At 50.9% G+C, this 71,171-nt stretch overlaps 1 protein-coding gene and 1 long non-coding RNA gene across 2 annotated transcripts; both read left to right on the plus strand.

Moving 5' to 3' along the window:
• Positions 1–25,285: 25,285 nt before the first annotated feature.
• LOC141943804 (uncharacterized) lies at positions 25,286–26,745 on the plus strand. The gene is made up of 2 exons (XR_012629055.1): positions 25,286–25,404; positions 26,439–26,745. It is a non-coding gene; the product is annotated as an uncharacterized LOC141943804 (long non-coding RNA).
• An 18,004-nt stretch (positions 26,746–44,749) lies between these two features.
• On the plus strand, positions 44,750–51,937 carry LOC141944148 (poly(A) polymerase gamma-like). The gene is made up of 4 exons (XM_074870257.1): positions 44,750–44,929; positions 50,386–50,459; positions 51,576–51,687; positions 51,918–51,937. Exons 1-4 carry the CDS (start codon positions 44,755–44,757, stop codon positions 51,935–51,937), a joined length of 381 nt encoding a protein of 126 aa, XP_074726358.1. The 5' UTR covers positions 44,750–44,754.
• Positions 51,938–71,171: the final 19,234 nt, after the last annotated feature.

Here is a 71,171-nt window from a genome sequence, read left to right on the forward strand (position 1 = left end):
CACAGGCAGCGCGTGCACACGCTGCAGCACACACGCACGCGGAATGCACACACCCACACGCCCCGCACGCACGCACCCCGCGTGCACCCACCCCTGCGCCCACCTGCAAGCTCACAGCGTGCACCCAGCGACGCGTGCGCTCGTAGAACGCACCTCCCACGGGGGCACACGCAAACTCCTTCACAGGACATGCTGCAGACAACAGTTGAGCCTTTGCACCACCAAAATGAGGCTTTGGAAGCCAGAGCTAACACTTAGGAAAGGAAAAGGGAGGCTTCCGACGCTGTCAGTGCAGCTTTGGACCCTAAATGGCTGCGCTCTGCCCAAGAAGTGAGGGTTTAGACGCTAAAAATCAAAGTCTGGGCTCTACAAAAAGGCTCTGGGTAATAAAAGACAAGTTGGGACCCTAGAAATAAGGGTCTGCCTTCTAAAATTGAGGCTTTGGACCTTCAACGTCAGACTTTGGGCTTTCCAAATGATGCTCTGGACCCCTGAAACCAGTCTGTGGCCTTTAAAAGCTGGGGTTTGGAACATATAAATGAGGGTTTGTACCCAAAAAATGAGGCTTTGGGTTCCATGAGAGGGGTTTGGAGCATAAAAAGGAGGGGTTTGGACACTCAAGATGGCAGCTTGGACCCTCAGAATGGCTGGCCGCATCCTAAAAATGCTGCTTTGGAGCCTGACAATGAGATATTGGAGAGTCAAAATGCCGCTTTGGACTCTAGAAAGGAGACTTTGCAAACTACAGTTGAGCCTTTGGACTGTAAAAATGAGGCTTTGGAAGCCGAAACTAAGACTTAGGAAAGGAAAATTGAGGCTTTGGACACTATCAGTGGGGCTTTGGACCCTAAACTGATGCTTTCTGCCCTACAAGTGAGGGTTTAGATGCTGAAAGGGAACCTGTGGGCCTGAACAATGGCAGGGACTCCCTTGGGACCCTCATGTTTACCTTGACTGGCAGGGGCACAGGCACTGGCTGGGCAGGGCACCGCCAGGCTCACACCTGTAGGAGGGGTGGGGTTTTGGGTCAATTTGGGGGATTTAGGGGGCAGTACTGGTGAGGAATGCAACACTGTGGTCGGTGACCATGGTGTGGATGGGCTGGCGGAGGCCGATAGGGCGCAGGGCCAAGTGGGCCACGTCCAGCCGCAGGTCGTACACCTGCCCCCTCTCTGCGTTCAAAGATGAGGGGGGGGGGGGCGGGGAGGGGCTGAAATTGGGGTGTCCCTCCCCTGTGATAAGAAACTAACCGCTGGTCGTTACAGTAAACGTGTATTCGTATGGTCAAAGTGTACAAATACAATACGTGCACCGTGATCTGTTGTGGCAGACAGGCAACTCGACGTCGGCCTCTTAGCTCTGCGCAGCCCCTGACAAGCAGCAAGGCTTGGATGAGAAACAGGCCTTGGGAGAAAGATAAGGAACTGCCGAGTTGTGCCAAGGTGGCAGGGAAAAACAACGGACAGCTGCAACACTGAACTGGGAAAAGTTACCGCCGCGTGAACAGCGCGTGAACGAGAAGATGATTGGTCTGCGCAGCGCGTGTTAGAGTGGTCTTATGCTGCTAGGAGAAAAGGTTGAGAGCTGCCTAATTGCTGATTTGCTAATTATGAAGTAAGAGCTTTGACCAGAGCATAAGTATGTACTATTGTAATAATAAAGGGTCTTTCCTTCTGCACTTCATGGAGAGTCCGTGCCTCAATTGCCACAAATGGTGCCCCGTGTGAGGAGGGCGATTAGTGTGACCTGCTTGGATCACTCCGGTGGCAAACTCCTCAGAACTTCAGAGCTGCTGTGAGGAGCCTTTTGTAGAATTATTTCACGTGTACTGTGGTTTTTGAAGTTTGACTAAACCTTAATTGATAAAGCTTTGAAACAAGTCTTGCAGGTGCAGCTGCGAAACAAAGAAGGGGTGTTATTGGGGTCGTGGGGGAGTTGGGGGGTTATTAGGGTCCAGGGCAGGGTCTAGAGGGCTCCTGGGGGGGGTGGGGAGGTATGGTGGAGATATTGGGGTCCGGGGGGCATGGTAATGGGGTGCAAGAAGGGTCTGGAGGGGGCTAATGAGGTCCTGGGGGGGGGGGGGGGGGGGGATCTTGGGGCAGATATTGGTGTCCGGGGGGGGCCTAATGGGGATTAGGGGAGTGCTGGGGGTGGGCTGGTAGGGTCCCAGGGAGCTATTTGGGGTTTTGAGGGGGGGGGGGGGGGAAATGGAGAACCTGGGGGCCAATAGCTCGGGGGGGTCACTAATGAGGTTTGGGGGGAGTTGGGGGGGGCTAAGGGTGTTTTGAAGGGACCTAAGGGTGGTAAATGGGGTTTGGGTGGGTTGCAGGGGGGATTTGGGGTCCCTGGGGGTCCCAGGGGTACCTGTCGTCCCCCAGCAGGAGCTGCTGCCCCCACAATGAAAACTGCTTACAAAGTAAGCGGTACTAGATAGTTAGAGAATTAAGAAGCAAGCGGCCAATTACCTTTTAGGTAAGGGTTATAAGACTGAAGCCAACATACAATTTTACAAATTGTAGTTTAAAGACAGATTTGCCTTTTTTGTAGAGATTCTCTTTATTATTTCCAGTCCTTGCCTCTTACAACACCCGTCAGCTCCTTAGCTTAGGCCTTAAGCCAGCACCTCGACACAACACAGCAATAAAACACGCGTATCTGTAAATGCTTATGGCTTATCCCTAGTTCCTCAGTAAAAAATGGAAATCATTTCATTTGTTCACTAGTCCCTAAAGAGCCACAGGTACATTCTTTGCCAGCACAGGACTCACTGGCTGTGCAGGGCAGCATCGACACCTGCCAGGTAGGAGCACGCGGCAAGATCTGAACGGAACTGAACTCCCATGCTCATATTGAAGGCACCCACGAACACGCCGTGCTTGCGAATTTAGGGAGTGCCGCAGCAGTCACGTTCTCTGGCATACGTTTTTTGGGAAGGACCTGGTGGCACAGGGCTGCGGAGAGCAGGGGGGCGCTGAACTCCCCAAAGAGGCTGGGGTGCCACACTGGGTTTTTTCCTGCTCGCCGTTGGCAGGCAGTGCGGGGGGCCGGGCGCTGCTGCCTGCCACGGGGCCTGCACACCCCCGTCCCCCAAGCAGAGCATTCAGCGGGGGTCTGTCGGGGCTGTCCGATCCCAGCTTCTGCCTCCCCTCCCGCTTGGAAACCCCCACGTGGTGTCCCCCCAGCACCTGGAACCAACCGTGACTCTGTGACATCAGCCTCGTTGCCAAGGGCACCGTGGGCAACGTGAGCCCTGCGGCCACTCTGTCAGCTGCTGCGCTGGTGGCAGCAAGCCCTCGCTTCTTGCAGTTGGCACATGCCACTGGCAACGATGCGTCTACTCCTCCTCCTCATCCTGCTGGCCCTGCGCTGGCCTGCACATGGCGCGTGGGAGAGCTGTGGGTAAGTGGGCCGAGGCTCTGGGAGGGAGCCTGGGCAACCTGATGGCGTTCCCTGGAGGGTGCCTGCTTGTCCCCCGTGGCCACACCACGGCTTCCGCAGCCTCACGCGGGAGCCTCGGTTCCTTGCAGCACCCGGGCTGCTGGCACAACTTGCCTGCGGGGCTAAAGCAGAAACGGGGGCGGACGCCCGCCCGCCCCACGGGGTCCCCTGGCCTCGCTGTCCATTCAGCGCCTCGTGGGGAGGGCAGACGGCTGACCTTCAGCCGCAACAGCAGCGAGCCATCGAGCAGGACGGTGATGAGTTTCTGGTTACAGGACCTGCGGGCTCCGGCCCATCGATGCTTACTACGGCGCTTACTACGGCACGTCACGCGTTGTGGGTGGCACAGGTGCCCAGCCAGGGGCCTGGCCCTGGATCGTCAGCATCCAGGATCCCTGGGAAGCAGGCACGGGGCATGTGTGCGGAGGGTCCCTCGTCAGCCCACAGTGGGTCCTCACAGCAGCCCACTGCTTCCTCGAGGCCAGGTAAGGAGGGTCAGGCACGGGGATATCCCCCCAGCACTCGCAGGTGCCCCATCCGCAGCACCACGTGCTACGCCCGTCCCCTTTCTTTGTGGTACACCAAGTGCCTGGGCACTGCAGAGCCTGGCTGAGAGACTGCTTGGGAGAGGGCTGGGCTCTTGCCACGGCTTCCTAGCAGCCTCCAGCTCGACACGCCTTGAGCCCAAGGCGTGCTAGGGCAGTCGCACCCTCCGTAGCACTGCTTTCCTCTCCCCCGTCTGAAGCAAAGGGCAGGGAACTGCTGGACTGCTGCAGCACGTGGCTCGGCTCCCTCTGAGCCCTCTCCCCATCTGCCTTCCAGGCACATCGCCATGTGGCGCGTGGTGGTTGGGGCCAACCACTTGACTCAGCCGGGCCCGGAGACCCAAGTACGCAGTATTAAGCGGCTGCTGGTTCACCCGCGCTACAGCAACATCACCAAGAGGAACGACATTGCGCTGCTGCAGTTGGACCAGCCTGTGCAGTGCGGCTACTATGTACAGCTTGCCTGCGTGCCCGACGCCTCGCTGAGAGTGTCAGAGCTGACAAACTGCTACATCAGTGGCTGGGGGGCCACGACGGCGAGATGTGAGTTCACAAAGAGCGCTCGCGTCCCGAGCGTGAGCTCGGCACACGGGGGGAGGCGGGCTGGGCTTCCTGACAGCAGAGGCGAGAGCCACAGTCTGGCTGTGGGGACGTATGCCCACGGAGACATGGGCCTGGCCCAGGGCCCAAGGCGAGACAGAAGGCCAACACCAGTACAATGTCTCTCACCATGCAAAGCCAAGCCCCAGCAAAGGGGTTCACCCACACAGGGCAGGAGACCTGGCAACGAGCTGCCGCGTGTTAATTCCTTTCTGTCCTTGCAGCCGCAGGAACCACGGATGTCCTGCAGGAGGCCAAGGTCCACCTCATCGACCCCAACCTCTGCAACAGCAGCCGGTGGTACCGAGGGGCCGTCCACCCCTACAACCTGTGCGCTGGCTATCCGCAGGGCGGCATCGACACCTGCCAGGTAGGAGCCTGCGACAAGGCAGCGCCCAGCGGCACACGCAGCCCCGGCACAGCCGCCCAAACGCACCCCGGCGTGGGCTTTGCCCACCAAGTCGCCCTCCCACCCCTGGGGCCCCACCGCTGCTGGGGCTCCCCTTCCCCAGCTGCATGTCCTTGCCCAGGGCCCCACTTGTCCCAGAGGCCCACGACTCTGCCCAGAAAGCCCATCCAGCGCTCCTGGCAGCTGCGAGGTCCAGCTCCCAGTCCTGGAACATCCCTCTTCCACACAGCCAGCATCGCTGTGCAGAGATGAGCGCCAGTCCTACCCCACGGGCCCACGACCCTCTCCCAGACAAGGTCCCGGAGGCCCCAGCACCCGAGCAGAGCCTCTCCGTGCAGCGCATACAGCTCTGGCAGGTGCTGGCAGAGAGAAGGAGCCGGCCCTACTGCTGCCAGCGGCCACCCGACACCACCTTGACCCTCATTCCTCTGCTGCAGGGTGACAGCGGTGGTCCTCTCGTCTGCAAAGACAAGACTGCTGACTACTTCTGGCTTGTTGGCGTGACCAGCTGGGGGAGAGGCTGTGCCAGAGCCAAACGGCCCGGAATCTACACCTCCACTCAGCACTTCTACGACTGGATCCTGGTACAGATGGGACTCTACTCAACAGCAAGGGCTGCTCCAACATCACGGCCATGGAGTCCTTTTATCACCACCTCAACCCCCTTGCAGAGGCCCAGCCCAACACCAGCACAGTCGGGCTGGTTTAGCTCCTGCCCCTTTCCACTCCAGAAGCTGCTGCAATTCTTTAGCCGGCTGCAGGAGCTCCTGCAGATCCTAAAGGGGAAGAAGGCTTGAGCAGCAGGAGGAATGGGATCCAGCGCAGGCTGCAGTGTACCACGGCCATCTCCTGCTGGGGCACTCACTGCCTGCGCACCCAAAGGCAGCCTCAGTGTCAAAGGCCTGCTCCGTCCTGCCCACGCTCCTCTGAGCGCACACAAACGCTCAACATGACTTACTTCTTCAAATAAAGCTTCCAATTTTCACAGCTAACCACGCTGCAGTCCAATTCAGTCTCCTGTGCAAGGCAAGGACTTCCATGCCTGCCACCTGCAAAATGAGGCCGCAGGCAGCCACGTCGGCCACAAAGGCAAAGAGTCACTCCAAAGGGCTGAACCCGAGCCTGGTCCGAGAGGAGGGTGCTCAGAGCCACCACGGCACGGAGAAGACTGACACAGCGGGGCCAGAAAGAGGATAGGAAAAATCCATGCCACACGCAGACAGCTCTGGGGCACGTGCGCACGCACACACTCCCGGGAGACGCACGTCTGCAACACAGAGCGCAACGCGCAGTGTTCACACACACACACCCCCCGAGCGTGCGCGCGCACACGCAACACACGCGCACAGGCAGCGCGTGCACACGCTGCAGCACACACGCACGCGGAATGCACACACCCACACGCCCCGCACGCACGCACCCCGCGTGCACCCACCCCTGCGCCCACCTGCAAGCTCACAGCGTGCACCCAGCGACGCGTGCGCTCGTAGAACGCACCTCCCACGGGGGCACACGCAAACTCCTTCACAGGACATGCTGCAGACAACAGTTGAGCCTTTGCACCACCAAAATGAGGCTTTGGAAGCCAGAGCTAACACTTAGGAAAGGAAAAGGGAGGCTTCCGACGCTGTCAGTGCAGCTTTGGACCCTAAATGGCTGCGCTCTGCCCAAGAAGTGAGGGTTTAGACGCTAAAAATCAAAGTCTGGGCTCTACAAAAAGGCTCTGGGTAATAAAAGACAAGTTGGGACCCTAGAAATAAGGGTCTGCCTTCTAAAATTGAGGCTTTGGACCTTCAACGTCAGACTTTGGGCTTTCCAAATGATGCTCTGGACCCCTGAAACCAGTCTGTGGCCTTTAAAAGCTGGGGTTTGGAACATATAAATGAGGGTTTGTACCCAAAAAATGAGGCTTTGGGTTCCATGAGAGGGGTTTGGAGCATAAAAAGGAGGGGTTTGGACACTCAAGATGGCAGCTTGGACCCTCAGAATGGCTGGCCGCATCCTAAAAATGCTGCTTTGGAGCCTGACAATGAGATATTGGAGAGTCAAAATGCCGCTTTGGACTCTAGAAAGGAGACTTTGCAAACTACAGTTGAGCCTTTGGACTGTAAAAATGAGGCTTTGGAAGCCGAAACTAAGACTTAGGAAAGGAAAATTGAGGCTTTGGACACTATCAGTGGGGCTTTGGACCCTAAACTGATGCTTTCTGCCCTACAAGTGAGGGTTTAGATGCTGAAAGGGAACCTGTGGGCCTGAACAATGGCAGGGACTCCCTTGGGACCCTCATGTTTACCTTGACTGGCAGGGGCACAGGCACTGGCTGGGCAGGGCACCGCCAGGCTCACACCTGTAGGAGGGGTGGGGTTTTGGGTCAATTTGGGGGATTTAGGGGGCAGTACTGGTGAGGAATGCAACACTGTGGTCGGTGACCATGGTGTGGATGGGCTGGCGGAGGCCGATAGGGCGCAGGGCCAAGTGGGCCACGTCCAGCCGCAGGTCGTACACCTGCCCCCTCTCTGCGTTCAAAGATGAGGGGGGGGGGGGCGGGGAGGGGCTGAAATTGGGGTGTCCCTCCCCTGTGATAAGAAACTAACCGCTGGTCGTTACAGTAAACGTGTATTCGTATGGTCAAAGTGTACAAATACAATACGTGCACCGTGATCTGTTGTGGCAGACAGGCAACTCGACGTCGGCCTCTTAGCTCTGCGCAGCCCCTGACAAGCAGCAAGGCTTGGATGAGAAACAGGCCTTGGGAGAAAGATAAGGAACTGCCGAGTTGTGCCAAGGTGGCAGGGAAAAACAACGGACAGCTGCAACACTGAACTGGGAAAAGTTACCGCCGCGTGAACAGCGCGTGAACGAGAAGATGATTGGTCTGCGCAGCGCGTGTTAGAGTGGTCTTATGCTGCTAGGAGAAAAGGTTGAGAGCTGCCTAATTGCTGATTTGCTAATTATGAAGTAAGAGCTTTGACCAGAGCATAAGTATGTACTATTGTAATAATAAAGGGTCTTTCCTTCTGCACTTCATGGAGAGTCCGTGCCTCAATTGCCACAAATGGTGCCCCGTGTGAGGAGGGCGATTAGTGTGACCTGCTTGGATCACTCCGGTGGCAAACTCCTCAGAACTTCAGAGCTGCTGTGAGGAGCCTTTTGTAGAATTATTTCACGTGTACTGTGGTTTTTGAAGTTTGACTAAACCTTAATTGATAAAGCTTTGAAACAAGTCTTGCAGGTGCAGCTGCGAAACAAAGAAGGGGTGTTATTGGGGTCGTGGGGGAGTTGGGGGGTTATTAGGGTCCAGGGCAGGGTCTAGAGGGCTCCTGGGGGGGGTGGGGAGGTATGATGGAGATATTGGGGTCCGGGGGGCATGGTAATGGGGTGCAAGAAGGGTCTGGAGGGGGCTAATGAGGTCCTGGGGGGGGGGGGGGGGGGGATCTTGGGGCAGATATTGGTGTCCGGGGGGGGCCTAATGGGGATTAGGGGAGTGCTGGGGGTGGGCTGGTAGGGTCCCAGGGAGCTATTTGGGGTTTTGAGGGGGGGGGGGGGGGGAAATGGAGAACCTGGGGGCCAATAGCTCGGGGGGGTCACTAATGAGGTTTGGGGGGAGTTGGGGGGGGCTAAGGGTGTTTTGAAGGGACCTAAGGGTGGTAAATGGGGTTTGGGTGGGTTGCAGGGGGGATTTGGGGTCCCTGGGGGTCCCAGGGGTACCTGTCGTCCCCCAGCAGGAGCTGCTGCCCCCACAATGAAAACTGCTTACAAAGTAAGCGGTACTAGATAGTTAGAGAATTAAGAAGCAAGCGGCCAATTACCTTTTAGGTAAGGGTTATAAGACTGAAGCCAACATACAATTTTACAAATTGTAGTTTAAAGACAGATTTGCCTTTTTTGTAGAGATTCTCTTTATTATTTCCAGTCCTTGCCTCTTACAACACCCGTCAGCTCCTTAGCTTAGGCCTTAAGCCAGCACCTCGACACAACACAGCAATAAAACACGCGTATCTGTAAATGCTTATGGCTTATCCCTAGTTCCTCAGTAAAAAATGGAAATCATTTCATTTGTTCACTAGTCCCTAAAGAGCCACAGGTACATTCTTTGCCAGCACAGGACTCACTGGCTGTGCAGGGCAGCATCGACACCTGCCAGGTAGGAGCACGCGGCAAGATCTGAACGGAACTGAACTCCCATGCTCATATTGAAGGCACCCACGAACACGCCGTGCTTGCGAATTTAGGGAGTGCCGCAGCAGTCACGTTCTCTGGCATACGTTTTTTGGGAAGGACCTGGTGGCACAGGGCTGCGGAGAGCAGGGGGGCGCTGAACTCCCCAAAGAGGCTGGGGTGCCACACTGGGTTTTTTCCTGCTCGCCGTTGGCAGGCAGTGCGGGGGGCCGGGCGCTGCTGCCTGCCACGGGGCCTGCACACCCCCGTCCCCCAAGCAGAGCATTCAGCGGGGGTCTGTCGGGGCTGTCCGATCCCAGCTTCTGCCTCCCCTCCCGCTTGGAAACCCCCACGTGGTGTCCCCCCAGCACCTGGAACCAACCGTGACTCTGTGACATCAGCCTCGTTGCCAAGGGCACCGTGGGCAACGTGAGCCCTGCGGCCACTCTGTCAGCTGCTGCGCTGGTGGCAGCAAGCCCTCGCTTCTTGCAGTTGGCACATGCCACTGGCAACGATGCGTCTACTCCTCCTCCTCATCCTGCTGGCCCTGCGCTGGCCTGCGCATGGCGCGTGGGAGAGCTGTGGGTAAGTGGGCCGAGGCTCTGGGAGGGAGCCTGGGCAACCTGATGGCGTTCCCTGGAGGGTGCCTGCTTGTCCCCCGTGGCCACACCACGGCTTCCGCAGCCTCACGCGGGAGCCTCGGTTCCTTGCAGCACCCGGGCTGCTGGCACAACTTGCCTGCGGGGCTAAAGCAGAAACGGGGGCGGACGCCCGCCCGCCCCACGGGGTCCCCTGGCCTCGCTGTCCATTCAGCGCCTCGTGGGGAGGGCAGACGGCTGACCTTCAGCCGCAACAGCAGCGAGCCATCGAGCAGGACGGTGATGAGTTTCTGGTTACAGGACCTGCGGGCTCCGGCCCATCGATGCTTACTACGGCGCTTACTACGGCACGTCACGCGTTGTGGGTGGCACAGGTGCCCAGCCAGGGGCCTGGCCCTGGATCGTCAGCATCCAGGATCCCTGGGAAGCAGGCACGGGGCATGTGTGCGGAGGGTCCCTCGTCAGCCCACAGTGGGTCCTCACAGCAGCCCACTGCTTCCTCGAGGCCAGGTAAGGAGGGTCAGGCACGGGGATATCCCCCCAGCACTCGCAGGTGCCCCATCCGCAGCACCACGTGCTACGCCCGTCCCCTTTCTTTGTGGTACACCAAGTGCCTGGGCACTGCAGAGCCTGGCTGAGAGACTGCTTGGGAGAGGGCTGGGCTCTTGCCACGGCTTCCTAGCAGCCTCCAGCTCGACACGCCTTGAGCCCAAGGCGTGCTAGGGCAGTCGCACCCTCCGTAGCACTGCTTTCCTCTCCCCCGTCTGAAGCAAAGGGCAGGGAACTGCTGGACTGCTGCAGCACGTGGCTCGGCTCCCTCTGAGCCCTCTCCCCATCTGCCTTCCAGGCACATCGCCATGTGGCGCGTGGTGGTTGGGGCCAACCACTTGACTCAGCCGGGCCCGGAGACCCAAGTACGCAGTATTAAGCGGCTGCTGGTTCACCCGCGCTACAGCAACATCACCAAGAGGAACGACATTGCGCTGCTGCAGTTGGACCAGCCTGTGCAGTGCGGCTACTATGTACAGCTTGCCTGCGTGCCCGACGCCTCGCTGAGAGTGTCAGAGCTGACAAACTGCTACATCAGTGGCTGGGGGGCCACGACGGCGAGATGTGAGTTCACAAAGAGCGCTCGCGTCCCGAGCGTGAGCTCGGCACACGGGGGGAGGCGGGCTGGGCTTCCTGACAGCAGAGGCGAGAGCCACAGTCTGGCTGTGGGGACGTATGCCCACGGAGACATGGGCCTGGCCCAGGGCCCAAGGCGAGACAGAAGGCCAACACCAGTACAATGTCTCTCACCATGCAAAGCCAAGCCCCAGCAAAGGGGTTCACCCACACAGGGCAGGAGACCTGGCAACGAGCTGCCGCGTGTTAATTCCTTTCTGTCCTTGCAGCCGCAGGAACCACGGATGTCCTGCAGGAGGCCAAGGTCCACCTCATCGACCCCAACCTCTGCAACAGCAGCCGGTGGTACCGAGGGGCCGTCCACCCCTACAACCTGTGCGCTGGCTATCCGCAGGGCGGCATCGACACCTGCCAGGTAGGAGCCTGCGACAAGGCAGCGCCCAGCGGCACACGCAGCCCCGGCACAGCCGCCCAAACGCACCCCGGCGTGGGCTTTGCCCACCAAGTCGCCCTCCCACCCCTGGGGCCCCACCGCTGCTGGGGCTCCCCTTCCCCAGCTGCATGTCCTTGCCCAGGGCCCCACTTGTCCCAGAGGCCCACGACTCTGCCCAGAAAGCCCATCCAGCGCTCCTGGCAGCTGCGAGGTCCAGCTCCCAGTCCTGGAACATCCCTCTTCCACACAGCCAGCATCGCTGTGCAGAGATGAGCGCCAGTCCTACCCCACGGGCCCACGACCCTCTCCCAGACAAGGTCCCGGAGGCCCCAGCACCCGAGCAGAGCCTCTCCGTGCAGCGCATACAGCTCTGGCAGGTGCTGGCAGAGAGAAGGAGCCGGCCCTACTGCTGCCAGCGGCCACCCGACACCACCTTGACCCTCATTCCTCTGCTGCAGGGTGACAGCGGTGGTCCTCTCGTCTGCAAAGACAAGACTGCTGACTACTTCTGGCTTGTTGGGGTGACCAGCTGGGGGAGAGGCTGTGCCAGAGCCAAACGGCCCGGAATCTACACCTCCACTCAGCACTTCTACGACTGGATCCTGGTACAGATGGGACTCTACTCAACAGCAAGGGCTGCTCCAACATCACGGCCATGGAGTCCTTTTATCACCACCTCAACCCCCTTGCAGAGGCCCAGCCCAACACCAGCACAGTCGGGCTGGTTTAGCTCCTGCCCCTTTCCACTCCAGAAGCTGCTGCAATTCTTTAGCCGGCTGCAGGAGCTCCTGCAGATCCTAAAGGGGAAGAAGGCTTGAGCAGCAGGAGGAATGGGATCCAGCGCAGGCTGCAGTGTACCACGGCCATCTCCTGCTGGGGCACTCACTGCCTGCGCACCCAAAGGCAGCCTCAGTGTCAAAGGCCTGCTCCGTCCTGCCCACGCTCCTCTGAGCGCACACAAACGCTCAACATGACTTACTTCTTCAAATAAAGCTTCCAATTTTCACAGCTAACCACGCTGCAGTCCAATTCAGTCTCCTGTGCAAGGCAAGGACTTCCATGCCTGCCACCTGCAAAATGAGGCCGCAGGCAGCCACGTCGGCCACAAAGGCAAAGAGTCACTCCAAAGGGCTGAACCCGAGCCTGGTCCGAGAGGAGGGTGCTCAGAGCCACCACGGCACGGAGAAGACTGACACAGCGGGGCCAGAAAGAGGATAGGAAAAATCCATGCCACACGCAGACAGCTCTGGGGCACGTGCGCACGCACACACTCCCGGGAGACGCACGTCTGCAACACAGAGCGCAACGCGCAGTGTTCACACACACACACCCCCCGAGCGTGCGCGCGCACACGCAACACACGCGCACAGGCAGCGCGTGCGCACGCTGCAGCACACACGCACGCGGAATGCACACACCCACACGCCCCGCACGCACGCACCCCGCGTGCACCCACCCCTGCGCCCACCTGCAAGCTCACAGCGTGCACCCAGCGACGCGTGCGCTCGTAGAACGCACCTCCCACGGGGGCACACGCAAACTCCTTCACAGGACATGCTGCAGACAACAGTTGAGCCTTTGCACCACCAAAATGAGGCTTTGGAAGCCAGAGCTAACACTTAGGAAAGGAAAAGGGAGGCTTCCGACGCTGTCAGTGCAGCTTTGGACCCTAAATGGCTGCGCTCTGCCCAAGAAGTGAGGGTTTAGACGCTAAAAATGAAAGTCTGGGCTCTACAAAAAGGCTCTGGGTAATAAAAGACAAGTTGGGACCCTAGAAATAAGGGTCTGCCTTCTAAAATTGAGGCTTTGGACCTTCAACGTCAGACTTTGGGCTTTCCAAATGATGCTCTGGACCCCTGAAACCAGTCTGTGGCCTTTAAAAGCTGGGGTTTGGAACATATAAATGAGGGTTTGTACCCAAAAAATGAGGCTTTGGGTTCCATGAGAGGGGTTTGGAGCATAAAAAGGAGGGGTTTGGACACTCAAGATGGCAGCTTGGACCCTCAGAATGGCTGGCCGCATCCTAAAAATGCTGCTTTGGAGCCTGACAATGAGATATTGGAGAGTCAAAATGCCGCTTTGGACTCTAGAAAGGAGACTTTGCAAACTACAGTTGAGCCTTTGGACTGTAAAAATGAGGCTTTGGAAGCCGAAACTAAGACTTAGGAAAGGAAAATTGAGGCTTTGGACACTATCAGTGGGGCTTTGGACCCTAAACTGATGCTTTCTGCCCTACAAGTGAGGGTTTAGATGCTGAAAGGGAACCTGTGGGCCTGAACAATGGCAGGGACTCCCTCGGGACCCTCATGTTTACCTTGACTGGCAGGGGCACAGGCACTGGCTGGGCAGGGCACCGCCAGGCTCACACCTGTAGGAGGGGTGGGGTTTTGGGTCAATTTGGGGGATTTAGGGGGCAGTACTGGTGAGGAATGCAACACTGTGGTCGGTGACCGTGGTGTGGATGGGCTGGCGGAGGCCGATGGGGCGCAGGGCCAAGTGGGCCACGTCCAGCCGCAGGTCGTACACCTGCCCCCTCTCTGCGTTCAAAGATGAGGGGGGGGGGGGGGCGGGGAGGGGCTGAAATTGGGGTGTCCCTCCCCTGTGATAAGAAACTAACCGCTGGTCGTTACAGTAAACGTGTATTCGTATGGTCAAAGTGTACAAATACAATACGTGCACCGTGATCTGTTGTGGCAGACAGGCAACTCGACGTCGGCCTCTTAGCTCTGCGCAGCCCCTGACAAGCAGCAAGGCTTGGATGAGAAACAGGCCTTGGGAGAAAGATAAGGAACTGCCGAGTTGTGCCAAGGTGGCAGGGAAAAACAACGGACAGCTGCAACACTGAACTGGGAAAAGTTACCGCCGCGTGAACAGCGCGTGAACGAGAAGATGATTGGTCTGCGCAGCGCGTGTTAGAGTGGTCTTATGCTGCTAGGAGAAAAGGTTGAGAGCTGCCTAATTGCTGATTTGCTAATTATGAAGTAAGAGCTTTGACCAGAGCATAAGTATGTACTATTGTAATAATAAAGGGTCTTTCCTTCTGCACTTCATGGAGAGTCCGTGCCTCAATTGCCACAAATGGTGCCCCGTGTGAGGAGGGCGATTAGTGTGACCTGCTTGGATCACTCCGGTGGCAAACTCCTCAGAACTTCAGAGCTGCTGTGAGGAAGCACGAGCCAGCATTAATCACCGTTGCAGGGTGAGCAAGGTGAGCTGTGGGGAAGCGATGGGTAGGTCAATACCCTCGGAAGAAAAGTCAGTGGTTGCACTGATGGAAAGACTGTTAGCTAAACATAAAGCGCATATTAGCTCGCAGCCTTGAAGAGAATTTTAAAGTGGGTAGCAGCCGCGGTTACTATATTCCCTGTTCCGATATGGGATAAAGCAGGAGGAAGACTGTGGGAGTGTGCAACGTGAGGGAATCGGGTTGCGGCAGAACTCTTACTGACATGGAGATCTCTTTTTGAGATAATAAAAAGACAAGATAAGGAACGCGGCCAGTCTGTTAAGACAGAGGATGAGGACACAGAGGGCGAGGACACATGTCCTGAACCCCTGCAGCAAGCTTTATGTGCTGGGTCTTTTGACTGTGATAATCTTTCAGACCCTGACACTGTAAATCCTAAAAGAGAACCTGGCCTGTGTCCTCCCCTAGCTGGGCATGATCTGTGAGTAAAAGCGAGGCAAGAAACCTTGGCGCAAGGGGATACAGACATGGCGAGAAAGATTGTTGCTCCTGGAATTTGGGAGCTGGGATGTCAGCCACGTTGGGAAGGACTGCAATTTTCTGTTGTTAAGGAACTGCAGAAAAGCATTAGTGGGGATGGGCTTCGAAAATCATTTACAACAGGTATACTGGAGGCAATCGCTCATGGATATCAATTGATCCATGGGATTGGCTGGCACTTTTAAAAATGGTATTAACGCCGGCACAGTATTCTATCTGCAAAACCGAGTGTGTGGATCTCTGTACTCAGCATTCGCGCCCCCACACCTGCAAGCGCGGAGTTGGTGGCGGTGGCCCCGGGCCTCCCCGAGCCCCCCACTGCGGGGCGACCGCCTGCGGCCGAGCCCGGCACCGTGCTCTCGGCCCGCGCCCGCCCGCCCCCGCCCCGAACACCAGAAGCGGCAGTTTTTTACAGAAGGTGCTGACACTGGGATGCGGCGTCCCTTGTCAGCGACGTACCGTTGCAAGCCTTAACTGTGTTTACTGATGGATCTGGAAAAATGGGAAAATCAGTCATAGTATGGCAAGATCTGCACACTCAGATTTGGCAATCAGTCCCCGGGATCGCCACAGATCGTTGAGCTAGCTGCAGTAGTCTGTGTATTTCAACACTGGGACACCCCAAATAACATTGTTACTGATTCTGCTTATGTTGCCAATCTTGTACAGCGTATAGAAAATTTGTGTTTGAAGGACGTTAATAATCCACTGTTATATTCATTAATGCACACCCTTTTACGATTATTAAATAATCGCAAGACTTCTTGTTTTATTGTACATATCCGAGTGCATACTGCACTACCTGGACCTTTGGCTGAAGGCAGTCGACGAGCAGACGCGTCGACTCTGGTGGCACAGGTGGTACCTAATGTCTTTGAGCAAGCTCGGCTTTCACATGCATTTTCCCACCAAAACACCAGGGCAATACAAAACCAGTTTGCTTTATCAAGGCGTCAGGCTAAAGACATCATTGCCACTTCCCTGAGTGCCAGAAGGACTCCCTCTCTTCAGCAGCTAGTGGTGGTAACCCTCGGGGACTCGCCTCCTCAGAATTATGGCAATCCGACATCACTCACTTCGTGGCATTTGGAACGTTAAAATATGTACATGTGTCTGTTGATACCTTTTCTGGAGCAGTGTTTGCGTCCTGCCATACAGGTGAAAAAGCACGCGATGTGCAAAGACACTTTTTAGCTGCATTTGCTTCCTTGGGCGTGCCACGACAGATTAAGACAGACAATGGGCCTGCTTATGTTTCTGTTTCTCTTTTTTCTTTCTTTCAACAGTGGGGAGTCAAGCATCTGACCGGCATTCCCCACTCACCGACCGGACGGGCCGTTGTGGAGCGTAGGCACGGCACGCTAAAGCGTCTATTACAACAACAAAAAGGGGGAGAGGGAGGGTATCAATCTACACCTCACAAAAGGCTAAATAAGGCATTATATGCCATGAACCTTTTAAACATTTCCCCTGTCTCACAGGTGCCACCAATATTGCGTCACTTCTCGTCGCAGATACCAGATCAACAACAAGTCCAGGGCAAGGCTCAAGTGTTAGCAAAAAACCTGGAAAGCGGTAACTGGGAAGGACCAGATCCTTTAATAACCTGGGGAAGAGGTTATGCTTGTGTCTCCACAGGTCACGGTCCCCGGAGGTTACCGGCAAGGTGTGTGCGACCACACCTGAGGCGTGAGAGGCAGCTTTTGGTGGACACTCGGGAGCCGGCTGTGGGTGCTGTGGGTGCCCCTGTACCGACAGTTTGCGGTCTCTTCGACTGATCATTTAAGCAGAATGTATGGGTAATGCTTGCTGCTGCAACAGGACAAAATACACTATGTCTGTCCTTAATCACACTACAGTTGCCAACTCTTTTAAGAGAAAATGCTGACAGTAATTGCAACTCCTAATGAAATATATAGGCTTACTAGTCACTAGTGAAAGATGTAGCTTAGACAAAATGCAGTTATTAATAAGGATGAAATGCTGTAAGAATGTGTGTATTCAACTTTCTTTGTCTAGCAATATTAAGAATTAAGAGCTCAAGCCTTTAACCTTATTAGAAACTGCCCTGGTTTTCCCCCGTGAGTGGTGGCCAGGCTCTGGGTGGAACCCAACAGGAGGATGAAATCAGATGTTTCCGCTCCAAGAAAAGTGCCAGTTATTTTGGCCTGCTGTGGTGGTGCAATTCTTACCTCCCCCCGCCCCTCTTTGTTGGGCTGCTTGGTGCTAGGTGCGATTCCAGTCACATCCCCCGAGCTATACACCAATCCATGGAGATAAGGACTGACAATGTTAACGAGCCTGGCTCCTGCCCCTCCCGATTGCTCGGAATCGGTTAAAATGGCCCATCAACTCCTAAGGGCCTGGCACACCTGTGCCTGGGATGTGGTCAAATGGGAACAATAGCAGAGTCGCACATTAATCAAATTCTTGTGTAACCGCTGGAAGGCACCAGAAGGCATTTGACAAAAGTCAATTATCTTGGACCCTATAAATGGCGACCACCAGGGAGACCCTTTGAGCTCTCCTGGATCGCAGGGGGCCTGTGACCAGCATCTCCCCTGAGCTGGGACGCCTCTCAGGTACCAAACCCTTAAGGTGTCGTCTGCTCCAGACAGAAGGCCAGGGTGAAGTCCCCCGCTCGAGTCTCAATTATCGCCCGTTGAGGAATGCCAAGGCATTGTGAGTATTTGCTCTAAACTCCAGAGGGAAATTTTCTTTGAGCTAGCTTCTCTTTACTGGGAGGGGGGGGGGGGGGTGGTGTACACGTACCCTTGTTTCTGTGTGTGTGTGTGTGTACATGTACCCTTGTTTCTGTGTGTGTGTGTGTGTACATACCCTTGTTAGTGTGTGTGTGTACATACCCTTGTTTGTGTGTGTGTGTACATACCCTTGTTTGTGTGTGTGTGTACATACACCCTTGTTTGTGTGTGTGTGTACATGTACCCTTGTTTGTGTGTGTGTGTACATACCCTTGTTTGTGTGTGTGTGTACATGTACCCTTGTTTGTGTGTGTGTGTACATGTACCCTTGTTTGTGTGTGTGTGTACATGTACCCTTGTTTGTGTGTGTGTGTGTGTACGTACCCTTGTTTCTGTGTATGTCCGTGTTCATTCTATTGAATCCAAACACCTTTGTTTCTGTATGTTTGTCTGTTCTGTTTTGTGTGAATCTTGTCATTTTAGAATCTGAATAAGTCACTTTTCTTTCTTTTAGTATTTATTATTATTTTATAATAATAAATTGCTGTTAGTTATTAATAAACCTAGATTTCTTACTAAATATTACCGTGTCAATACTTTCATCCGCGACACCTGCTGATTTAGATAGATGAGGCTGGACCTGCTTGCAGCGACTTTGGATGCCTCACCTATGGGTGGATGCACCGCGTAGGATTTCCAGTTTGCAAGGAAAGGTACTCCGAATCCTCGCTGCATCCAGGGTTCCCCAGCAATTGCGGATCTGAATATTAGTACCCCATTAAGTAAGTGTGCTATTCTGTATTTTCCTTACTCTTGATTTTCGTAGTATTTAGTCATATCCCTTAATTATGGGCAGTGAAATTAGCCTACTTTTTTTAAGTAGTAACTGTAAATGCTGTATTGTTTCTAGCCTTCTGTAGAACTATTTTGAATATGCTGTGTTTTTTGAAGTTTGCCGAACCCTTAATTGATAAAGTCTTGAAACAAGTCTTGCAGGTGCAGCTGCAAAACAAAGAAAGGGGAGATGTGGGAGGCATTGGCCTGTCAGCCTTGCACAGCCTCTGAGAAATAGCTTGGCTTTGATGAAAAACAGGCCTTGGAAGAAAAACAAGAGGCTGCTGAGCTATGCCAAGGTGGCAGGGAAAAACAACGGACAGCTGCAACACTGAACTGTGGAAAAGTACTGAACTGTGAGAAGTTACTGCCCCAAGAACAGCACGTGAACAAGAGGGTGATTGGTCTGCACAGCGCGTGTTAGAGTGGTCTTACGCTCATAGGAGAAAAGGTTGATAGCTGTCTGATTGCTGATTTGTTAACTATGAAGAGCTTTACTGACAGCATCCGAGAGCATAAGTATGTACCAATGCAACAATACACTCTTTTTTCTTTCAGGATTTCATGAAGAGTCCATGCTGCAGCTGCCACAGTAAAGCACCGCCAAAGCACAAAGGTGGGCATGGAAATGGGAAGTTTCCAGAAAAGAGCCTCCTACTAAAAGGCAGAGGTAACAGGAGTGCAGATGCAGTCCGCCTAAGTGCCAAATAAGAGAGGCTGGAAGCTTTCTTATTCTGTTGTTGTTTATTGAGGTGGATCCACCTCCATGGGCTTGACACCGTCCTCTGGTGCGCTGCCACACCTGGGCAGCTGGTAGGGAGCCAGTGGATCCACCTCCATGGGCTCCACGCCGTCATTTGATGGGCTGTCACGCCTGGGCAGCTGGTAGGGAGCCGGTGGATCCACCTCCATGGGATGCACGCTGTCCTCTGGTGCACTGTCACGCCTGGGCAGCTTGTAAGGAATCGGTGGATCCACCTCCATGGGCTCCACGCCGTTGTTTGGTGCACTGTCACGCCTGGGCCTCACACCATGTCTCGGCAGATAGTCACGGCGGGGCCCCATGCTGTTCCCCCGTGTGTCCACAGCTGTGTGATGGCCAACGCTGGTTGCATGAGAGCAGACAGTGGTTCTCATGGCACGAAGGCTGGTGTTCCTCCTCCTCCTCCACTGAAGGTCCTCTTTCAGACTCCTGGGAGGTGCCTTCCTCTTTGGCGGTGGTGGGAAGCTTCTCTCTGCTGCCACCGACAAAGGTGGGTGGCCACCTGCCTCGCTGCTCTGGCTGCTCCCTGGCAGGCACACACGTTTGGGCCCCACGCTGTTCTCCGCTGGGCCTGCATCCAGGTGCCGCTTGCCGCCAGAGCGAGTAGCGGGGTCGATCGCACCTGTGGCACGAGGGGTGATGACGTTCCTCCTCCACTGCCACTGCCTCCTCATCCAGGGAGGTTGCGGGACACGGCTCTGTGATGCCACCGACAAAGGTGGGCAGCCATCTGCCTCGCTGCTCCAGCTGCTCCCTGGCAGGCACACACGCTTGGGCCCCACACCATACCCTGGTGGGCCTGCAGCCAGGTGCAGCTTGCTGATAGCGCGAGTAGCGGGGACGATCGCACCCGTGGCACGAGGGGTGATGACGTTCCTCCTCCACTGCCACCGCCTCCTCATCCAGGGAGGTTGCGGGATGCGGCTCTGACGCAAAGGTGGGCGGCCATCTGCCTCGCTGAACACACGCTTGGGCCCCACGCCGTACCCTGGTGGGCCTGCAGCCAGGTGCCGCTTGCCAATCACGCCCATGGCACGAGGGGTGATGTTGTTCCTCCTCCTCCACGGACTGCCCTCCTTCAGGCTCCTGGCAGGTGCCTCCCTCTTTGGCGGCGGTGGGACCGGTCTCTGCGCTGTCCCACGCAAAGGTGGGCAGCCATCTGCCTCGCTGCTCTGGCTCCTCTCCTGTCCAAGCATGCTTGGCTTCTGAGGGCCTGTAAGCTCGGCAACTGGTGGGCCAGCTGCAGGGTCCCTCTTTTTATAGGGCCCCGTGAGGTGGCTGGTGACAGAAGCCATTGTGATGTCGACTGTGACGGCGGCCAATGGGTGTGGCCAACTGTGGCGGGGCTGGGCGTGGCGGGCCTGTGGCCTGAGAGATGCCCAAATGTGGGAGAAGGAGGAGGGTCGCGGGCACTGAGGGCCCCTTTCCTGGGGCTCACTCCCACCTGCCATGGTGCTTGCCCAAGAGAAAGGCTGCCCCTTGGGCACAGGGACTGCCCTCCACCTCCCCTCGTGAGCCCTGGGCTCCAGCCCCCTCCTCATCCCGTGCCTGGGTTCCCCTCGACGAGACGGTGGCAACCATGTTCCAGGAGGGTCGGGGGTCCTCAGCGACCCTCCACCGAGCCAATGCCTGGGACGTGGCACAGCCCCCCGCGCTCGGCAGTGCCTGAGAGGGGGCAAAGCATCCAGACATCCCGCCGGCGGGCAAGGGAGGCCCAGCCGGCCTGCGCAAGGTCTGCCAGCTCTCCGCAAAGAATTGCTGATTGCCAGCTCCAATATTCAAATAAAGATAAGCTCTGACATACAAATAACTGTTTAAAAAAGTTGGTGTTGTAGAAGAAGCAGCGTACATAGGTAATTGCATGAGTGCCATATATAATTAAAGGGCTAGGCTCTAAGATGCTATGGTGCAAATCTGCTTCTGTGTTACACTCTGCCAGTTTGCATGGCACAGAGAACAGAACTGTTTGTTTCAGCACCACATTATGCACTTGCATGATCTCGTGAATTAGGGATAGTCAACTGCAAAATTCCTACAGACTTTGTGGCATGCTTGACCCAAACCATGTGTGTACAATCCTGAACATTTTTTCATGGTTGCAGGTAAATTTGGAAAAAGAGTAAAGATTAAGCGTGAGCAAACCAATTGTTTTCTAAAATTTTCTTTCAGTATCTGTTTTTCTTTGAATTATTCTTTGAATAACTTCTTAAAGTCATGTGTATGTAAAGCAATACAGAGAAAGCTGTGTTTACGGAGAACGAGGATTTTTGATACAAAAGAAAAAGGAAATACAGGTGAAGATAAATCCCTTTTTTTTTTTTTTTTCATATAGGAGAATATTTAAGACTAAAATAGTGGTAGGAGCACGTCACGTAGTTAGTGCTACGAAAACAATCAGCCGATAAATACTGCTATCTATCCCACTAGGATAACCAGGTGACTGTTACTGTCAGTTTGGTTCTGCAAACGTACTGAAACAGTTGCAGCATCTCTTCTAGAGTTCTAGACTACATTCTACTTTTTTTTTTTCAGTAACTCAACCGAAGCTTCCCTTTCCTCAATGTCAGTTTAAAAAAAAAAGTATCTATTATTCCCAGTTTTAGACTAGGAGGAGGTTGTTTAATTAAGACAGACTCCTTTTCAATTCTATTCCCATCTCGTAACATACACAAGTGGAGCTTATAAAACTTCAGTAAGGTCCTATTAAATGCATTCCTGTGACAAGAGAGATTTCTGCAAGATACTGCTGCTACTAAAGAACATACGTTGTGTGCAAAAAATCAGTCCAAACATAATCAGTGAAGAGTTATCTTTGAAAAATTAATCTAAGAGACATGACTAATGTTGCAGTAAAATAAACAGGAGCACACGTTTTGCTTTGCCTAAGCATTAGTTTTACACGCTGGAAGATTACTGTTTTCTGTGGGAACTGTATCACCGCCCCATTTTCTCCATCATTACTGCCAGGATGCCACCGCAAACCAGCTAGATCCTTGAACCGCTGAGATTTTCTTTCTTTCTTTCTTTCTTTGCATGGTAGCTCATTTCAGACGTCTTTAAATGTTAGTAAACAGAAATTGAAAAACCAGTAAGAGGCTCTCGCAGCCATTAAGGCACTGTAGGTTTTCTTCCTATCCAATCTCTCTTTGACTTTCTGGCAAATTTCAGTTAAGGATATGATTGCTGTTTCCTCTTTGGAGACAACTAGTACTTTCAGGAACTTGTAGAGAACCAATGAAAAATCTGATCCAGTTGGAGATGTACATGGCAAATGAAGAAAATGAAGCAAATAACGATAACCCTTCTGAAACGCTAAACAAGCAGGACTCATCCTCCTGGCATTACAGAACAGACTTCCACTAACACGTGTTTCAAGGCATCGCTCAAAATACTGATCTGGGTTTAAGACCATTTCACAACGTCATTAGGCCCCACCAAATTGGAAAGCTGCAGTAACTTTAAGCCACAGCCATACCCCTGTGCATGCACGCCTGTGAAAGTATCGCACACGCTAAATTGCACGGAAGCCGTGACAACGTGCAACTTAGTAATGTGCAGTATCTCCACCAGAGCAAGCAGGTGGGAGCTTCAGGGAAGAAGGGTAGGGTGCATTCAGGAAGAGAACGACGTGCTGCTCAGGGGAAGGGAAATGGTTCAGGCAAAGGTGTGCATGCTACTACTTTGGAGACCTGTGAATTGGGGAATTACTGCTTCATCCATTCAGGAGAAAAAGAAAAATCCAGACAAGAGCACCACCTTCCCGTTTCCGGGGTAAAGGACCTAATTTTCCTACTTATGCAGTGAGGTAGGTCACTTAGGAACTAACCTGACTTTACAGAACCTTTCTGAACAAAGCAAATCTCACACCGATATGTGCAGATCACGATTTCCCCCTGACCCTCAAAATACTGCATTTTTCACAGAATTACAACGAAAAATTTTGCCAACTGGTATTGAGAACTAAAATTCTCTAAAGGCAATAAACCAGTCCAAGTGGTTCTCACATTTCTAAAAGCAAGTCACCTTCCTAACCCTGGCTGAGAGCGCCTCCAAAAGAATTCCTGCAGCTCGGCCTCCTGTGGCATAACCCTTCTGCCAGTCGCCAGTCCCCTTCCTACTGCCTTTTCTCCACTGGCTCCTGTAGCTGACTTTTAGTAGCTTCCGTGACAGGAAATCGTGTATTTACTATATTCACAGGCTTCTCAACACCACTGCACCCCCAGTTCCCCCATTGGGACCCCCAAATCCCTCCTCCACATCCCTACTTTCCCCTGCAGGAGCTTTGGGGGGTCCCAGCACTGTCACCCCCCCACACCCCCCAACTGCCCCACACACTCTGTCCCTGCTGTCCCCACCACCACCTGCAGGGTTTTTTGGCGGTGTGATACCACACCCCTATCTCTGCACCCCCAAACTCTCGAGGATACATGGGAAGGGGGGGCATCCCAATGCCCCCCACAACCACTCCCCTCAGATCTGGGGAGCCTGTTGTCATCCGTGTGTCCCCCCCACCCCACAGGAAGGGGACCACACCGGGCTGATGAGGAAAGCCACCAACAGCCTCCACTGGTACATCCACGGCATCGACCAGGATGGAGGACACAGGGACACCCCGGGGGGCCCATGGGGACACCCCCCCACCCCACATTCCTTCATCTCTTTTCCATCTTTGAAATACTCTACTGTCCTCTTGATAGCACCTGCTATGTCATTCATTTGACAAGAAGCCTACTGGTGGGATTCCGAGTCTTGTATCTTTCTTTCTGGAAGTCTGTTTTGGATGTAACCATAGTTGTACATCTTTTGCTTGACTGATCAGCATTTTTGTCCTAAGAGCAACCATTAACATTTTTGCTACCTTTCTTTTCAGCAGTACCCGATCCACACGGTCGGAAGTGCCCCAAGCAGAAGAATCAGCTCAACACAAACAGAAGACCTTGGACCCAAATGCAAAACTATGGTAATGCTTACATGTAGTGTGTAAACTGAAAATGTTTGGATTATTGTGGAATTAATAATTTGAACTAATGGAATTAAGCTGGAATTAACAGAACACCAGAGATTTAATAATATTCACTTTCAAGCCCGTTTTACAGAACATGGTTAGTCACAGTTAGGCAGCGTCCTCTGGTGCAAAATCAACTGCCCAGCACAAAAACATAACGCTGCCCCGCACCTTGTGCTTTCTTCACAAGCAGGGATAAGACAGGAGATTGGCTTATCGACTCGTTTAATCTAAAAGCAATTGATGCCTTTGGGTAGATTTTCAACACAGGAACATCCCTTTGTTCAAGTCAAGGACGTCCATGGGGGGATCGCCCCATTCAGAAGGTCCTGTGAGCCTCCTGGGAACGCTGCAAGATTCCAAATGAGCTTTAAACGACTAGAGAGGGAGTCTGTATTGAGTACTAGCTGGTATTTCAGAGGTGGTGTGGGATTCACCCGACGCATTCATTGGTCCTTCAGCTAACGTCATACTGAATTCACCTATCAGGCTCAGAGAGTCCTTCCTGCAATTGCAGCTGAAAGTAAGAAACAACGTCTATGTGTTTTCTTCAGACAAATACACGTCAGGATCCCATAATGCACGAAACTGGAGGAAAAGAAATCCACACGCAAAAACGTTCTCTCACTTTAAAACAACCATTCAGGTAACTGCTTGATACAATTCCATCTTTTTAGTAAAAGCAACAGGTCTCCCCCCACCTGTGTTTCAGACCCCCCAGACAGCCCCGCTGTCAGTGCTGCTCTGAGCTGACCCAGGGCAGTTCCACACGCAGCATTAGGCCATTCTGATTATATTAGGATGAAATGATTTTTTTTCCTGTTGCTTCTAGAAGTGTTGATAGTGTACTTCTGAAAATGTTGCTGAAAGAGCATGTTGTTTTATTCTAATAAATTACGCACAAAACGTTCTGTCTCTCTATTTTGACAGCAGAGCCAAGAAGACATGCGAGTCAATAAAAAAGGAGAACGCTAATGTACACAGGAGAAAGAGATGAAGCGAGTACTTCAATTTACAAGGAAAATCTAAACTCAAACAAGGGAATTATCAACTGGAAAATCCAAAGGTGATAAAATTACAAATTCTGAAAATAAGATGTAGGAAGTGCACTATAACATTTCAAATTTCAATAGCCTTCAATAGATGTACTAAGTTTAATCTGTTATGAAAAACTGACAGTTGAAGTTATTTTTATAGACTATGTTTTAAGGCATAATTCCTAATACGAATAAATACTATTGGTTTGACTTAGCTTTCAGAGGACTTTTAATGTAAACAACAATAGTGATCCATTCTAGAAAGTAGCTGTTTTGGTGTGAAAGCCAGATTTTTAGACGGTTTAGCTGTTTGCCGGATGTTTGGGGGCTCAGTCTGAGTTTAATCTTGAGATTTTGCCATTTTAGCAGGGCAGCAGAACCGTGTTAGGAACTAAATGAGCTTCACCACAAAACTCCCAGAATTAACTGAAATAGTTTTTACACACATTTTGAACTAAAGGATAGAAGATTGGGTAAAGACCAAGATCAAAGTGAGAGGAAGACTGGTAAGAAGGATACTGTAATATTGCTTTCTGAAGAAGCAAACCTCACACCCAGTTGTTACATAAAGATAGAAATTACATCTGTCTCAGGTGTTTTTCCCCTTTCGCATCTACCTGACCTTTGGTCATTCTTAGAACATAATCAGTTTTGGAGGAGGGCCCTTCAAACTTCTTTCTGTAGCACTGGGATCCAGCACTTATCTGGGTGGCACCTGTAACTGTGAATGTAAAAGTGTTTTTCTTCCTTGGAGCCTTTCTTCATTGTGACTGTTCAGAACGTGGGGATGGATCAGATACCTTCCAGGGTGCCTTCGAGCTGAAATGATTCTACCGTTCTATGAGAAATACAGTCATACAGTTCTCTACCCTACTTTATGGAGAGTATCTTGCATAAACCTCAGGTGGTAATGATGTAATTTTTATTCTATTTAGAAATCTAATTTTTAATAATTTACATTTATAAAGGCTCTAGTTGTAAAACGAACAAGCTTTAGAAAACTCTTTTCTCTTCGGATATTATTAATAGCAGGAATAATTAATAAATAGATATTGGTTTATAGAGCACAGGTGCTCTAGGAACAATACTGAAGACCAGTAACCATGATGACCGAAGACTGCATCAGCAAACAGTGGTGTCCGAAGAGGAATTAGAACGGCACGATAAGAACTAGCCGAAACTGTGGAATATAATGGACTTTTGAAATGGATGATGAATTAAGAGTTGAGAGTTCCTGGAAAATCACCAAAGACTCTTTGTATTGTATGTTATATCGTATATATAGAGGGTGCTTTTTGTTAGCTGTTGCCACTCACTGAGGTGATGGCCCAACTCTGAGTTGTTAATAAAGCAAGCCTAGAGACACCCACAGTCTGGTAAAATCCTTTAACACTAGTGACTGTAAACATGCATGCAGTTGGGCCTCACTTTCCTTAACTGAGAGAAGAAAAATCTAGAGTACCTGGTTTAGCTGAGAGTTAGAAAATGTAAAAAAACAGACAAGAAATATCTTTTTAAAATCAAGGACTAAACGTGTTGAAAATGTTTCCTCCCCCCTAACTAGACATCGCAGTTTCAAATTGCAGTACACGATGCCTTGCGGCAACATGTTCTATGTCGTCTGCCTGAGGCCATTTAAAATCTTCCTCAGAGGGATATTGTGTCCAGTTAGATAAGGCCTGGCCTAGCCGTTATCTAAGAGTGCAGCGACAAGTTCTCAGGTGAACACCCTTTTTGTCTGACAGTGGAAATGAGGAATAGAGTTGGCTTCTTTGGGAAAATCCTGTCAGAGCTCAAATGACCAAATGGGGTGACTTTTCCACGGACGGGAGGTGCAGGGTGAGCTGGGCCATAGTCGCAGGCCCATTCAGTGCTGCACAGCTTGGGGCTCCCAGCATCTGAATGGTTGTAGGATTATCTACACTGTCCTCCTTTTCTTTTGAATGTGATCTCAGAAAACCAGCATCTGAAGAGATGCTTTATAGAATCTGAGTGCCTTTCCAAACTGGGATCATAAAGAACTAGCACCTCCTGATGCAATCTCACCCACCTCCCCACCCCAAAAAGCCACCCCAACAAGCCAAAGACAAAAGAAAATAATTTTCTAGCATCTTAACATGCTGATACGCCCAGCACAGGATTGGGCTGAGTGAAAGGCCCAGCTCAAGGGAAAGACAGAGAAAAGCAGGAGGAGGACGTGGCCATGAGGGCGACACTTGGCTGGTCCCAGACTGTTGTGGAACCACAACCTCAGCACATTATTCTCCTGCCTCTTCACTGCAGCTTCCTGCAGAGAAATTACGAATCTTGTTCTCTTGAGTCATCAACTGCTCAGCCCAGAAAGTCACAGGTACTAAGAAATACCTCATCTCTGTACAATAAATACATGGGTCAACGAGATATTAACAGTTCGTGTGAGGTGTTAACTACTCTCGACTGAAATCAGAGGAACAGACTGGGATCAGTGCTTTGTGTCACCAAATCCTCATCTAAGATTTCCTTTTCACAGCCTCAACAGCACTAAGATCCACAAAAATATTAAAAACACACACGCGTTTTCCAGTTCATGGGTGCACCCCCCATTATATTTCTTAATCCTCTTCTATCTGGTTGTGTCTGTCATTAGGGCCCCAAAGAGGAGTCAAAGGAAATTGAGGATATTCTACATTTCATGCAGTGGGGCCCTACAGATTGCATTTCTGTGTTTTCACATACTCACTGCATGACAAATCCCCCACACTTGTTGAACCTATCACGACTTGAAAGTAAATCCTGAGATAAGGAGCCAAACATCCGAGGCAGAGGGCTACTGAAGGAGAGCTGGACTTGCCCTGGTATTACACGTGCACGTACATTGTCTGCTGCTGAACTGAAAGGCCCAAGGGAAAGAAATGATTTGTTGCTTTCACCTTATACCTGTTAAATATACTAATGTTTTTCCAGACGGTATTTCTCAAAGGTCAGACATCTCCTGTAGGTGCATCGTATCAGATCGCAAACAGATTAACAGTGGTACCACCTGTATTTTATTAAAAGTTTGCAAAGCTTCCAGCCTGACACCCGGCGTTCCTGAACAAACTTACATGGCTAAATTTAAACCATTAACTCCCAGCATCTCAGCAGCACTGATATTTTAATGAAGCTATTTATTAATTAAGGTAGCAAAATCCATCTCAAGTCAACAAAAATTGGTTGTCGTAAAACAAAACTGAGCAAAACTTCCCTGGGAATTGTAGAGATTGCTTAAAACAGAAGGGTCTTGACAATTTCCTCCTAATGAAGACATTTGCTGAAAAAAAGTGTCCTTGTAGAGCAAGACGTTATGTAAACATATTTATTTTTGAAAACAATCGAATCTGTAAATTCTTTAACACTCCCTGGAGTCACTAGGGGTCAGTGCAGTCACAGGAACGGGCTCCAACACCGCCCCAGAGTGACCCTTCGGTAGCGAGCACTTTACTCCAGCTCTCCAGAGCCAAAGCCTCTCTGCAGTGTTCTGCAACGGCTTTAAATTAAGAGAAAAGGCTGCAGGAGGCTTGTTCTGCTTCCTCACGGCCAGCTCAGGGGAGAGGAACAGAGACTTATATTCAAAATTGCTAAAGAGCTATTTTTGGTCTCTTAAAACACAGTGATGACATCACCCTACTTCTCCCTCATCCTACACGTTCTCCAAAAGGCATTTCTGTTCCCTCCTGAGCTGGAGAGCCCTCACCACAGCTTCTCCTCAGGGAAACAGTCTTTGAAAAGAGGTGTTCCCAGACTGGGAGTCTCCTTTCACCTTTCCAGTCTGGATATATATTAGATCATTTTAACTGCCTTTCCTTTTTACATTCTGGTTTTTTTACAGGTGAAAATAATGATAGAAACATGCTACTGGTGTATGTAATATTTGAGGCACCTGGGAGTACAACTACTATGCTTAAAATACAAGGGAAGTCCTGTTGCTTCTTTCCTCTTTTTCTTTCCTAAGAAAAAGGCACTTAGGCAGAACTAACTATTGAACTTTACAGGGCCTTTTGAGAAGGTAAGGTGAACATCCAAGGCACCTCACTTGGTTTAAAAACACATATGCAAAATACACTTTTGGGGTTTTTATGACACATTTTGCTTCCCCTGGACAAAAGCAATGTCTTCAAACATTGGTATTCTTGTTGCTGCTCTTCATGCAAGGATCTGAAAAATACGATAACCAAATTACTTAAAATGGGATCTTTGGGAGAGGGAGTTGTTCAATGTTTTGTCAAGTGACAATCATGTATTCCTCAGTGAAAATGTCCCATGACAGTAGCACTGAGATTCCTGGTACACTAACAATAAAATTTCCTCCAGGTCAGGCAGCTGCAATGTTTCAAGTCTGGAAACTGGCAGATGGTCAGCCTTTCTTACCTTGAGGCCACAGACACCTGCTGGTTGATTTGACTTGAAGTTGCTGTAGAACAAATAGCTGCAACAGTTGAACTCTCCTGATTTCCTGTTGTTTTATTTGCCCTGGAGTGCACTGCACTATTTTAAAGTGAGCACCTCAGGGATTCACAGCAGACTCTCCTGCCCTCATTCCAGCATGTCTGATCCAACACTTGGTTTGCCTGAAAAAGCTGTTTTAAAAGCCATTAAAATCCCTAGGGTGGTACACACTAGCCTTATTTAAAAGCCAAGGAATAGCAGTGCATAAGATCTACTCTAATAGACTCACAACCACTTCTTATTAGGGCACATAATGGAAATAGGTTTCACCTTAACAGATCGTATCATTCATCTCTCAAGAATTTGATATATGACTCCACTCTCATCAGAGCTGCTCTAGAGAAACCATCACCTACATGATGATTGATAGGATAAAACCAGAGAGAAAGAGGTCTTTCCAAATATGTTATCATGGAAATGCAGTTTTGTTTCCTAAACTGAAAGAAGAATGGGAGGAGAGAGCGACAAATACAGCTTTCAGATGAAGGTCACTGCAGCATACCCCTTATCTCAATAGCTCTGTTTAAACCTCTTTGCTTTGGGAGTGGGTGACCTTAGGGAAAGCCTTCTGAAAACTCTCTCTTGCCCTCCCTGGCAAACTCCTCCGTCAGCTGACTTACTGATGGGTGCTGTTTCAGTGGCAGTCAGGCTCTTATTTACAAAGATTAGACAAAAGTCTGCATAACTTCTTCCGAGGCCAGTAAGAGGGATGATTAAAATATAAAAGTGCCGACATCGGAGTGAGTGTGCATGATAGAAAAGAGGAGTTTGCAGAGTTCTTCAGCTCAATCTTAGAAGGTATATAGTGCATAACTTTAGGAGAGGAAATAATGTGAGTTGTTTGTTACACCTCCTAGGTTCTGCAAGCTGGTGCTGCAGAAGTCTCAGTTGTAAGGCTTGCAAAAGGAGCTGGGTTTGGGTATCTGCTGCTCTAGAAATAGATCCTCTTACTCCCAGTGTCTATTTGCATCCTAATACTTGTGAGCAGAATGTGTAACATGCACAAGTTGTAGCTAATGGTATATGGATATATTCCAGTTGTATCAACACACACACAAATAGCTTTTCTCCCCTCAACCAGAAATATAATTTGTTAAAAAGAAACAATGCTTAATATGAACAGTCTTGATCCAAAACGCTACAAGCATATCATGGGGTTTAATGAAGGGTGATGGTGAAGACTGAGTACAGTATTGCCAGTGAGGATGGATTCATTAGCGAATAAACTATTCGTTTCTGGGGTAATGATTAGCAGTTGTTAAGAGATGAACTGAACGGATCCTTCCTTAAATAATTATAAGGCTGCTGATGAGAATGTTGCAGGATTTAGGATATTAGAGAGCACGGATATGGTGAAGTGGATGAGGTATTTATTCAGGAAGGCAAATGCACAACAGATTTGTTTCTCCCCCATATAGTCTTCAGAACTCCCTCTCCGCTCTTCACCTTTTAAACAGTCCCGGCCCACCAGCCTTACTAAAACATTTCTATTTTTAAAATTTTAGATTGAACAATATTAACCATTTAAGACGCTAATAACATCTCTTGCCCAAGAAACACGGCAAGTCTTTCAGTGGAGTCTGTTCTTTCACGTTCAGGTAGGAAGTCCCTGGTTCAGAAGGTCTTTAACTGATAACCACATAAATGGTGCCAAGCGCTTTTTCAGCTCAGCTCTGGTTTTAGCCTGGCCGACATTAGGAACCTCTGTATTTCTGCTTGGGTCCCCAGGGCTGGAATTAACTGTGTTCATGTTACTGAGAAACACCCACAGAATAGTAAATGGGAAGAGGAGGAAATTTCAGATGCACCAGTTTAAGATGACAGAAATACATGAATGCATGTTCAAGCACAGTCTATAAAGACATTGGGATTATGAAACTATTAACTCTCCTTAAATACAAACTGGCCATCTCCTAGTTAAAAAAAAAGCCAACACACACAAATGGAAAATGATGCTGTTTAATTAAACTATGCTGACTTTTACTGTGGTTATTTTACTGACACTATTTTTGTAGAGTAGTAGAGGGATGTTAGATTTGTCACTAGTCTCTTCAAGGAATCCTTCACTCTCTCAGTATCTCCGTTTTGCCTTAGTTCTTCAGCATCTGTTTGTCCTCTGGTTTTCAAGCAAATCAATGTATATTATAGATTCCTGCTCTTAAACCTTCATAGGAATTTTTTTCACATCTATATTATACAAGAAATAACATACTCGACAATGAACTGTTATTTGCAGTTTGTTCTCTGTCTTCTACCAATGGGAGAGTAACGGGACTTACACGTGCTTATGTTTAGTAAAACCACTGAAGCTTGGACAAGAGTTCTACTCTAATGTGTTTTCCTCTCGTATCCAACTAGAATGTCCCCAGCAGTAACTTGTACTCATTAGCCGTTGTCTTTTCAATGGCACTCCTTCTAAAAAGGGAGTCTCCATCTTCTTTGCAGCCACCCTTTAAACACTAGAAGCAGAGCAGCTGCACAGGCTGACACCAGAGGACCTGTCTCTGCTGACCTCAGGGACTGCCTGAGTGACTGACAAGCTTAGAGAGATCTACTGGGTCAGTCACCTGCAGAGAGCAATGCCCGGCTCAATCTCTCACACTCAAACTGCGAATTAGCACCAGCTAAAGGATGCTGGGCTTTGAATCCTAGTCCACACGCCTGGATTCTGTTTCTCTAGCTCAACCAAGAGGTAAGTCCCTGCACCCGTGGGATCCTGGAAAATGGAGATGAGAATACTCTTCATGATACTCATGAATAAATCACCCTACTTAATAACCAAGCAGTATCTGAAACTGTAGCCGCCTCCTCCGAGAGGCAGAGGTGCTAGCGGAATTTAATTGCACTGATATTTAATTGACAATTAGAGTATCTTATTCAGCTGAAAAAGTACAAATGTTAAGCAAGCAGCATGGGATGACGGCTGAAATTACAGCCTGGGAACAAATCTCAGGACAAACCTAGGAGAAGAGTTCTTACCTGACCAAATAAGGAAGTTTAAAAAAAAAACAACCTGAAGCCACACATGCACAAAGTTAACTTACAGCTTCCAAACAAAGAACACCATAAAATCCTGCTGTATACTCCTGAAAAAAAAGAAGTCTCTCTCATGAAAGCAAGATTACTGCATGACAGAGTGAAAAATATTTGGGCTGATTTCAGGGTTCGGACCATCAGATAAACTTCCTCTAACAGCACTGAGTAACTGGGTTTAAAGCACTTGTTATGGTCACTACGGCTTGTAGCAATCCAGCTACCATATTTTCAAAGAGCTGCATGGGTATTTAGCCACATACCTCCTATTAAAGCTACATTGTCTTACATAAAAGAGTCATTGTGTGTCTAACTACCTGTGCAGCTCCTCGAGAAATTTTAGGAGACTATATTCACCTTACACTCTCCCCTTTTCCATGAAGCAGGGAAGGAGGAAGCATCCTTCTTGAGCAATACTGCTTGCAAACTAAGTTTCATGCATTGCAGTAGTGGCATTCGCTACTGGCAGACGCCTTGCTACTTAAAAGGTACAATGCAATAGAGGTACTTGAGGTGGCTACAATTAAACTGTGCAAGTTTGATTACATACGCAGGTTTTCACCAGCTGAGAATCTAGCTCATAGCTTTTCAGTGACAAGATCTATAAAATTAGCAACAGGAAGAATGGGAAACTCAGTATTGAGTAGGCTGTTTGTGAATGGCCACACTGAACACCTTGTGCTTTATCACTCATTATTTATTTTAGTGTGATGTGACTTCGCTCACATGGATATTTTAAAAATGTGTTTTACTCCCTAAATTCCTTCACAAACGTTTTGAAGCACATTGCATGTTACCTACAGGAGGGAGTGTTCCAAAATAAACAAAGATCCCCTACATAAAAACCAAAAGCACCTTCAAAGAAATCTTTCCTATGGCTCCATCTCAGCTGTTGTCAAATGGGAAGGAAAAGCAAAAGGAGCAGCAACAAGTTTTCTAGCAGAACTTGGAGAACTAGTTCAGGTTCAACATGTACCGCTTCAGCCTGAACTTGGCTCTGTATCAAATCCTGTTCAAATTTAAGTAGCAGGCTCACTTTCCTAGTGACTTTCACCCAACACTTATCTTTCACAGTAAAGCTACAGTTCTAAAGTAGCCTTTCACCTTTGTTGTATTACGCACAGTTTTAGTTGCCTACGTAACAGTCAGTCTGTATTGTTTCCACTCCTGGTTAGTATGACCAAAAGTTTTGCTTTCTTCTTTTGGCAGTGCAAAAGAAGTACACTTGATTTTGTTTCCAATTTCCTAAGAGAGGGCTGTGATCAGAGATAATAATCACTTGACAAAAGATTCAGAAAATTCATTTACATTGCTTCAGCCTTTTTCTCCCACCTCCAAGGACATTCACCGCTACACTCCTCTGACCACCGTTCTCATTATTAAGCAGCTTAGTGAGGATATTACTCTGATTTAGAGAATGCTTTACTGGAAGCAAGTTCCAAAGAGCCTCCTTCCTCCTGCATTCAATGTGTTAAGCATTCACTATCAGCTCTGGGATTTACCAAGAACTCAGAAAAGTCTGTTCTCCCTTTCCATCAAAGACTACAAAAGGTAGGGCTTTCTAGAGTTACAGCGAACTGGTTGCAGGAAATCCCTTTATCAAGAATGAACTCTGCTTCACTGAAAGTAGATTCTCCCTATCGTCATTTTAAAAGTTCTCACAATCGTCTAGCCAGCATTAAAGGGAGTCCACTAGTGACTATGCAAGCAGCATTTTCTATGCTCTGTCCTCTCCCAGGAAACTGAAGGCTTTTATCTGTTGTCAGCCAAGAAATATTCACTAGACTGAAAGTTGACTGTAGGCTTTTTGGAAAGCAGCACGGCTGGAGGGAAAGGCTGAACAGCACTGAGATTTCTAAAGTTCTGCACTTCACGCTGGGGGGCCCTCGAGGGCTGTTCATTACAGTACAGTATAAAACTAGCAATATGAAGACCTGTTTATTCTCCATCTAAGTTGTTGAAGGCAATTAATACTTTTATCTTCCTATGTGCTTCATTGATGGGGTACATAAAAGGAGAAATGGAATGAATTCACATATAGTTTAAAAAAAAAAATCCATCTATAAAGTTACAGTCCCAGGAAGAGGTAGGGCAGTCTACATGTTAGTCTCTTGCTTAGTGAATAATACAAAAGACTTCTACATGAGTAGAAATAAACACCAAGTCGCTGAGCTGCAGAGTAACAGTTCCAGATCCGTGTCTACATTATCACTTTAGACCCAGCCTTGCAGAGAGGCCTTCACTCAGCAGCGACATTCTACCTCAGACCATTACATGGTAACAAGATTTGCACAGCACAGTTAGGAACCAAGTATTTGGCCAGTAGGTTCTTCCTGCAGCCATGACTAACTAGGGCTGCAGATCACACACCACAGAAACATCTAAACGCCTAACCACATTATTTATGCCTCAAAAAAATAATTTTACTTCCTGTTTCTTGCCTCAAGAAATTGTGGCCATTGAAAGAAACCCTAAAGCAAAAGCAGACAATTCATAGATACTGTTGCACACATGTGGACGCCACATCGAGGACAATTCTCACAGCAGCAAGATCACTGTAGTTTTGCTGCTAGAACATCGCAGCCCTGCGCTTCAGAGCTGAGCTCTTCTCTTACTGTGCTCCTCAGGCAGGGGCGACCTCGAAAGACACGGCATAGCCAGGAGGACCACATGCAGAAGAAGTCAGGTTAGAGAACGTAGAGCCACACAGCAGAGCCCACTTCATACAGCGTGGCACACGTAGAAAGATCTCATGCCCACTAGAAAACCCTGCATAAGCCTCTGGAGCCTAAAATTTATACCAGAATCCTGCATTTCAGCAGCATCACACTGAAGTGACACACATACAGTATACCAGTCACCAAAACCTAACTCAAGCGTTAAGAAGACGATTCACGAACAAAAAGTTCTGCTTAACAGTATCCACTGCTTTCTAGGATCACTGCAACAAAATGTATTTCTCCAGACTGTAGAGCGTATTCAGTGTCATTATCCATATACATTACACAACAGTCCCCAGAAACATTAAGAACCTGCTGGTCATCCCTCAAGGGAAGGAACCAGTAGTTTAACAAAAAGCATACTTGCACTTATGGGGACTACCTGGCAAATTTACAGGCACACAAAGACCACCATTCTTCCCTCCACTTCCCCCCAACACTTGTAACCGAACATTTTTTTCCCCACCCAGTTTTCAGCTATCTTAAAATGGCACACTATTTTCATGGCCATGTTGAAGTGACCAGAATTCTTTTATTTCTCAAGACATGTACAATTTTAGCTGTGTAACTCTTTCATCTCTTTAAGAGCTGGTCATTTGCTCAGGTGATAGAGCAAATCATGTAACACTAAGCATTAAAGAATGACTTCTTGAGCTCATGCTTGTCCCTGGTTTCACACCAGGATAAAATATTCCTGAAGTTTGGCAGGTGAGAGCATGATTAAAAGCAACCTTGCAGAAAGTAGTATTATTTCCTAAATATCTGAAATAATTAAATATTCCCGTACAAAATAGCAAAGAACACTGCCTAGAAACTTCTCTTTGAAGAGTGGACTGAGCCATCCCAGAAAGGGGTTACCATATCTAGTCATCGTCGATTAAACAAGAGCTCCTCAGGGAAAACAGAGTGCTTCAAAGATGGAAAACTTATCTGGCAACCAACTCCTACTGCATCAATTTTCAGTCATCTCAGAAAACAATAACACAGTACATCTGAAAGCTTCACAGCAATCTTCTCTCCGAACACCTCCCTTTCATTACATTGCTGCAGACAGCAGGCAAAAGAAGGAAGATCTTTCAGACTAAAATGACATTTATTAATAGAAAAAGACCAAATATACACTACTTAAGAGGAACCAGGTGGGTGAAAGTACAATAAAGACATAAATGTGACTGCTAGATATACAGTAAGAACTGTGAGCTCCCACAGACTGTGGGCTTCTTTGCACAATTGCCATTGTCGTCTTTTCTCACAGCATAAAGAAAACTTTGAAAAAAAAAAAAAGAGTAAGTTCATAAAAGAGTAAGTTCATTTATACCACCTGGAAATCCTTTGTATTTCAGTAGACTTGAGGTACCTGAGAATGAACCCCTGTATTCAGCTGCTCAAAACCCGTCAGTGTTTCCCCCACACCCTGGAACACCCATCCCAGGCAGTATATTCCTGAAGGCAGCCCCTGAACTGCCTTATTTACAAGCAGTTGTCACGAACACCACGCTCATCTCTCTCACTGTTCATTTTTGTTCCCCTCTCGCTCTTGCTTTCTATTCTCTCACTCAAGCTTTACCTGTAGCTGAGAGAATACATAATAGATGTGTTAGAACAACTTTAACATCATTGGAAGCACTTTCATATTTGTATGTGATGTTGATACTGTCCCACACATTTGTCTGCCAGTCTTCAAGGCAAAAATGACTGACTATGCATAACCACACGTACAAACACTGATATGCGAGACGTCCTAAAGGATACTCACATAAACTACAGAATTGTAAGAACTTTGTTCTGTAACGCTCATCTTTTCCAAATATTTCAGCCCATTACTTGTCATTCTCCTTTGCTTCATCTTCTCTTCTTTTTCAGTTAGATTTTTTTAAAAAAAAAAAAAATACTTGTTTATGGAGAAAGTCAGCATTACTTCCTTGCTTACCTTGCACGTGTCAATTCCCTGACTGGGCAACTGATCAAAAGAAAAGAACAATTATTTGTGGTTTACTTTATCAACTACAACAAAGAAGCCCCGTGACCAATGCCCCAAGCTGGAGATGCCAAAACCACAAAGCGCTCTAAAAGAAGATGAGATCTAGCTATGTCTGTGCTCTTTTTTTTCAGCTCCTCTCCAACTACTCTAAATTACATTTTTGCTTCAGAAGAATATGGTGGTAGGCTTTAGTTAATTTTAAGTCTTTTTTTTCCTCTCAATCTGAAGGTATAAATACAGTGGAAAAGCCAAAACAGCATTTATGTCACACTATGTCTTTCAAAGCTCTCACCCCCTTCATCATTCTGTAATATGGTTCATGTAACCCCCGTGAGTTGCCCCTTCCTAATTACCCAGGAAGAACAGCACAAATACACAAATAGCAGATGGGAAGCCCAGAATGGAAGCAAGCATACAGAGAACATCAGGAAAGTGTCTTTATCTTTCCATTTCTCCCTCCCCATTTCAGTGTAAGGACTATGGGAACACACAGACTATGGGAAAATAGTGACTGTGAACAAACAGCAGCACAACAAACAGCATTGTCCTTGGTCAGCTCCATGAGACAGCAGGTCTCCACAAGAGCACAGCTCCACCCAGACAACGGTTATCCATGTTTGGATGCACTGCCTAGCCACACTGCCATCAAAGGAGCAACTATTAAAAGGATCAATATCATTTACTTGCGTTTTATGTTAGAGCAGAATTATTTATTATTTGGTTTATGTTATTTTTTGTTTCCCTTCAAACAATGGGCCCTGTCAAGAACAGGTTAAAACCAATCACACCTACACAACCTCCCTAGAGCCTTGCCAGCTAAAGGGGTGAGCTTCTGCCTCCTCAAGCACAGGAGACCACTAGATGAAGCTGGCCAGCTCAGAGTTCCCTGCTATGGGCTCAATATTTTTTGACAGATGCTAAGTTTCCACATGAAGCTGAACATCATGCTATCATGCAAAAAGGCGAGAAAAAACTTCAGCAAGGTCATACTACAAAGCTAATGGATATGAACATTTCTCCCCGTTCTCACACAGAACTGAGGTGTTTCAGTAATTATCAGTATTCATTCCTCTCTTTAGAGCTTCCCTGCAAGCAATCAGAACTAGATGCGATCTCTGCACAAAATCAATGAATTAATGACAAAGACTCCTCAGCATAACACCACGTAGTGCATCGGCGGTATTAAGATCAGGCTTTAATGCCCAAAACCAGTCTCACAGCCATGTTCGAGCCATAATGGAACTAGAACAAATACCAGTGCTACACAACATCAGCTGTCCAAGGAGTTGGGTCCCCACCCAAAATAAAACTAAAGAACAACACAAAGATTAAACAGGTTAATTCTCTTCCTTTATCAATAGAAAAATAAGTGTTTCTTCTCTCTATTCAAAGCTATTCATAAAGAAACAACACATTCATCTGTAGAAACTTCCATTCAGGTCAGAGAAAACCCTTTCTAAACATTAACAAGTCACACCTCTTCAGCACTTCCTATAAAATAAATATTACCTATAAAATGAAGGTAGTATTGTAAATTTAAAAAAAAAACAAAACAAAACACAAAAACAGAACAGAAAAACAAACAGAAAAACTACAGGAGGCATATCCCATTGAATTTGGGCAGTACCTTCCTAGCAACTATTTCTGACCCAACACCTACCACAAAAGGCTTTTTCCTTCTTCAGGTGTTCGCTAGCAGAAATCACTGCTCTTCTAATTTAAGATTGTTTCTCCAGAACAAGTGCACTTTCCACTCAACTTTCTCCCCCAAAAGGAAACACCTTAATGGTAAACTGCAGTGGCCAAGAATTTTACATGTGGAATACCCCTGGAGGGACCAGAGTTCAAATCAAATCTTTACAGAACCAAAAGATCTAGGCTGCCTATAGGAGATGCAGACACTTCAGAGGGACACTCAAACTCACCACCTTAGTTTTCCCCTTCAAGTGAAACCCCAAGAAATTGAAGAAACCTGTGATCCATACGCCAGCTGCTTATCCAAGCACCAGCACACACAGACCTTGCTAAGCAGACCCTTTGCTTGCGCTCAGCTATCAAGCATCTCGGGCCCTGTCTGCACTTCCACATCAGTGAATATCCCCAACATACTGGTGCTATGTCTGATGGCTGCTGGTGGAATCAAAGGAGGCTCCTCTTCTGAGGTCAGAGAAGATTGGGATATGGACAAAAACAAGTAAAGAAGAAAAGCCAGTGGTGGATTTGGACATGGATGCGACAAATACACAGCATAGTGCTTACACAGCTGGAAAAGCAAAACAGGCCTCAACACCCTCTGCTATCATCTCACTAGTTCCTAGACACTGTACCCCACTCCCCCATGGCAGAGTAGCAGAGTCCTTTAGCTGATGGGCTCAGCTAAGCCAAGCAGAGAACAGCTAGAAATAACACTGCCAAGTGATGAGAACTGGCTGTAAATTCAAACACCATTTTGATTCATTAATCTCCAACAGCTAAAGACAAACCTAAAGCAAAATCAACATGATTGTAGACTAAGCACTCATATCCTGGGGCTATTTTTCAGCCTGCTGAGAGAGAATGAACTGATCAGAGACACACACTTCATTGAGAGCAGCCAGATTAGTGCTGCTTCAGCAAGTCTACAGTTAGTGCCCATTAACTAACCTGTTTTAGAAGCTGGTAACACCAGAATTAACCTTAGCTTCAATTTGAACTGAAACCTGTCCACCTCCTGATGATACTGCACCTGCCCTACAAGCCAGTGCAAGTTTATGTCTAGTGTTTCGGTGGTGGTGTCCCAGTGATGAGCTGTGACTCATTGCCCATTAAGGGGCACAAGCTTTCAAGACTTCCCTGGGACAGCAGCAGAGCAGAGGTACTGTTTTGCTGGCTCAGCATACAGTGGCCAGTTGAAATCCTACCAGGTGACTGCAGGGAAGCCAGGAGCCCACTACAACTGGCAGCACGAGGAGCTGAGAGCCATCAGCAGCAAGCCAGCCGAGAAAGACACAGACCAACACCACAGTCCCAGAGTCACAGCCACCAAGGCAAGCCCAGTGTTTCAGCAGCAACAGTCTGCACCAACTTAATATGAATGGTTTATGCATTCACATTTCTGAGTAGCTTGTTAGGTCACCAATACCAACATTCGATAGAATTATGTCCCTTAAGTAAATTGATGACATGCAAAGATAAAGGGAAAAAAAGCAAGCCACAAGCAAACAACTAAAAAAAAAAATATCCACCTTCAACCACCATTTGTTTAAATCCATCCATCTGAAATCTGTCTTCAGCAGCCCCACCTTCTACTGTTCACTGTTATCTCTCACCATATACCTGCCCACATAATGCGATATATCAGCAAATCTTGAGAACATTTACTACAAAATTCAGCTTTCCAGTATTGAATTCCATGTTATTTTTAGCTGATATTCTTCAGGGCCTACATGCATATATACAAGTTATTGCTGACAAAAATCTCTCTCTAGTGAAATATGGTACATTACACAGATAAGATCCTCCACATTTGTAAGAAAAATCCAAAGTCTGAAGAAAATTATTTTGATAAGTTTTTCTCTGTTCTGGGGATAATATTTGAATATCACACCAATATTTTCTCTGTAGCAGTTTCACAGTTTCAGTCAGATTTTGTATGTTGATGCAGAAAGGTTCAGGTACAGTAGTTGGTACATAACTTTTCATCCATATACAAAAAGTTCCTCAAAACTGCCTTCAAAAATCTGTTTAAAGTTTCACTCTCCTTTAATCATTACATTTTAATAGTCTAACACTCTAACAAGAGTCATGAAGCACTCTGTCAAATAAAATACAATAAATGTCCTTCTGGACAAAGTTTTTCTTTTTAATGGCTTCCAACACAATTCATCTGAGAAAAAGCTACAAGGTAAGAAAACGACAGACTAAAATATCACACTTTTTCCATTCACATCAGCACATTGCTTATTGTTAGCATTGTTGTATGACTCCAGCAACACACTCCCTCATAAGTATCAGCCCCTCAGAGACACCCCACTTAGTAAAAGAACTATCTCCAAACAAACACAGACAGCCAACAGTGCCAGAAGGTCAGCTGGTAGATGGGACAGGTGTTAAAGCCCAGATCTGAGCATGTAATCTTCCCCATACCCCTAAAACACAGAGTTCAGTCTGTGACACAGGCATCATGAAAATACTGGACTGTGGTAAGATTAATGTGCATCCCTCTATGGATAAGAGCTGATCCAATAAAGCTAATAGTCGTATTCTCCCCATCAGAAAACCTCCAAGCTATCTCACCAACACAGAAACTCTAAGTACTTCACTAGAATTCGCATTCATCTACGCGGTTACAGGTGTGCCTGTGTACAACTATGACAGGCACACACACACACCTAGCTGTACACATTTCACAATGCACAGAATTGCAGGAGGAGAATACAAGCAGAGAAACCGTAGAGAGAGATTATAAGCTTTCTTAAATCAACTGATATACTGGAAAAGGATGCAAGTTTTTGGGTACACTGTAAACCAATCTAAATCCAGACTGCTGTCTGTCATCCCACCTCTCCACTTCCACAGCTGTGTCTGTGGCTCTGCTTCTCCCCTGCACCACCAGCAGCTTTCAGGAGCCTGCACATACTCCAACAGTCAGGAAACAGATCTAGCTCAACACCAATTCAGCACAGACTCTGAGCAAAAGCAGAAAAATCACCTCAGCCTGGGTTAGACCGGTTTAATTGCCACAGAACTACTCTATGAAAATACAGTTTAAGTAAGCGAGAAGGATCTGATCTGTGTAAGGTACAGGATTTACCTTGGGGATATTGAAAGAAACCATCTCATCCTCTTCTCTCCTCACAACATGTTCTTTCTTCTTCCCTTGGGTCAATATTTCTGATCACAGAGCCACATGATCACACACTTGAACTGACTTATCGAGTCAAAATTGACACAGCAAAGACTTAAATTGAAAAGAGTAACCTAAACAATTTACAGGAATTGTGCACTGAGCAGAAAGCTCGTTACCCACTTGGAACAGACAAGCAAAGTTTGGAAGGGGGGGAAAACAGGACAAGATTGCCACCTTCTGCTGAAAAGGGACAGGCATTTCCAAGCAAATATCCCCTGAGGAACACAGGGGCAGCAGCTGAAAAGGGGGAAGAAACGACGACAGCAAAGTCCATAGCGAGTACATAAGACAACTTCTTTCAGCCAGCAATCAGCATTTAGACTGTTGGATTTTAGAAGTTTATCAAACACATGCTCTCCCAGAAGTGTTTTCTAAAACACATCACCCTACCATTAACTGTGCAGACAAGATTAAAATACAAGATGCATGTATGAAAACACACAGCCCATGTATTTATAAAGCCCATCTCCATAAAATCAGTGATACCCTCTAACAGACTAAAAGTATTCAGGTATCACCTCATTTACATTACAGAGAATATTTATTCCTTTAGAACGTACCAGCAACTTCCAAAACTAAGCAAACAAACCCAAAACACACACCCCCCATCCTATATGATTCTAAGAACACAGATTTCACTTTTTCAATATGCTACCTGGATAACACATATGCACACCAAAAAGAGAGCCCCAACTAACAACATTTAATTGGGTTTTGGGCATTTCTATAACCCAAGCACTACACAGAACTGTTTTAAAGTTAATAGAATACACACAGCAGAAGAAAGCATTACCTTGAAACAAACTCTTCCCAAATTCTACACATTCTGAAACATAACAGGTTTTAATCACTGCTACATGGTGGAAGCGATGTAGATGAAATGCAACAGCCACATCTTAGAAAGAATGTTACGTAAATAGCTGGCAAAAAACGGAAGAACCTTGTTTTCTAGGAAAATATATTACTCACAGAGTAGCCAACCCAATCTGTCTCCTCAGTTCTGTCTTTCAGGAAACACTCTCAAATAAAGAAAGAGAACACTGGAAACTAGAGTTCATAAACTCAAGCAAAAGAGCAGAAACACTATTGAATTAGTGCTCTCATCGCATTTCAGAACTTTTTTTTTTCCCCCGCTATTTGAGCTCTAGTCACTGTAAGAATCACGACCTGACCACCTCCCTTCAACCATCACTAACAGCCCTTGTTTCTCAGGCACCCACTGCCTCTTCTCTTCAGTAGTTTACCTGATTGAAACAATCAAGATAAGCTTGATTAGTCTCCATTTCCATTTAACATTAGAATTGCACCTGAGGAGAAACTTCTGTGCTTGAAGACCTGTTAATTTTCTCCCAGAAGTTGTAGGTGATTTAAAGACAGGTATCACCTCTCCATTAAAAACCTTCCATCCCATCTGTAGGCAAATACACCTAGCCTTGCAATACCAAAGCACGCAGCAGAAACTCATTTGGCTAATTAGCCATCTCAACTTGGAAAAAATAAAGGCCAGTGTTTTCCTCACACCAAATAGATGGTATCAACTTGAGAGAAAAGCACAGGAAGCAGCATACAAACAACAGTTGTCCTGATTCTAGGATCACAGCAGTGTTGTGAGGATCATAAAGTGTTAAAAGCCACGATGACCTTCTGCAAATAAAAAGGGCATGACCAGAGGTTTAAAAAAACTCTCAAGAAATTTGCTTGAAAACTTTTTTTTTTCTTTTTTGGCTTTACCACCACAACTTCTTACAGAAGCATCTGATTTTCAAAGACTTTGGAATGTTAGCACAAGTACTGTCACACAAATATTCAACAAATAAATCAAGTCATTTTTAAATTTCCATAGCATGAAGGTATTTGATTAGGGTAGATAAGTCTGTCCTGCTAAAAGTACCTTTGTGTCTGAACAGCAAACGCTGCTTTTGTTCTGTTTGATGAAACTTCAGGAGAAAAGTTCAGTTTGGGTTTCTTCAAAGTATCTTGCAAGAGAAAAATCTATTCTCCTTCAACAAAGGCCCTACAGACAGACGACCCAGAAAAGTACAGAAGTGATGTACGTGCTAATCTCAGAGAAAGGCTCTGATACGACAAGACATCAAGGCAGTTGGGAAGCAAGCTTTTTTCCAAAGATGTATTCGACTTTACAAAAGCATTATGGTTTTACCTTAAACTTCTCTGCAGGCTGGGATGTTAGCGGGGCACTGTCATCTAAACGCCGCGGAGCAGAGCAGCCTCAGGGTATTTTGGCAGCTTTAGGATCCGGCTGGTGATGGACTCTGTCGGCCCAAAACGCCACATGGCACCGAGCTGTGGGGAGTGCTCGAAACCATCTGCCGCCGTTAACCGCGTGCGCGAAGGGCTCCCGGTACCAGCCGAAGTCACAGAACCATCCGGGTTGGAACAGACCTTGAAGATCATCTCGTCCAGCCATCAGTCAAGCGACACTTGTCCGGCTCCTCGGCACCACCGAGGTGAGAACGAGCGGACAGGAGGGTGATGGGCTCTTCTCCTCTCTCCCCTCTCGGAGCGGAGGGCGGCCTGTCCCCGGGAACGTCCACCGGCTGGAGCAGGGACAGGGCTGCTGGGGGGGCCGCCTTTGGCGGGCCCCGCCCGCGAGCAGCTCGGCCCGGCCCGGCCCCGCTGTAAGGGCTCCCTCAGCGCCGGGCTCCCCCCGCCTCACCTGCCCGCGCCCTCCCTCCTGCGAGGCGGGGAGCAGCGCGGGCACCCTCCGGCTCGGGCCACGGGAACACCCGCCCGGCACGGGCGCGCCTCAGCCCGTTCCCGTGACCGGCCCCGGCCCCGCCGGTCCGGCGAGCGCGGCCCGTCAGTCCCGCTGAGGGCGGGGTGGATCCGCCGCCAACAGCCGCCGCCGGCAGCGGCGGGTCCGCGCCCTGAAGGAGAGGGGCGGGGGGGCGGCGGCGGCGCGTCTGCCCGAGGGGTTTTTCCCGCGCAGCCCCGTGAGGGGCCTGGCGGGGCCCTGGGGGGAACCTGCCTCCCGCCGGGGAAAGCTCCTCTCCAGAAGAACTGCCCGGCCTCTGCCAGGGGCAGGCAGGGAGCGGGCGCGGCTGGAGGCTCTGGGGCTCAGCCCCGGGGGTCGCAGCCCCTGGTTTTGGGGCGGTTCTGGGGGCGGCTCTGGGCTGGGCTCGGCTCCGCGCTGGGGTGTCCCGGCACCCTCACAGCGGCCTGGCTGGCTGCGGGCTGCCGCCGGCTGAGGCTTTATGCTGGCATGAGGGTACGTATCCACCTTAATGTGGCTTTCTCTGAGTGTTCCTGATCAGGTTACTGTGCGGGGGATAATTTTGCAAGCTCACTCAATACCCCAGTTTTTTTCCTGAGAAGTGAGGGTTGACAATTGGAAATGGATGCTGAAAAGACTTCTAAAAGTAGCTGAACTGCTGGGCCGGTTTTGCTGGGGCTGTCTAAGCAAAGTGAAGTTCATCTCCTTTCCCTTTCCCCTTCCAGCCGGTGTATCTTGAACCTGCGGCAGTAAATCAAGGGGTAACACACAAGTATTCTTTCCGAGTAACTGCTCTGCCCGTGGGGCGACACTGATGAGCAATCTTTAGTTTGTAGGTCAGGCTGCATTTGATTCTGTGCTTGTTTGTCACTGCCCTGGAGTCGTTCAGGGAAGAGCTGGTTACTGAGTGTGCAGTGCTAGTTCGTACTCGTTGTTGACCTTGACCTTTGGGCTTCTGCACATTTTGTCTTGAATAATGCTTTTTCAGTAGCAGTCTAGCTGCCGTCTAGCAGTTCCTGTCTCCTCGGTGAATTCTGTTCCAAGCTCCTTGTTTTCATGATGCCTGGGTCAATCCCAGCGTTTCTGCATCCTGCTGCATTAATTTCTGTAGTCATTTGCTTTGGGTGGAAGAGTCAGGATGGTTCCACTGTAAAAATGTGCAGATGGGGTCAGAGTTGGGCTTTGCTAAGGTTTGCACAGAAAATGGGTTATATTGCACTTCCCCTTAGTTCATTTGTATGGTTGAAGCATAATTCTTCATCTAAGCTGAAGCAGGAGATTGCTTTGGAATGTTTCTTATGCCAGCAGATCTTTGATCAACAAACCAAGAATCAACAGCTTGTATGGATTTTAAAACCCTTCACAGCTGTATTGGGTCTGTGTGTAGCAGGGGAGGGGCTCCTGTGAGTGACTCTTTATAAGGGGGTGTAGTGATAGGATGAGGGGTAATGGTTTAAACTGAAAAGAGGGCAGATTTGGGTTTGATGTAAGGAAGAAATGCTTCCCTGTGAGGGTGGTGAGGCCCTGGCACAAGTTGCCCAGAGAAGCTGTGGACCCTTCAAGGCCAGGCTGGACAGGGCTTTGGGCAACCTGGGCTAGTGGAAGGTGTCCCTGCCCATGGCAGGGAGATGGGACTGGATGGTCTTTAAGGTCCATTCCAGCCCAAACCATTCTATGATACTGTGACTAACCCATGTAATATTTGAGGCTGTCTGTCTGTGAAGTAGAAAAAGAGCCAGTTTGAATAATGGCATCGTTAATCCCTTTAGCCTTAGGGTCTGCATGTGGACTCTGACCAGCGTGATGAGTTGTACAGACCTTTTAATGTGTCTCTCCCCCTTTTGCTACTGGTGTTTCTGTAGAGACCCTTGATCCGTTAAGTACAGTGCTTCCCTCCTGTCCCGCTCTTTTCTCTCCTGGTTTCAGCTGGTAATGTAAAGTAGGGTTTCTTCTCCATTTTTGCCTTTCTAAAGCAAGGGTTCTGTGGTGTAAAGAAAATGTGAATGCTGCCTTTAATTTAATGTTGTCCTGTCCTGTCAGTCCTGTGCTGCTTCTGATGGCAAATAAGTCTAAACATGGAGGGCAAACGGAGGGTTGGAGGCACAAATTATGCCTTGCTGTAACTGGAGTTCCAGGGGCTCCAAACCCAGGTGCCTGGTGTCCCGCCCAGCCTAACTGGGCAGTGAGCTAGCTAAGCCAGGTTTGAGCACCCTCTGCATACGGAGCTTAACTTGTGCCGCTTTATATGCTGAGAGACGTCTCTTGGGTTTAGACCGAACAGATGTATGTAGAGCTAAGCCTCTGAACTCTAAAAATTGAACACTGTGTTAAGTGCATGAGGCTCTCCTAGCAAAATTAGCTGCAGATTGGTTGATATTTTCATTCATACTCTTCCATAAACAAAAACAAGGCGATGCTGAATTTACTGCATCAACTCTTTAACAGACCGCTTGGTTATATGTCCTTCCTCTACAATCAGCTACAATGCCCTTCCAGAATCGGAAGCACAGCAAATACATTTAACTAGAAGAAGCCAGTGTTAAATGGTCTTATTCAATGTTAGCAGGAAGCTGATGGGAATATCCTTAAATGAAAACTGATACGAAACTGAAATGTGTCCAAAACTTCTGCTGTATGTAGTGTCACCCTTGGTGGATTTCAAACCTTTTCATTTCCTGGTGACCAGTTCTAACTGTCCAGAGCAATGCAAATAAGTTGTATTAAGATGGCAGCAACTTAGATCTTTTCTTACATCCACAGATATTTTTGAAAAAGTAGTTGTGACTTATAAGTTAGATCAAGTTATCTAAAAATCATAAGCAGGACAATTTTTTTCTCATTTATATTAATGCTGGGTAAAAGAACAGACATTGATTTGGAAACCTGTAAACTGAAGGGGGATATCTGGCATATTGAAATATCAAATCTGGGATATTGAAAGACGGGGAAGAACTGAATCACAGGTATAAGAAGACTGTCAAATTTGTTAACCTCTTGGGTTTTTAGGGCAAACTTATGAGTTTTCTTTACAGGCTGGTTGTTCTTGGTAATCTGAATCACTTAGTCAACGAATGGATTTCAGAACTTGGTGAGAGCAAGGGAACGCTTTTTTCTATGTTCTAATCAAAACAGCTGAAGCCTTTTTATTTCTTTCAGAGGCCATACTACTAGGATTTATGTTGAAGTTCAACCTTTAACTTTTCTTCTTGAGTAGAGCTGTAGTAACTGCCATTGAAATAAGGTATAAAAGATACTTCAGACCAAGATCTTGAAGTCTTTGGGGCACTGAATAAATGGGTGAAGTGGCTCTATCAGTTGACTTGCAGCAGTTAACAAAGGTGAGTTAGATGGTCAATGGCACTAATGGTGCCCCAAACAGCCTACAGCACCCAATCTAGTTTGAAATGGTTACACTAGACTTGCCCTTTGTATAGCTCTTAGATTGTGTTAATTTACATGTGTCTGCTGTGGGGAAGACTAATAATGGGTCTTAATTTCTGTAAATTAATGAAAGGACTGCTAAGTTACTTTTTTTTTTTTTTGAGTTGCAAGCACTCACTTCAGAAAAACTGTAGCAGTCTATTAGACTAACGACTCAGTAGGGAGTGAGAAGACATTGTTTATGGAGGGTGTTGTAGTCTTTCTAAAAAACTCTGCTGCCTGAACTTGCACATAGATCAATGTGTATCTTCTAAAGTAAACTCTTCTACCCACAGAATCTTCCCCCTTCAGCAGTAGCAGATGTTGGTGGCAAAATATTTACATTTGGATCTTACTGGCTGGGAGTACACACTAAAGGTGGAACTTTCATTGTCTGGTGATAGTTCTGATGTTTGAAAGTGACTTCCAACAATAACAGAAGAAATGGAGTCTCTTTGCAGGTGCTGACAGAGATGCTGTTTCTGTTGCTCCTAGACATGTAGAAAGATCTTTTCAGTCATTCTTTGAAAAACCAAAACGTCAGGAGAAAATAAAAAACCCTAAGAGCGATTGAGCTCTCTCCTTGCTAATTGTGCAACTTCTACAAAAAGAATATTCATGGTAAGACTCATATTGGTAGTGGATGTCTTACAAGCCAAAATTTAAAAAGCAATTGTTTCTGAGCACCTTCTAAAATACTGTTTCCTGCAGCATGAGAAGTCAAGCTTTTGGTTCCTTTCCCAGTGACTGTACATCACATCTGAATCTTTGTGGTACACTTCTCCCCTGCCCGTGGTTTGAGAATGAGTCAGCTGTATCAGAAAGCAAGGTTGTCCCTAGGAGCCTTGCTTTAATCTTAGGTCTAGTGAGGGGCTTGGAAATAAGGTAATGGCATGCAGGAAAGGAAGGGGCAGCCTGGAAACTAAGGCAGTTGAAGGTGATGTGGAAAGGCTCTGTCAGCGCCTTTGCCGTGCTGTCCCTCTGGATGTACTTTAGAACCTCTAGTTCATTCTCCCCTGGTCATGTTCCTCTCTGCCCACTCAGCCTGAGACGTTGCGGAAGGGACGCACGCTGTCAGCTTTACATAGAGTTAATAGGGGCTGCGCTGTGAACGTATAAAACTGCTTTGTAAAATCACCCTCGGGTGATGTATTGCACACCTTGTGTGTGAAACTGAGCTCCTGAGAAGTGTTTCTCTTAGCCTGGTCTTCCTCATGCAGACATTTTGAAAGACTTCATGTGCACAGCGAATGAGCCTTTGCTGGAATGACTGTCACCTGAGAACAGACTCTCAGTGGGCTGTGCACAGTTCTGACAAGGGGTCTACAACACTGAAAACTGTCCCATAAGGTATCCGACAGCCCCTCAGGCATTGCAGAAAATCAAAAAAGGAAGGCTAGTGCGCACTGTCCGATGTGGACAGAACTTTTTAGATTTCTCTGGATGTTAACCAGTAGAAGGAGAGCTACAGAAATCTCTTCCTTTTCTTCCTCACTGCCAAGGTAAGTACCTTACAAGCACTGACACTGATGGCTCATTGTGCACTGTTGGTTCATTACAACACAGGATCAGCCTCTCAATCTCTTGGCTAAGTAACTTTTTAAAGCCAGTATTAGTACCGTATTAGTGCCATACTGCTTGCAGCTTACTAACAATTTTTTTGGTTCGGAAGCAACTCAGTCTGTATACTAAGTAGTTCAGCAGTGTAAATTCTGTAGTTTATCACAGTTTAGGAAGAACATGAAAGTAACAAAAAATATTTTCTTACAGAGTCATCCGCTCCTTTACAGGCAGTTGAAGATGGTTATGTACCAGTTGTCAAGTTTGAGTTTGATGGCGTTGAGGTAAGCGTTTTGCTTTTTTTCTTTAAGTGAGAAATATTTTTTTCTTCCTTTGGAATAGGATAACTTCTCCAGGGACCTGTGACCATGCTATTTTACAAGGTTATTGGTACCTTAGAGTGTACTTGGGAAACTGTAATTAAACGGCCTGACCACAGCCTATCCCAGGAGAAGACGCTGCAGTAAAATGGGAGCTGATAGGAAAATAAGCCCCCAGGAAGCCTGGCAGGCCTGGGAACGTCAGGGCCGCCTCTTTCTAAACCTGTGCTGTAGAGCAGGGTAGTGTGCTTGAACAGCACTTACCTCACAAGGACTGTGCAGAGTGGGAGTAGAGGCAGTGTCCTTGCTAACTCCTCCCAGCTCTGACAAGCTGGCTTTCTACAGAGGGATGGGTATGGTGTAGTTCACTGTGTGAATCACATCAGCAGACTAAATGCTTTGTTGCAAATCAAAAATGAAGTGGTCATGAGACAAGCAATCTGGAAAATGACAAGTAGAAGTACTCATGTGACTCCTGCCTGGGTTTGTCAGCTGCAGGAATCCTTGTATCTTGACTGCCTCTTATACAGTGAATGGAGACCTGCGTGCTGTAGTACCTAAGCAAGTTATTGCTTGGTGTCACTCGCATGAAGACACTTATTTCGTGACCTTCTTGTGGGCTTTGTCTGGTGCAGACATTCACAGAATAACTTTCTTGCCTCAGACTGTGCTATAAACCAGATGCTTCAGGGTCAAGAGGGCTTACTGCATAGAGAAAATGCTCTCTCCTTCGCTGAAGTACAGCTGAGGTGGTTGAACTTACGTCTTAATTCTATGATTAATTTTAAGTTCCCTTTTAATGGAAATTCTAAGTTTAGAGGAATCTTTTTCAACCTAAAAACCCCTTCCTTTCTGTAGCTTAAAAAGAGGGGGGGATATAATGAAGGTTTTGTAAATAAAATATGGAACTTCTAGCAATTTTCTTGAGTTTTTTGGCAAATAAATCTCTTGGGAGATGTATCTGTAGTCACATAGTTCTAAATACAGATGTTAACCACTCTTTTTTTAGACTTGACTAACTGTCCCCGACTAGTGTGCTGTTTCCAAACAGTGCAGCTGACGCTTTTTTTCCTCTTTAAGATCGATCTGGTGTTTACAAGACTGTCTGTGCAAGCTGTTTCTGATAATCTTGGTCTCAGAGATGACTGGCATCTGAGAAGCCTGGATACAAGATGTATATGGAGCTTAAATGGTGAGCATATTTACACATCTTTAAAAAGAAAGTGTTACTGAAATTGGTATAGAATGCACATTAGCTCCAGTTTCTGTACAAGGTGCATAAACTGATCTCCTGTGTACTTGAGATCTGAGGAGGTGGCGAGTGGGCTTAAATTTAGATGTTTCAAGGAGTTGTGTGTTTAGATAGACCTGTATTTCATGTTTCTTGGATCAGGGTGTGTGCACTGTTCCAGTTTGCCACAGAGACTGCTTCAGATGAATAGGCAGAGCACTTGGTGGAGAAGAATGTGTGGTAGTTCATAAAAAAAAAATAAAGATATTTAAAATACCTGAAGCCTAACTTGCTCATTGTTTAGCAGGGACTGGTTGAATTGTTCCTGGCTGTCGAAAGAAACCTGGCTTTCAGAATCCTCTAGAAAGGCCTTATTAAAAATGGTTGGCGATAGTCTATAAACTATGATAAAGCTGTTGAGGGCACCAGTTACCTGAAGGGATACTGAATGTTGTGTGTAATCTATAATTTTTAACATACTACAAAGCGAGTAATCCACACTTGTTTTCATAGATTTGAACAACTTTGCACAACTTGCCTGCGGGGCTAAAGCAGAAACGGGGGCGGACGCCCGCCCGCCCCACGGGGTCCCCTGGCCTCGCTGTCCATTCAGCGCCTCGTGGGGAGGGCAGACGGCTGACCTTCAGCCGCAACAGCAGCGAGCCATCGAGCAGGACGGTGATGAGTTTCTGGTTACAGGACCTGCGGGCTCCGGCCCATGGATGCTTACTACGGCGCTTACTACGGCACGTCACGCGTTGTGGGTGGCACAGGTGCCCAGCCAGGGGCCTGGCCCTGGATCGTCAGCATCCAGGATCCCTGGGAAGCAGGCACGGGGCATGTGTGCGGAGGGTCCCTCGTCAGCCCACAGTGGGTCCTCACAGCAGCCCACTGCTTCCTCGAGGCCAGGTAAGGAGGGTCAGGCACGGGGATATCCCCCCAGCACTCGCAGGTGCCCCATCCGCAGCACCACGTGCTACGCCCGTCCCCTTTCTTTGTGGTACACCAAGTGCCTGGGCACTGCAGAGCCTGGCTGAGAGACTGCTTGGGAGAGGGCTGGGCTCTTGCCACGGCTTCCTAGCAGCCTCCAGCTCGACACGCCTTGAGCCCAAGGCGTGCTAGGGCAGTCGCACCCTCCGTAGCACTGCTTTCCTCTCCCCCGTCTGAAGCAAAGGGCAGGGAACTGCTGGACTGCTGCAGCACGTGGCTCGGCTCCCTCTGAGCCCTCTCCCCATCTGCCTTCCAGGCACATCGCCATGTGGCGCGTGGTGGTTGGGGCCAACCACTTGACTCAGCCGGGCCCGGAGACCCAAGTACGCAGTATTAAGCGGCTGCTGGTTCACCCGCGCTACAGCAACATCACCAAGAGGAACGACATTGCGCTGCTGCAGTTGGACCAGCCTGTGCAGTGCGGCTACTATGTACAGCTTGCCTGCGTGCCCGACGCCTCGCTGAGAGCGTCAGAGCTGACAAACTGCTACATCAGTGGCTGGGGGGCCACGACGGCGAGATGTGAGTTCACAAAGAGCGCTCGCGTCCCGAGCGTGAGCTCGGCACACGGGGGGAGGCGGGCTGGGCTTCCTGACAGCAGAGGCGAGAGCCACAGTCTGGCTGTGGGGACGTATGCCCACGGAGACATGGGCCTGGCCCAGGGCCCAAGGCGAGACAGAAGGCCAACACCAGTACAATGTCTCTCACCATGCAAAGCCAAGCCCCAGCAAAGGGGTTCACCCACACAGGGCAGGAGACCTGGCAACGAGCTGCCGCGTGTTAATTCCTTTCTGTCCTTGCAGCCGCAGGAACCACGGATGTCCTGCAGGAGGCCAAGGTCCACCTCATCGACCCCAACCTCTGCAACAGCAGCCGGTGGTACCGAGGGGCCGTCCACCCCTACAACCTGTGCGCTGGCTATCCGCAGGGCGGCATCGACACCTGCCAGGTAGGAGCCTGCGACAAGGCAGCGCCCAGCGGCACACGCAGCCCCGGCACAGCCGCCCAAACGCACCCCGGCGTGGGCTTTGCCCACCAAGTCGCCCTCCCACCCCTGGGGCCCCACCGCTGCTGGGGCTCCCCTTCCCCAGCTGCATGTCCTTGCCCAGGGCCCCACTTGTCCCAGAGGCCCACGACTCTGCCCAGAAAGCCCATCCAGCGCTCCTGGCAGCTGCGAGGTCCAGCTCCCAGTCCTGGAACATCCCTCTTCCACACACCCAGCATCGCTGTGCAGAGATGAGCGCCAGTCCTACCCCACGGGCCCACGACCCTCTCCCAGACAAGGTCCCGGAGGCCCCAGCACCCGAGCAGAGCCTCTCCGTGCAGCGCATACAGCTCTGGCAGGTGCTGGCAGAGAGAAGGAGCCGGCCCTACTGCTGCCAGCGGCCACCCGACACCACCTTGACCCTCGTTCCTCTGCTGCAGGGTGACAGCGGTGGTCCTCTCGTCTGCAAAGACAAGACTGCTGACTACTTCTGGCTTGTTGGGGTGACCAGCTGGGGGAGAGGCTGTGCCAGAGCCAAACGGCCCGGAATCTACACCTCCACTCAGCACTTCTACGACTGGATCCTGGTACAGATGGGACTCTACTCAACAGCAAGGGCTGCTCCAACATCACGGCCATGGAGTCCTTTTATCACCACCTCAACCCCCTTGCAGAGGCCCAGCCCAACACCAGCACAGTCGGGCTGGTTTAGCTCCTGCCCCTTTCCACTCCAGAAGCTGCTGCAATTCTTTAGCCGGCTGCAGGAGCTCCTGCAGATCCTAAAGGGGAAGAAGGCTTGAGCAGCAGGAGGAATGGGATCCAGCGCAGGCTGCAGTGTACCACGGCCATCTCCTGCTGGGGCACTCACTGCCTGCGCACCCAAAGGCAGCCTCAGTGTCAAAGGCCTGCTCCGTCCTGCCCACGCTCCTCTGAGCGCACACAAACGCTCAACATGACTTACTTCTTCAAATAAAGCTTCCAATTTTCACAGCTAACCACGCTGCAGTCCAATTCAGTCTCCTGTGCAAGGCAAGGACTTCCATGCCTGCCACCTGCAAAATGAGGCCGCAGGCAGCCACGTCGGCCACAAAGGCAAAGAGTCACTCCAAAGGGCTGAACCCGAGCCTGGTCCGAGAGGAGGGTGCTCAGAGCCACCACGGCACGGAGAAGACTGACACAGCGGGGCCAGAAAGAGGATAGGAAAAATCCATGCCACACGCAGACAGCTCTGGGGCACGTGCGCACGCACACACTCCCGGGAGACGCACGTCTGCAACACAGAGCGCAACGCGCAGTGTTCACACACACACACCCCCCGAGCGTGCGCGCGCACACGCAACACACGCGCACAGGCAGCGCGTGCACACGCTGCAGCACACACGCACGCGGAATGCACACACCCACACGCCCCGCACGCACGCACCCCGCGTGCACCCACCCCTGCGCCCACCTGCAAGCTCACAGCGTGCACCCAGCGACGCGTGCGCTCGTAGAACGCACCTCCCACGGGGGCACACGCAAACTCCTTCACAGGACATGCTGCAGACAACAGTTGAGCCTTTGCACCACCAAAATGAGGCTTTGGAAGCCAGAGCTAACACTTAGGAAAGGAAAAGGGAGGCTTCCGACGCTGTCAGTGCAGCTTTGGACCCTAAATGGCTGCGCTCTGCCCAAGAAGTGAGGGTTTAGACGCTAAAAATGAAAGTCTGGGCTCTACAAAAAGGCTCTGGGTAATAAAAGACAAGTTGGGACCCTAGAAATAAGGGTCTGCCTTCTAAAATTGAGGCTTTGGACCTTCAACGTCAGACTTTGGGCTTTCCAAATGATGCTCTGGACCCCTGAAACCAGTCTGTGGCCTTTAAAAGCTGGGGTTTGGAACATATAAATGAGGGTTTGTACCCAAAAAATGAGGCTTTGGGTTCCATGAGAGGGGTTTGGAGCATAAAAAGGAGGGGTTTGGACACTCAAGATGGCAGCTTGGACCCTCAGAATGGCTGGCCGCCTCCTAAAAATGCTGCTTTGGAGCCTGACAATGAGATATTGGAGAGTCAAAATGCCGCTTTGGACTCTAGAAAGGAGACTTTGCAAACTACAGTTGAGCCTTTGGACTGTAAAAATGAGGCTTTGGAAGCCGAAACTAAGACTTAGGAAAGGAAAATTGAGGCTTTGGACACTATCAGTGGGGCTTTGGACCCTAAACTGATGCTTTCTGCCCTACAAGTGAGGGTTTAGATGCTGAAAGGGAACCGGTGGGCCTGAACAATGGCAGGGACTCCCTTGGGACCCTCATGTTTACCTTGACTGGCAGGGGCACAGGCACTGGCTGGGCAGGGCACCGCCAGGCTCACACGTGTAGGAGGGGTGGGGTTTTGGGTCAATTTGGGGGATTTAGGGGGCAGTACTGGTGAGGAATGCAACACTGTGGTCGGTGACCATGGTGTGGATGGGCTGGCGGAGGCCGATAGGGCGCAGGGCCAAGTGGGCCACGTCCAGCCGCAGGTCGTACACCTGCCCCCTCTCTGCGTTCAAAGATGAGGGGGGGGGGGGCGGGGAGGGGCTGAAATTGGGGTGTCCCTCCCCTGTGATAAGAAACTAACCGCTGGTCGTTACAGTAAACGTGTATTCGTATGGTCAAAGTGTACAAATACAATACGTGCACCGTGATCTGTTGTGGCAGACAGGCAACTCGACGTCGGCCTCTTAGCTCTGCGCAGCCCCTGACAAGCAGCAAGGCTTGGATGAGAAACAGGCCTTGGGAGAAAGATAAGGAACTGCCGAGTTGTGCCAAGGTGGCAGGGAAAAACAACGGACAGCTGCAACACTGAACTGGGAAAAGTTACCGCCGCGTGAACAGCGCGTGAACGAGAAGATGATTGGTCTGCGCAGCGCGTGTTAGAGTGGTCTTATGCTGCTAGGAGAAAAGGTTGAGAGCTGCCTAATTGCTGATTTGCTAATTATGAAGTAAGAGCTTTGACCAGAGCATAAGTATGTACTATTGTAATAATAAAGGGTCTTTCCTTCTGCACTTCATGGAGAGTCCGTGCCTCAATTGCCACAAATGGTGCCCCGTGTGAGGAGGGCGATTAGTGTGACCTGCTTGGATCACTCCGGTGGCAAACTCCTCAGAACTTCAGAGCTGCTGTGAGGAGCCTTTTGTAGAATTATTTCACGTGTACTGTGGTTTTTGAAGTTTGACTAAACCTTAATTGATAAAGCTTTGAAACAAGTCTTGCAGGTGCAGCTGCGAAACAAAGAAGGGGTGTTATTGGGGTCGTGGGGGAGTTGGGGGGTTATTAGGGTCCAGGGCAGGGTCTAGAGGGCTCCTGGGGGGGGTGGGGAGGTATGGTGGAGATATTGGGGTCCGGGGGGCATGGTAATGGGGTGCAAGAAGGGTCTGGAGGGGGCTAATGAGGTCCGGGGGGGGGGGGGGGGGGGGGGGATCTTGAGGCAGATATTGGTGTCCGGGGGGGGCCTAATGGGGATTAGGGGAGTGCTGGGGGTGGGCTGGTAGGGTCCCAGGGAGCTATTTGGGGTTTTGAGGGGGGGGGGGGGGGAAATGGAGAACCTGGGGGCCAATAGCTCGGGGGGGTCACTAATGAGGTTTGGGGGGAGTTGGGGGGGGCTAAGGGTGTTTTGAAGGGACCTAAGGGTGGTAAATGGGGTTTGGGTGGGTTGCAGGGGGGATTTGGGGTCCCTGGGGGTCCCAGGGGTACCTGTCGTCCCCCAGCAGGAGCTGCTGCCCCCACAATGAAAACTGCTTACAAAGTAAGCGGTACTAGATAGTTAGAGAATTAAGAAGCAAGCGGTCAATTACCTTTTAGGTAAGGGTTATAAGACTGAAGCCAACATACAATTTTACAAATTGTAGTTTAAAGACAGATTTGCCTTTTTTGTAGAGATTCTCTTTATTATTTCCAGTCCTTGCCTCTTACAACACCCGTCAGCTCCTTAGCTTAGGCCTTAAGCCAGCACCTCGACACAACACAGCAATAAAACACGCGTATCTGTAAATGCTTATGGCTTATCCCTAGTTCCTCAGTAAAAAATGGAAATCATTTCATTTGTTCACTAGTCCCTAAAGAGCCACAGGTACATTCTTTGCCAGCACAGGACTCACTGGCTGTGCAGGGCAGCATCGACACCTGCCAGGTAGGAGCACGCGGCAAGATCTGAACGGAACTGAACTCCCATGCTCATATTGAAGGCACCCACGAACACGCCGTGCTTGCGAATTTAGGGAGTGCCGCAGCAGTCACGTTCTCTGGCATACGTTTTTTGGGAAGGACCTGGTGGCACAGGGCTGCGGAGAGCAGGGGGGCGCTGAACTCCCCAAAGAGGCTGGGGTGCCACACTGGCTTTTTTCCTGCTCGCCGTTGGCAGGCAGTGCGGGGGGCCGGGCGCTGCTGCCTGCCACGGGGCCTGCACACCCCCGTCCCCCAAGCAGAGCATTCAGCGGGGGTCTGTCGGGGCTGTCCGATCCCAGCTTCTGCCTCCCCTCCCGCTTGGAAACCCCCACGTGGTGTCCCCCCAGCACCTGGAACCAACCGTGACTCTGTGACATCAGCCTCGTTGCCAAGGGCACCGTGGGCAACGTGAGCCCTGCGGCCACTCTGTCAGCTGCTGCGCTGGTGGCAGCAAGCCCTCGCTTCTTGCAGTTGGCACATGCCACTGGCAACGATGCGTCTACTCCTCCTCCTCATCCTGCTGGCCCTGCGCTGGCCTGCGCATGGCGCGTGGGAGAGCTGTGGGTAAGTGGGCCGAGGCTCTGGGAGGGAGCCTGGGCAACCTGATGGCGTTCCCTGGAGGGTGCCTGCTTGTCCCCCGTGGCCACACCACGGCTTCCGCAGCCTCACGCGGGAGCCTCGGTTCCTTGCAGCACCCGGGCTGCTGGCACAACTTGCCTGCGGGGCTAAAGCAGAAACGGGGGCGGACGCCCGCCCGCCCCACGGGGTCCCCTGGCCTCGCTGTCCATTCAGCGCCTCGTGGGGAGGGCAGACGGCTGACCTTCAGCCGCAACAGCAGCGAGCCATCGAGCAGGACGGTGATGAGTTTCTGGTTACAGGACCTGCGGGCTCCGGCCCATCGATGCTTACTACGGCGCTTACTACGGCACGTCACGCGTTGTGGGTGGCACAGGTGCCCAGCCAGGGGCCTGGCCCTGGATCGTCAGCATCCAGGATCCCTGGGAAGCAGGCACGGGGCATGTGTGCGGAGGGTCCCTCGTCAGCCCACAGTGGGTCCTCACAGCAGCCCACTGCTTCCTCGAGGCCAGGTAAGGAGGGTCAGGCACGGGGATATCCCCCCAGCACTCGCAGGTGCCCCATCCGCAGCACCACGTGCTACGCCCGTCCCCTTTCTTTGTGGTACACCAAGTGCCTGGGCACTGCAGAGCCTGGCTGAGAGACTGCTTGGGAGAGGGCTGGGCTCTTGCCACGGCTTCCTAGCAGCCTCCAGCTCGACACGCCTTGAGCCCAAGGCGTGCTAGGGCAGTCGCACCCTCCGTAGCACTGCTTTCCTCTCCCCCGTCTGAAGCAAAGGGCAGGGAACTGCTGGACTGCTGCAGCACGTGGCTCGGCTCCCTCTGAGCCCTCTCCCCATCTGCCTTCCAGGCACATCGCCATGTGGCGCGTGGTGGTTGGGGCCAACCACTTGACTCAGCCGGGCCCGGAGACCCAAGTACGCAGTATTAAGCGGCTGCTGGTTCACCCGCGCTACAGCAACATCACCAAGAGGAACGACATTGCGCTGCTGCAGTTGGACCAGCCTGTGCAGTGCGGCTACTATGTACAGCTTGCCTGCGTGCCCGACGCCTCGCTGAGAGTGTCAGAGCTGACAAACTGCTACATCAGTGGCTGGGGGGCCACGACGGCGAGATGTGAGTTCACAAAGAGCGCTCGCGTCCCGAGCGTGAGCTCGGCACACGGGGGGAGGCGGGCTGGGCTTCCTGACAGCAGAGGCGAGAGCCACAGTCTGGCTGTGGGGACGTATGCCCACGGAGACATGGGCCTGGCCCAGGGCCCAAGGCGAGACAGAAGGCCAACACCAGTACAATGTCTCTCACCATGCAAAGCCAAGCCCCAGCAAAGGGGTTCACCCACACAGGGCAGGAGACCTGGCAACGAGCTGCCGCGTGTTAATTCCTTTCTGTCCTTGCAGCCGCAGGAACCACGGATGTCCTGCAGGAGGCCAAGGTCCACCTCATCGACCCCAACCTCTGCAACAGCAGCCGGTGGTACCGAGGGGCCGTCCACCCCTACAACCTGTGCGCTGGCTATCCGCAGGGCGGCATCGACACCTGCCAGGTAGGAGCCTGCGACAAGGCAGCGCCCAGCGGCACACGCAGCCCCGGCACAGCCGCCCAAACGCACCCCGGCGTGGGCTTTGCCCACCAAGTCGCCCTCCCACCCCTGGGGCCCCACCGCTGCTGGGGCTCCCCTTCCCCAGCTGCATGTCCTTGCCCAGGGCCCCACTTGTCCCAGAGGCCCACGACTCTGCCCAGAAAGCCCATCCAGCGCTCCTGGCAGCTGCGAGGTCCAGCTCCCAGTCCTGGAACATCCCTCTTCCACACAGCCAGCATCGCTGTGCAGAGATGAGCGCCAGTCCTACCCCACGGGCCCACGACCCTCTCCCAGACAAGGTCCCGGAGGCCCCAGCACCCGAGCAGAGCCTCTCCGTGCAGCGCATACAGCTCTGGCAGGTGCTGGCAGAGAGAAGGAGCCGGCCCTACTGCTGCCAGCGGCCACCCAACACCACCTTGACCCTCATTCCTCTGCTGCAGGGTGACAGCGGTGGTCCTCTCGTCTGCAAAGACAAGACTGCTGACTACTTCTGGCTTGTTGGGGTGACCAGCTGGGGGAGAGGCTGTGCCAGAGCCAAACGGCCCGGAATCTACACCTCCACTCAGCACTTCTACGACTGGATCCTGGTACAGATGGGACTCTACTCAACAGCAAGGGCTGCTCCAACATCACGGCCATGGAGTCCTTTTATCACCACCTCAACCCCCTTGCAGAGGCCCAGCCCAACACCAGCACAGTCGGGCTGGTTTAGCTCCTGCCCCTTTCCACTCCAGAAGCTGCTGCAATTCTTTAGCCGGCTGCAGGAGCTCCTGCAGATCCTAAAGGGGAAGAAGGCTTGAGCAGCAGGAGGAATGGGATCCAGCGCAGGCTGCAGTGTACCACGGCCATCTCCTGCTGGGGCACTCACTGCCTGCGCACCCAAAGGCAGCCTCAGTGTCAAAGGCCTGCTCCGTCCTGCCCACGCTCCTCTGAGCGCACACAAACGCTCAACATGACTTACTTCTTCAAATAAAGCTTCCAATTTTCACAGCTAACCACGCTGCAGTCCAATTCAGTCTCCTGTGCAAGGCAAGGACTTCCATGCCTGCCACCTGCAAAATGAGGCCGCAGGCAGCCACGTCGGCCACAAAGGCAAAGAGTCACTCCAAAGGGCTGAACCCGAGCCTGGTCCGAGAGGAGGGTGCTCAGAGCCACCACGGCACGGAGAAGACTGACACAGCGGGGCCAGAAAGAGGATAGGAAAAATCCATGCCACACGCAGACAGCTCTGGGGCACGTGCGCACGCACACACTCCCGGGAGACGCACGTCTGCAACACAGAGCGCAACGCGCAGTGTTCACACACACACACCCCCCGAGCGTGCGCGCGCACACGCAACACACGCGCACAGGCAGCGCGTGCACACGCTGCAGCACACACGCACGCGGAATGCACACACCCACACGCCCCGCACGCACGCACCCCGCGTGCACCCACCCCTGCGCCCACCTGCAAGCTCACAGCGTGCACCCAGCGACGCGTGCGCTCGTAGAACGCACCTCCCACGGGGGCACACGCAAACTCCTTCACAGGACATGCTGCAGACAACAGTTGAGCCTTTGCACCACCAAAATGAGGCTTTGGAAGCCAGAGCTAACACTTAGGAAAGGAAAAGGGAGGCTTCCGACGCTGTCAGTGCAGCTTTGGACCCTAAATGGCTGCGCTCTGCCCAAGAAGTGAGGGTTTAGACGCTAAAAATCAAAGTCTGGGCTCTACAAAAAGGCTCTGGGTAATAAAAGACAAGTTGGGACCCTAGAAATAAGGGTCTGCCTTCTAAAATTGAGGCTTTGGACCTTCAACGTCAGACTTTGGGCTTTCCAAATGATGCTCTGGACCCCTGAAACCAGTCTGTGGCCTTTAAAAGCTGGGGTTTGGAACATATAAATGAGGGTTTGTACCCAAAAAATGAGGCTTTGGGTTCCATGAGAGGGGTTTGGAGCATAAAAAGGAGGGTTTTGGACACTCAAGATGGCAGCTTGGACCCTCAGAATGGCTGGCCGCATCCTAAAAATGCTGCTTTGGAGCCTGACAATGAGATATTGGAGAGTCAAAATTTGGCTTTGGACTCTAGAAAGGAGACTTTGCAAACTACAGTTGAGCCTTTGGACTGTAAAAATGAGGCTTTGGAAGCCGAAACTAAGACTTAGGAAAGGAAAATTGAGGCTTTGGACACTATCAGTGGGGCTTTGGACCCTAAACTGATGCTTTCTGCCCTACAAGTGAGGGTTTAGATGCTGAAAGGGAACCTGTGGGCCTGAACAATGGCAGGGACTCCCTTGGGACCCTCATGTTTACCTTGACTGGCAGGGGCACAGGCACTGGCTGGGCAGGGCACCGCCAGGCTCACACGTGTAGGAGGGGTGGGGTTTTGGGTCAATTTGGGGGATTTAGGGGGCAGTACTGGTGAGGAATGCAACACTGTGGTCGGTGACCATGGTGTGGATGGGCTGGCGGAGGCCGATAGGGCGCAGGGCCAAGTGGGCCACGTCCAGCCGCAGGTCGTACACCTGCCCCCTCTCTGCGTTCAAAGATGAGGGGGGGGGGGGGGCGGGGAGGGGCTGAAATTGGGGTGTCCCTCCCCTGTGATAAGAAACTAACCGCTGGTCGTTACAGTAAACGTGTATTCGTATGGTCAAAGTGTACAAATACAATACGTGCACCGTGATCTGTTGTGGCAGACAGGCAACTCGACGTCGGCCTCTTAGCTCTGCGCAGCCCCTGACAAGCAGCAAGGCTTGGATGAGAAACAGGCCTTGGGAGAAAGATAAGGAACTGCCGAGTTGTGCCAAGGTGGCAGGGAAAAACAACGGACAGCTGCAACACTGAACTGGGAAAAGTTACCGCCGCGTGAACAGCGCGTGAACGAGAAGATGATTGGTCTGCGCAGCGCGTGTTAGAGTGGTCTTATGCTGCTAGGAGAAAAGGTTGAGAGCTGCCTAATTGCTGATTTGCTAATTATGAAGTAAGAGCTTTGACCAGAGCATAAGTATGTACTATTGTAATAATAAAGGGTCTTTCCTTCTGCACTTCATGGAGAGTCCGTGCCTCAATTGCCACAAATGGTGCCCCGTGTGAGGAGGGCGATTAGTGTGACCTGCTTGGATCACTCCGGTGGCAAACTCCTCAGAACTTCAGAGCTGCTGTGAGGAGCCTTTTGTAGAATTATTTCACGTGTACTGTGGTTTTTGAAGTTTGACTAAACCTTAATTGATAAAGCTTTGAAACAAGTCTTGCAGGTGCAGCTGCGAAACAAAGAAGGGGTGTTATTGGGGTCGTGGGGGAGTTGGGGGGTTATTAGGGTCCAGGGCAGAGTCTAGAGGGCTCCTGGGGGGGGTGGGGAGGTATGGTGGAGATATTGGGGTCCGGGGGGCATGGTAATGGGGTGCAAGAAGGGTCTGGAGGGGGCTAATGAGGTCCTGGGGGGGGGGGGGGGGGGATCTTGGGGCAGATATTGGTGTCCGGGGGGGGCCTAATGGGGATTAGGGGAGTGCTGGGGGTGGGCTGGTAGGGTCCCAGGGAGCTATTTGGGGTTTTGAGGGGGGGGGGGGGGGAAATGGAGAACCTGGGGGCCAATAGCTCGGGGGGGTCACTAATGAGGTTTGGGGGGAGTTGGGGGGGGCTAAGGGTGTTTTGAAGGGACCTAAGGGTGGTAAATGGGGTTTGGGTGGGTTGCAGGGGGGATTTGGGGTCCCTGGGGGTCCCAGGGGTACCTGTCGTCCCCCAGCAGGAGCTGCTGCCCCCACAATGAAAACTGCTTACAAAGTAAGCGGTACTAGATAGTTAGAGAATTAAGAAGCAAGCGGCCAATTACCTTTTAGGTAAGGGTTATAAGACTGAAGCCAACATACAATTTTACAAATTGTAGTTTAAAGACAGATTTGCCTTTTTTGTAGAGATTCTCTTTATTATTTCCAGTCCTTGCCTCTTACAACACCCGTCAGCTCCTTAGCTTAGGCCTTAAGCCAGCACCTCGACACAACACAGCAATAAAACACGCGTATCTGTAAATGCTTATGGCTTATCCCTAGTTCCTCAGTAAAAAATGGAAATCATTTCATTTGTTCACTAGTCCCTAAAGAGCCACAGGTACATTCTTTGCCAGCACAGGACTCACTGGCTGTGCAGGGCAGCATCGACACCTGCCAGGTAGGAGCACGCGGCAAGATCTGAACGGAACTGAACTCCCATGCTCATATTGAAGGCACCCACGAACACGCCGTGCTTGCGAATTTAGGGAGTGCCGCAGCAGTCACGTTCTCTGGCATACGTTTTTTGGGAAGGACCTGGTGGCACAGGGCTGCGGAGAGCAGGGGGGCGCTGAACTCCCCAAAGAGGCTGGGGTGCCACACTGGGTTTTTTCCTGCTCGCCGTTGGCAGGCAGTGCGGGGGGCCGGGCGCTGCTGCCTGCCACGGGGCCTGCACACCCCCGTCCCCCAAGCAGAGCATTCAGCGGGGGTCTGTCGGGGCTGTCCGATCCCAGCTTCTGCCTCCCCTCCCGCTTGGAAACCCCCACGTGGTGTCCCCCCAGCACCTGGAACCAACTGTGACTCTGTGACATCAGCCTCGTTGCCAAGGGCACCGTGGGCAACGTGAGCCCTGCGGCCACTCTGTCAGCTGCTGCGCTGGTGGCAGCAAGCCCTCGCTTCTTGCAGTTGGCACATGCCACTGGCAACGATGCGTCTACTCCTCCTCCTCATCCTGCTGGCCCTGCGCTGGCCTGCGCATGGCGCGTGGGAGAGCTGTGGGTAAGTGGGCCGAGGCTCTGGGAGGGAGCCTGGGCAACCTGATGGCGTTCCCTGGAGGGTGCCTGCTTGTCCCCCGTGGCCACACCACGGCTTCCGCAGCCTCACGCGGGAGCCTCGGTTCCTTGCAGCACCCGGGCTGCTGGCACAACTTGCCTGCGGGGCTAAAGCAGAAACGGGGGCGGACGCCCGCCCGCCCCACGGGGTCCCCTGGCCTCGCTGTCCATTCAGCGCCTCGTGGGGAGGGCAGACGGCTGACCTTCAGCCGCAACAGCAGCGAGCCATCGAGCAGGACGGTGATGAGTTTCTGGTTACAGGACCTGCGGGCTCCGGCCCATCGATGCTTACTACGGCGCTTACTACGGCACGTCACGCGTTGTGGGTGGCACAGGTGCCCAGCCAGGGGCCTGGCCCTGGATCGTCAGCATCCAGGATCCCTGGGAAGCAGGCACGGGGCATGTGTGCGGAGGGTCCCTCGTCAGCCCACAGTGGGTCCTCACAGCAGCCCACTGCTTCCTCGAGGCCAGGTAAGGAGGGTCAGGCACGGGGATATCCCCCCAGCACTCGCAGGTGCCCCATCCGCAGCACCACGTGCTACGCCCGTCCCCTTTCTTTGTGGTACACCAAGTGCCTGGGCACTGCAGAGCCTGGCTGAGAGACTGCTTGGGAGAGGGCTGGGCTCTTGCCACGGCTTCCTAGCAGCCTCCAGCTCGACACGCCTTGAGCCCAAGGCGTGCTAGGGCAGTCGCACCCTCCGTAGCACTGCTTTCCTCTCCCCCGTCTGAAGCAAAGGGCAGGGAACTGCTGGACTGCTGCAGCACGTGGCTCGGCTCCCTCTGAGCCCTCTCCCCATCTGCCTTCCAGGCACATCGCCATGTGGCGCGTGGTGGTTGGGGCCAACCACTTGACTCAGCCGGGCCCGGAGACCCAAGTACGCAGTATTAAGCGGCTGCTGGTTCACCCGCGCTACAGCAACATCACCAAGAGGAACGACATTGCGCTGCTGCAGTTGGACCAGCCTGTGCAGTGCGGCTACTATGTACAGCTTGCCTGCGTGCCCGACGCCTCGCTGAGAGTGTCAGAGCTGACAAACTGCTACATCAGTGGCTGGGGGGCCACGACGGCGAGATGTGAGTTCACAAAGAGCGCTCGCGTCCCGAGCGTGAGCTCGGCACACGGGGGGAGGCGGGCTGGGCTTCCTGACAGCAGAGGCGAGAGCCACAGTCTGGCTGTGGGGACGTATGCCCACGGAGACATGGGCCTGGCCCAGGGCCCAAGGCGAGACAGAAGGCCAACACCAGTACAATGTCTCTCACCATGCAAAGCCAAGCCCCAGCAAAGGGGTTCACCCACACAGGGCAGGAGACCTGGCAACGAGCTGCCGCGTGTTAATTCCTTTCTGTCCTTGCAGCCGCAGGAACCACGGATGTCCTGCAGGAGGCCAAGGTCCACCTCATCGACCCCAACCTCTGCAACAGCAGCCGGTGGTACCGAGGGGCCGTCCACCCCTACAACCTGTGCGCTGGCTATCCGCAGGGCGGCATCGACACCTGCCAGGTAGGAGCCTGCGACAAGGCAGCGCCCAGCGGCACACGCAGCCCCGGCACAGCCGCCCAAACGCACCCCGGCGTGGGCTTTGCCCACCAAGTCGCCCTCCCACCCCTGGGGCCCCACCGCTGCTGGGGCTCCCCTTCCCCAGCTGCATGTCCTTGCCCAGGGCCCCACTTGTCCCAGAGGCCCACGACTCTGCCCAGAAAGCCCATCCAGCGCTCCTGGCAGCTGCGAGGTCCAGCTCCCAGTCCTGGAACATCCCTCTTCCACACAGCCAGCATCGCTGTGCAGAGATGAGCGCCAGTCCTACCCCACGGGCCCACGACCCTCTCCCAGACAAGGTCCCGGAGGCCCCAGCACCCGAGCAGAGCCTCTCCGTGCAGCGCATACAGCTCTGGCAGGTGCTGGCAGAGAGAAGGAGCCGGCCCTACTGCTGCCAGCGGCCACCCGACACCACCTTGACCCTCGTTCCTCTGCTGCAGGGTGACAGCGGTGGTCCTCTCGTCTGCAAAGACAAGACTGCTGACTACTTCTGGCTTGTTGGGGTGACCAGCTGGGGGAGAGGCTGTGCCAGAGCCAAACGGCCCGGAATCTACACCTCCACTCAGCACTTCTACGACTGGATCCTGGTACAGATGGGACTCTACTCAACAGCAAGGGCTGCTCCAACATCACGGCCATGGAGTCCTTTTATCACCACCTCAACCCCCTTGCAGAGGCCCAGCCCAACACCAGCACAGTCGGGCTGGTTTAGCTCCTGCCCCTTTCCACTCCAGAAGCTGCTGCAATTCTTTAGCCGGCTGCAGGAGCTCCTGCAGATCCTAAAGGGGAAGAAGGCTTGAGCAGCAGGAGGAATGGGATCCAGCGCAGGCTGCAGTGTACCACGGCCATCTCCTGCTGGGGCACTCACTGCCTGCGCACCCAAAGGCAGCCTCAGTGTCAAAGGCCTGCTCCGTCCTGCCCACGCTCCTCTGAGCGCACACAAACGCTCAACATGACTTACTTCTTCAAATAAAGCTTCCAATTTTCACAGCTAACCACGCTGCAGTCCAATTCAGTCTCCTGTGCAAGGCAAGGACTTCCATGCCTGCCACCTGCAAAATGAGGCCGCAGGCAGCCACGTCGGCCACAAAGGCAAAGAGTCACTCCAAAGGGCTGAACCCGAGCCTGGTCCGAGAGGAGGGTGCTCAGAGCCACCACGGCACGGAGAAGACTGACACAGCGGGGCCAGAAAGAGGATAGGAAAAATCCATGCCACACGCAGACAGCTCTGGGGCACGTGCGCACGCACACACTCCCGGGAGACGCACGTCTGCAACACAGAGCGCAACGCGCAGTGTTCACACACACACACCCCCCGAGCGTGCGCGCGCACACGCAACACACGCGCACAGGCAGCGCGTGCACACGCTGCAGCACACACGCACGCGGAATGCACACACCCACACGCCCCGCACGCACGCACCCCGCGTGCACCCACCCCTGCGCCCACCTGCAAGCTCACAGCGTGCACCCAGCGACGCGTGCGCTCGTAGAACGCACCTCCCACGGGGGCACACGCAAACTCCTTCACAGGACATGCTGCAGACAACAGTTGAGCCTTTGCACCACCAAAATGAGGCTTTGGAAGCCAGAGCTAACACTTAGGAAAGGAAAAGGGAGGCTTCCGACGCTGTCAGTGCAGCTTTGGACCCTAAATGGCTGCGCTCTGCCCAAGAAGTGAGGGTTTAGACGCTAAAAATCAAAGTCTGGGCTCTACAAAAAGGCTCTGGGTAATAAAAGACAAGTTGGGACCCTAGAAATAAGGGTCTGCCTTCTAAAATTGAGGCTTTGGACCTTCAACATCAGACTTTGGGCTTTCCAAATGATGCTCTGGACCCCTGAAACCAGTCTGTGGCCTTTAAAAGCTGGGGTTTGGAACATATAAATGAGGGTTTGTACCCAAAAAATGAGGCTTTGGGTTCCATGAGAGGGGTTTGGAGCATAAAAAGGAGGGGTTTGGACACTCAAGATGGCAGCTTGGACCCTCAGAATGGCTGGCCGCATCCTAAAAATGCTGCTTTGGAGCCTGACAATGAGATATTGGAGAGTCAAAATTTGGCTTTGGACTCTAGAAAGGAGACTTTGCAAACTACAGTTGAGCCTTTGGACTGTAAAAATGAGGCTTTGGAAGCCAAAACTAAGACTTAGGAAAGGAAAATTGAGGCTTTGGACACTATCAGTGGGGCTTTGGACCCTAAACTGATGCTTTCTGCCCTACAAGTGAGGGTTTAGATGCTGAAAGGGAACCTGTGGGCCTGAACAATGGCAGGGACTCCCTTGGGACCCTCATGTTTACCTTGACTGGCAGGGGCACAGGCACTGGCTGGGCAGGGCACCGCCAGGCTCACACGTGTAGGAGGGGTGGGGTTTTGGGTCAATTTGGGGGATTTAGGGGGCAGTACTGGTGAGGAATGCAACACTGTGGTCGGTGACCATGGTGTGGATGGGCTGGCGGAGGCCGATAGGGCGCAGGGCCAAGTGGGCCACGTCCAGCCGCAGGTCGTACACCTGCCCCCTCTCTGCGTTCAAAGATGAGGGGGGGGGGGGGCGGGGAGGGGCTGAAATTGGGGTGTCCCTCCCCTGTGATAAGAAACTAACCGCTGGTCGTTACAGTAAACGTGTATTCGTATGGTCAAAGTGTACAAATACAATACGTGCACCGTGATCTGTTGTGGCAGACAGGCAACTCGACGTCGGCCTCTTAGCTCTGCGCAGCCCCTGACAAGCAGCAAGGCTTGGATGAGAAACAGGCCTTGGGAGAAAGATAAGGAACTGCCGAGTTGTGCCAAGGTGGCAGGGAAAAACAACGGACAGCTGCAACACTGAACTGGGAAAAGTTACCGCCGCGTGAACAGCGCGTGAACGAGAAGATGATTGGTCTGCGCAGCGCGTGTTAGAGTGGTCTTATGCTGCTAGGAGAAAAGGTTGAGAGCTGCCTAATTGCTGATTTGCTAATTATGAAGTAAGAGCTTTGACCAGAGCATAAGTATGTACTATTGTAATAATAAAGGGTCTTTCCTTCTGCACTTCATGGAGAGTCCGTGCCTCAATTGCCACAAATGGTGCCCCGTGTGAGGAGGGCGATTAGTGTGACCTGCTTGGATCACTCCGGTGGCAAACTCCTCAGAACTTCAGAGCTGCCGTGAGGAGCCTTTTGTAGAATTATTTCACGTGTACTGTGGTTTTTGAAGTTTGACTAAACCTTAATTGATAAAGCTTTGAAACAAGTCTTGCAGGTGCAGCTGCGAAACAAAGAAGGGGTGTTATTGGGGTCGTGGGGGAGTTGGGGGGTTATTAGGGTCCAGGGCAGGGTCTAGAGGGCTCCTGGGGGGGGTGGGGAGGTATGGTGGAGATATTGGGGTCCGGGGGGCATGGTAATGGGGTGCAAGAAGGGTCTGGAGGGGGCTAATGAGGTCCGGGGGGGGGGGGGGGGGGGGGGGATCTTGAGGCAGATATTGGTGTCCGGGGGGGGCCTAATGGGGATTAGGGGAGTGCTGGGGGTGGGCTGGTAGGGTCCCAGGGAGCTATTTGGGGTTTTGAGGGGGGGGGGGGGGGAAATGGAGAACCTGGGGGCCAATAGCTCGGGGGGGTCACTAATGAGGTTTGGGGGGAGTTGGGGGGGGCTAAGGGTGTTTTGAAGGGACCTAAGGGTGGTAAATGGGGTTTGGGTGGGTTGCAGGGGGGATTTGGGGTCCCTGGGGGTCCCAGGGGTACCTGTCGTCCCCCAGCAGGAGCTGCTGCCCCCACAATGAAAACTGCTTACAAAGTAAGCGGTACTAGATAGTTAGAGAATTAAGAAGCAAGCGGTCAATTACCTTTTAGGTAAGGGTTATAAGACTGAAGCCAACATACAATTTTACAAATTGTAGTTTAAAGACAGATTTGCCTTTTTTGTAGAGATTCTCTTTATTATTTCCAGTCCTTGCCTCTTACAACACCCGTCAGCTCCTTAGCTTAGGCCTTAAGCCAGCACCTCGACACAACACAGCAATAAAACACGCGTATCTGTAAATGCTTATGGCTTATCCCTAGTTCCTCAGTAAAAAATGGAAATCATTTCATTTGTTCACTAGTCCCTAAAGAGCCACAGGTACATTCTTTGCCAGCACAGGACTCACTGGCTGTGCAGGGCAGCATCGACACCTGCCAGGTAGGAGCACGCGGCAAGATCTGAACGGAACTGAACTCCCATGCTCATATTGAAGGCACCCACGAACACGCCGTGCTTGCGAATTTAGGGAGTGCCGCAGCAGTCACGTTCTCTGGCATACGTTTTTTGGGAAGGACCTGGTGGCACAGGGCTGCGGAGAGCAGGGGGGCGCTGAACTCCCCAAAGAGGCTGGGGTGCCACACTGGGTTTTTTCCTGCTCGCCGTTGGCAGGCAGTGCGGGGGGCCGGGCGCTGCTGCCTGCCACGGGGCCTGCACACCCCCGTCCCCCAAGCAGAGCATTCAGCGGGGGTCTGTCGGGGCTGTCCGATCCCAGCTTCTGCCTCCCCTCCCGCTTGGAAACCCCCACGTGGTGTCCCCCCAGCACCTGGAACCAACCGTGACTCTGTGACATCAGCCTCGTTGCCAAGGGCACCGTGGGCAACGTGAGCCCTGCGGCCACTCTGTCAGCTGCTGCGCTGGTGGCAGCAAGCCCTCGCTTCTTGCAGTTGGCACATGCCACTGGCAACGATGCGTCTACTCCTCCTCCTCATCCTGCTGGCCCTGCGCTGGCCTGCGCATGGCGCATGGGAGAGCTGTGGGTAAGTGGGCCGAGGCTCTGGGAGGGAGCCTGGGCAACCTGATGGCG

This window comes from Strix uralensis, chromosome 5, assembly GCF_047716275.1.
Source record: "Strix uralensis isolate ZFMK-TIS-50842 chromosome 5, bStrUra1, whole genome shotgun sequence".
Lineage (NCBI taxonomy): Eukaryota > Metazoa > Chordata > Aves > Strigiformes > Strigidae > Strix > Strix uralensis.

Excerpts from the sequence above, each read along its gene's own strand:
- LOC141944148 (XM_074870257.1), top strand. The coding sequence starts at position 44,755 with ATGGCACCGAGCTGTGGGGAGTGCTCGAAACCATCTGCCGCCGTTAAC. Across the intron at positions 50,460-51,575 it reads TTGAGTTTGATGGCGTTGAG|ATCGATCTGGTGTTTACAAG; the intron begins GTAAGCGTTTTG and ends TTCCTCTTTAAG. Across the intron at positions 51,688-51,917 it reads ATGTATATGGAGCTTAAATG|AGACTGCTTCAGATGAATAG; the intron begins GTGAGCATATTT and ends AGTTTGCCACAG.